The sequence below is a fragment of the Primulina eburnea genome, chromosome 15 (genome assembly GCF_022965805.1).
Source record: "Primulina eburnea isolate SZY01 chromosome 15, ASM2296580v1, whole genome shotgun sequence".
In the NCBI taxonomy this organism is placed as follows: domain Eukaryota; kingdom Viridiplantae; phylum Streptophyta; class Magnoliopsida; order Lamiales; family Gesneriaceae; genus Primulina; species Primulina eburnea.
In genome coordinates, this window is record NC_133115.1 from 3,278,666 (window position 1) to 3,338,376 (window position 59,711).

At 34.5% G+C, this 59,711-nt stretch overlaps 5 protein-coding genes across 7 annotated transcripts; 4 read left to right on the plus strand and 1 right to left on the minus strand.

The window, feature by feature from the left end:
* The first annotated feature begins 440 nt into the window (after nucleotides 1-440).
* LOC140813796 (protein DETOXIFICATION 46, chloroplastic) lies at nucleotides 441-7,484 on the plus strand. Its single transcript, XM_073172534.1, has 14 exons — nucleotides 441-964; nucleotides 1,261-1,355; nucleotides 1,518-1,626; nucleotides 1,716-1,771; nucleotides 4,307-4,362; nucleotides 4,956-5,094; nucleotides 5,225-5,362; nucleotides 5,443-5,511; nucleotides 5,601-5,711; nucleotides 5,989-6,117; nucleotides 6,358-6,435; nucleotides 6,711-6,782; nucleotides 6,900-6,962; nucleotides 7,050-7,484. The coding sequence occupies exons 1-14, from the start codon at nucleotides 547-549 to the stop codon at nucleotides 7,149-7,151; spliced, it is 1,635 nt and encodes a 544-aa protein (XP_073028635.1). The 5' UTR covers nucleotides 441-546; the 3' UTR covers nucleotides 7,152-7,484.
* An 11,597-nt stretch (nucleotides 7,485-19,081) lies between these two features.
* On the plus strand, nucleotides 19,082-28,935 carry LOC140813489 (kinesin-like protein KIN-7D, mitochondrial). The gene is made up of 25 exons (XM_073171973.1): nucleotides 19,082-19,788; nucleotides 19,931-20,028; nucleotides 20,358-20,447; nucleotides 20,712-20,764; nucleotides 21,257-21,322; nucleotides 21,458-21,511; nucleotides 21,688-21,747; nucleotides 22,064-22,142; nucleotides 22,364-22,431; nucleotides 22,549-22,605; nucleotides 22,691-22,795; nucleotides 23,053-23,157; nucleotides 23,433-23,540; nucleotides 23,628-23,759; nucleotides 23,904-24,086; nucleotides 24,436-24,663; nucleotides 24,974-25,114; nucleotides 25,276-25,395; nucleotides 25,490-25,540; nucleotides 25,699-25,746; nucleotides 25,862-26,008; nucleotides 27,096-27,836; nucleotides 28,193-28,322; nucleotides 28,431-28,531; nucleotides 28,738-28,935. The coding sequence occupies exons 1-24, from the start codon at nucleotides 19,451-19,453 to the stop codon at nucleotides 28,511-28,513; spliced, it is 3,285 nt and encodes a 1,094-aa protein (XP_073028074.1). The 5' UTR covers nucleotides 19,082-19,450; the 3' UTR covers nucleotides 28,514-28,531; nucleotides 28,738-28,935.
* Nucleotides 28,936-32,687: 3,752 nt separating this feature from the next.
* LOC140814164 (protein IQ-DOMAIN 2-like) lies at nucleotides 32,688-36,156 on the plus strand. Of its 2 annotated transcripts, none has more exons than XM_073173048.1 (6): nucleotides 32,688-32,955; nucleotides 33,264-33,363; nucleotides 33,453-33,749; nucleotides 34,230-34,451; nucleotides 34,989-35,108; nucleotides 35,247-36,156. In XM_073173048.1, the coding sequence occupies exons 2-6, from the start codon at nucleotides 33,289-33,291 to the stop codon at nucleotides 35,949-35,951; spliced, it is 1,419 nt and encodes a 472-aa protein (XP_073029149.1). In that variant the 5' UTR covers nucleotides 32,688-32,955; nucleotides 33,264-33,288; the 3' UTR covers nucleotides 35,952-36,156. The 2 variants fall into 2 exon arrangements, with proteins under 2 accessions (XP_073029149.1, XP_073029148.1); XM_073173047.1 differs by having other exon boundaries at nucleotides 33,259-33,363; nucleotides 35,247-36,155.
* Nucleotides 36,157-37,277: 1,121 nt separating this feature from the next.
* LOC140814251 (mitochondrial import inner membrane translocase subunit TIM14-3-like) lies at nucleotides 37,278-39,302 on the plus strand. Of its 2 annotated transcripts, none has more exons than XM_073173169.1 (3): nucleotides 37,278-37,496; nucleotides 38,422-38,600; nucleotides 38,901-39,302. In XM_073173169.1, exons 1-3 carry the CDS (start codon nucleotides 37,494-37,496, stop codon nucleotides 39,055-39,057), a joined length of 339 nt encoding a protein of 112 aa, XP_073029270.1. In that variant the 5' UTR covers nucleotides 37,278-37,493; the 3' UTR covers nucleotides 39,058-39,302. The 2 variants fall into 2 exon arrangements, with proteins under 2 accessions (XP_073029270.1, XP_073029269.1); XM_073173168.1 differs by having other exon boundaries at nucleotides 37,340-37,496; nucleotides 38,419-38,600.
* A 60-nt stretch (nucleotides 39,303-39,362) lies between these two features.
* LOC140814250 (B-box zinc finger protein 21-like) lies at nucleotides 39,363-42,278 on the minus strand. Its single transcript, XM_073173167.1, has 3 exons — nucleotides 41,271-42,278; nucleotides 40,232-40,621; nucleotides 39,363-39,603 (listed from the first exon to the last, which is right to left on the minus strand). Exons 1-3 carry the CDS (start codon nucleotides 41,454-41,456, stop codon nucleotides 39,454-39,456), a joined length of 726 nt encoding a protein of 241 aa, XP_073029268.1. The 5' UTR covers nucleotides 41,457-42,278; the 3' UTR covers nucleotides 39,363-39,453.
* Between the last annotated feature and the right edge of the window lie 17,433 nt (nucleotides 42,279-59,711).

Below are 59,711 nucleotides of genomic sequence, written 5' to 3' on the forward strand. Positions count from 1 at the left end.
TCTGTTCATAAGTTAAGATCGAAAAAGTAGACGTACTCCAACCGTATATTATCACTTGACTATTCAAAATATAAAAGCCGATCAATAAGACAGATTTGGATCCTAATGCTTTATGCGACATATTTTAAAAAATGCGTCGTTAGTTTAGCAACCAATGAAATCCTAATCGTCACAAATTTCGTATTAGTGATGGTTTAGAGACCTCTTTGATTGTTGCGAAAATGAGCATTTTTTTAATAATAAGATAGGCAAGCAAAAACTTGTGTGAGACAGTCTCAAATGTCGTATTTTGTAAGACAGATCTCTTATTTTGATCATCTATGAAAAATTATTAGTTTTTATGTGAAAAATATAACTTTTTATTATGAATATCGAAAATGCGTGAAATCGTTTCACAGTTACCTGCTCAATAAGATACCGTGATAATCCAAGAATTTATATATCACACAAGGACAATTTTTCGCCAACGTTTCCCGATTCTCCCACGCTGCAGATTCTTTATCGTCCATTTCCAACATCATTTGGCGCCACACTTTCTCTCTCTACATGAATATCGGAACCCTACCTCGCGAGTCTTGCCACCTATTATGCCGCCCGCCTGACAAAGTATGGAAACGAAACTTCGTTTTACAGAGGAGCAATCTCAAGATTTTGAATAAGAAACCAAACAGATTCGTGATCAGGAAGTGTTACTCATCAAATGAGGAGAGCATTGCTGAAGTTTCAGCTCGCAGAGAAGCAAAGGGAGAAAGGGCGGATATGAGGGGGAAAATGTTGGAACTGGACGAGATTTCCGAAAAGAAAATCGAAGGATTCTCAGAGAATGAGAGTATGTGGAATCAGTTGATGGAAATCGTCAGGTTCTCTGGACCGGCGGTTGGACTTTGGATTTGTGGCCCGTTGATGAGTTTGATCGATACTGCTGTTATTGGTCAAGGCAGCTCCATCGAACTTGCTGCTTTAGGTATGCAAATTTTGGCTTCCTTGTTTGTGTTAGTTACTCTTCTGATTCTGATGTTCATGTTTGCTAGCAGTTTCAAGTACTTTTTCTGATGAATTTGATATTCTGGAGCTCTCTAATAATTACATTAGTTTTGTTGTCAAAGGCTGTTTTAATCAAGGCAGGGAAAATCTCTCAGCCTTAAAAAGTGGCGGCTGATTAACATGCATTCAAATTTGGGGTGGATGATCTATCAGCATACATATTGGGCGGTTTTTATCTTCGATCAAAGTTTCATGGTTGGTTTCTTGTGTCTGCAGGACCGGGGACAGTGTTTTGTGATTATACTTGCTATGTCTTCATGTTCCTTTCGATTGCTACTTCCAATTTGGTGGCTACATCTCTCGCTAAACAGGTCTGTCGATTGAATGAGGCTACTTATCAAATATTTTAGATTTTATGTTGTTTGAATATAGTACACAATGCTTGAAATCAACTTTTTGTGTAATCTTCGCAAGTGAAGATTAAAAGTTTACTTAACGCATGGTATATGCTTGATTTCTGTTAAGTGGTGCAGGACAAACATGAGGTGCAGCATCAGATATCTAGCTTGCTTTTTATTGGATTGGCTAGTGGTTTCCTGATGCTTTTCTTTACAAGATGTTACGGTCAATTAGCGTTAACTGGTAAATGAAATTTGTTCCCTTGTGGCATTTTTCCTCCTTGTTTTACTGTGATTTTGCATTTCATTTGGCTGATGTACATAAATGTTCAGGGTTTGCTGGGGCAACTAATGCAGATATCATAAGCGCAGCAGATACTTACATTCAGGTATATTAATCTTGACCTTTTTGGTGATAAATAAGACAAAATATTTTGTTGATGCGCCTGAGTATCAAAAGAATTTTTAACGTGATGTTATTACATGTGTTTTGTATTTTTTTCTACTTTGAAGATTTGCTCCTTTTGGACTGAGACTCGGTACTAGTTTGTGTTATGTAGGATGAGGGCATGGGTTCATGTAGTGATGATGTCATGAGTGATGAGTTGTGATACTGATATTAGCCTCTAAAATATGAAAAAAGCCAAGTATTTCCCTTTTAATCAATTTCTAAGCATAAAAATGTAAGATTAATTTAATGTGTAGTTTCATTGTAGTTTTGGTGATGGAAGGGGTACCATGGAGAGCTACACTGTGAACAAATCAGGATGTAGAGTCCAGCACTGTCAAATTTCTTTGAGCTCTTTGTTTTACTCGTTAAAGTTCTTTTTTATGGTTACTTTAATTTCCAGTGTAGTTCAAGCAGCAGATTCTATTATAGAGTAATTCATAAATAAGTGTTCTGCAACCTTGGATATATGACCACAAAGTGATGACTTAACTGATTAATATCTATAAAATGTTTGGTGATGTTTTGGGAGTTATGGAGGAATGCTTTATTTGGCAAAGATTTGGGAATATAAGTTGTGTATGTAGGTGTTTTGAAGGAGACTATTACAAATGTCCCACATTGCATATTAAAATTAATAAAGAATAGCTTATAAACCTATGATACCACCCATTAGTCAAGTCTTTTGGGATGAAAGTTCTCGTGTTTGTAACATAATATCGGAGCTCTCATTGAGAGTTGGTGTGGCAGAAGAGGCGATCTAGAAAAGAGTTACCATCGGATTAGTGTCGATAATTGCAAAAAAATATATAATATAAATTGGATTAAGGTGCATGATGCATGCATTGAATATTTAAAGATGTGAAAGCCGTCTAGAGTAGGCTACCGCGGATGTCGGCTTCTCAATGAGTCGATAATGTTACAAACATAGCTGTCAATAGCCCCCGTAGCCCTCGCTATAGCGAATAGCGTGGCGAAGCGACACCACAACGCTACGGACCGCTACGCGCCATGGATTTTGCAATAGCGCTCGCTATCCTCGCTATTGGCGCTATAACGACAATCGCGATAGCTGAAATAGCGACGCTATTGCAAAGCGAAGCTACGTGCTTATTTTTTTGTCCTTTTTTTTTCTAATTTTGGCTTTTTTGGCATGTACTTACTTAGGTTTTTGCTGGAAATTATATTTTTCTGCATTTCTTGTTTTATTTTTATGTCTTCTATGATATTTCAATGAAAAACTTAAAATAATTACAGGTTTTAGTATTTTAGAACAAAAGTTGATGGAAAATTATGTTGGAAATTAAAATTTTTGAATTGATGTTACTATATGCTATATATTATAAATTTATATACTTGTGGCGCTTTACTTTCAAATAACCCTTTCAAATAACCCTCGCTACGCCATTCGCTATGCGCTATAACCACGGGCAACCTTTGCGCTATGGGGCGCTATGCGCGATTGACAACTATGGTTACAAATATACCACATCGAATAACTTTTACTATATATAATACAAGAGCATCCTATATTAAATATATGAACTCGTGGTGTAATTCTGGGTGTACTTAAAATACCCTTCGTCTTATCAAACTACCATGTTTTTACTATATTATAACAATAACCTTTTTCTTTATATTTTATTTTATCTCTTACCATTTCAATTTAAAAAATTTATAACTTTTATTTTAAAATTTAAAAAACTACTTCATTCATTATTTTTTACGGAACACTATCCGCTAGTTAAAAACTAATAAATAGTAGCTTGTAAACTCACGAGCTTGTACCACTCATTAGTCAAACTTTTTGGGATGGAACACCACACCTCTTGATTTTATAACCTAACATTGGTGATCTCATTGAGAGTCGTCATAGAGGAAAGAACGACCTAGAAAAGGGTTACCATCATATCAATTTTGACAAGTGCAAAAAAGACATTATAGATTTGAAAGGTGTGTGAAAGTCGTCTAGAGTAGGCCGTTGCGGATGACGGCATCTCAAGGGGTCGGCAATGTTACCTCACATCAATTATTAAAAAGTAATAAAGAGTAGCTTATAAACCCATGAGGTTGTACGACCCATTAGACAATCTTGTAGAGATGAAACACTCTTGGGTTTATACCTATAGAGACATTTTTTTTTGTAAAGGTCAAGTAGTGTCAAAATTTATATCATAGTGGTACCACGCCATAATATAATTATGTTTAGAATTTTGATAATTTTGTGCTTCACTGCTTTGGATTAAAACATAAGTTGATAATAATAGCACTTGATTTAAAAAGTAAGATCATGTTGGGAGATATGAAAAGGTGGGAAAAATATGTTTTGTGGATAGAGATTGAAAATGAATGATAATTTGTGTTTTTATTTTGGGAAGGTGAGTGAGGATGAAAACAAAACCAAACAAATGCATATAATTTTCTTTTTCTTTATTCATTTTCCCTTTTGTTGGTTTATAATCACTATATTTTCCAGATTCGGGGATTAGCATGGCCAGCAGTTCTTATAGGATGGGTTGCGCAAAGTGCAAGGTCCACTACTACCTCTTTATACATCTTTATTGCTGGATATGATATACATGTTCTTTACTCTATTTTTGTTCCTACTGGCCATCGTGGACTTTTTTGTGTCGGTATCTGGAGCTATTTAGGGCGCCTTTATTGTGTTCCTTTTTATTTGTAGAGGCAGTTATTATGTTGTCCCTTATTATTCATTGAATACTATCTTATTCTAAACTTTTCTTTTATAAATGGCTCACGATGTGAGCTCTTCTTGCACGTTTACCAATGCATTAAAATTATCTGCCGAATTCCCATAGCTGGTACTGGATTATCCTTTAATCATTCTCCTGGTGATTTTATGTTCTAACTATAATAATTTTCCTACGATGACTTTGTACTTGGTGAAATAAACATTAAATAGAGGATCAGGTGTTGAGAGCCTTCAATTTGAATAGAAGAGCTGTACTTCAGTTGATATTGAATTTCTGAATTGATTTTGTATCTTCTAATCTACTCACTTGTTCGGAAAAGCTGCGGTGGACAATCTATTTGATCAAACTTATTCCCTGATATTGGCCAGTTCCTTGAATATGCTTGCCTTGGTCTCACTTCTTGGTTCACAGTTTGGGAATGAAAGATTCATGGGGACCATTGAAGGCTTTGGCTGTTGCAACGGTTATAAATGGCGTAGGTGATATAGTTTTATGTAGATTCCTAGGATATGGTATCGCTGGAGCAGCATGGGCAACGATGGTGTCACAGGTTTGATGATCCAGCATTTGTTATCCTAAAAACTCGATGCAAAGGAAATAAAAACCATATAATTGATTTTCAATTTCATGTTGAATCACTTCTTTCTGTATATATTTCACACTTGTGGGTTGTGTTGTAGGTTGTCGCTGCTTATATGATGATCGAGGCTTTGAGCAAGAAAGGCTATAATGGATTTTCCATCTCTATTCCAAAACCTGACGAACTCCTTCAGATATTCATGCTTGCAGCACCAGTGTTTGTGACAATGACATCAAAGGTTTGTGGTGCCTTCGGTGATTCTGTGTTCAGCTTCATCTGCTCACTTATGATTTTTCTGTTTGTTTGACTTTATTTTAGGTGGCTTTTTACTCTCTACTTGTCTACTTTGCTACATCATTAGGTACACAAGCGGTTGCTGCTCATCAGGTTGGGCGTCATACTGTATTTTATAGTTCACCTCATAGTTGCAAATTTACAAAAACCAGCCGACACTAATCAACTTCCTATTTTTTTAGGTCATGATACAAGTGTACTGTATGTGCACTGTATGGGGTGAACCACTTTCTCAAACAGCCCAGTCTTTTATGCCCGAGCTTTTGTATGGAACCAGTAGAAGTTTAGCAAAGGTTTGTGGTTTCTGAAGCTATAGACTTATCCTCATCAGGTTATTCTGTCGATTATTTTGATTGCTACAATATTGAAGAGCATTCAGCAAGTTGCTAGTGACAGGTATAGAAGTTTTTATTTTCAGAAATCAGAATGGGTGCTGCACTTTGGCCTTTTTTTCCCACGGTTCAATCTATGTGAAATATTTGTAGTTAAATTCAAGCCATCTGCAATTTTTCTATTATTCTTGCTGTTCATCTTCTTACTTTACTTTCTAAAATTTTCCATGAAGAACAGGCTCGAACGTTACTGAAGTCACTGTTCATCATCGGCGTGGTAACTGGTGTGATATTGGGAATTATCGGGACATTAGTTCCCTGGCTATTCCCTAAAATTTTTTCCTCCGATCCTGCGGTCATACAGGAGGTCAGATATTCTTTATTTATTCATTTCGTTTTTTAATGGCGCTTGTTGCATAAAAAAACTAAATGTTGTTTCTGTTTGTTCTGCTTTATGGTTATAACTCCACTTTATTGTGCTTAAGTGGCAATGAATGATTTCAGTCAAATCAAGTTCCAGAATTGTTCTTAAGAAGCAATCACGCAGTCAATCTCCGTGAAAATGCTTTAGAAAATGTGACGTTTTGTCTTATCTTCTCTGGTGCAGATGCACAAGGTATTGATCCCTTACTTCATTGCTCTATGCATCACACCCAGTACTCATAGCCTTGAAGGTACATTGTTGGTAAGTTGACTCTATTTTAACTTCTCTGCCTAATAGTCTTTTTAGTTTTTATATATTTTATCATGTGTGTACTGTATCCCAATGCGTCTTGTTCACATAGGAAAACTTAAAATGTCTGGAGGCTTTTTTTGTTAACAAAAATCAGAGATAAGAAAGCTGCTTTATTTATTCTCTGAAGTTTTACGACAGAATAACTTAAAATGTGTTAGTTATATATATTCAGTAGTTTTAGCCTTCTGTTATTTATCACTATAAGATTTTTCTCAATTGCGTAGGCGGGGAGAGACTTGAAGTTCATCAGCATGTCTATGACTGGGATCTTTTGTTTAGGGACTCTTCTTCTTCTGGTATGTAGCAAGCTCTTCAGTGGCTTCTAGCAGTTCATACAAACTTTTCTTCTTCTGTTGCATTTGTAGATTAGTCTTTTGTACAGTTTACGGACATGGTTTATCTCATTTCATTAGATCGTACGCAATAGCGGCTACGGTTTAACGGGGTGTTGGTTCGCACTCGTGGCATTTCAATGGGTAAGTTTACATGTTACAACCTGATTACATTCCAATTGCTCAAAATATTTAAATCATATAATTGATATAATACCTGTTTCTGGGCAGTCTCGGTTTCTTATTGCCCTTCGAAGGCTCACCACACCAGAAGGTGTGCTTTATTCCGAGGATATGAGTCGATATCAACTTGGTGAGGTGAAAACTGCGTAAATTGGAAGTCAATAGCCCATTAGTTTGTAACTTTGTCAACTTGCACACTGGTACACAAATTCTCGTTGATAAATGGTAAACAAATCACGTTCCCATCAAAATTCAATCTCAGTTCTTGAAGCAGCCCGAAATTGCTGTAATTTAAATACTAGACTAAAAATATGAAGGTTGGTTGTAGTTCATAAATGGTTTTTACTTTCTTTGCTAGCTTTTTAGCTAGTTGCTTAGCGCGCAGGAATTCGATTCTCATATGTGTAAACAAAAATGGCGACTTGAGCCATGGCTCCTCCTGCCACTTTTAAGCAAAGATGTGTGATATTCTATAACATGAAATTTACTTCTTTGAACTATAGTAATCCGCAATTCCATCATAATTTTTGGTCAGTTCTCAATGTGTGTGAGTTCAACCTTGATAATTTCGTGCGTTTCCAGAGTAAATTGATCTGTTTGTCCTAGATTTCACTCCGGAATCGGAAACTGAAATTGAATGAGACCCTAAAAGTGGTTAATAAATACCGACGCTGGGATAAATACCCTCGTGGGTTCAATAGATATCGTTGAATCAAATATGCGAGGTTCATGTTTTAAGTCAATAATTTTTTTTGGTACAATGGTGAAAATTAAATATATTATCGTAGGGTAGGTTAAATATACTATCGTAATTTTTTTATACATACATTGGCTACTATAAATTACAACACATTAATTCCTCGGTTTAAAAAAAAATCATGTCATCAGGTCAAGAGGTTTTTGCCAAAATAAACTTACCAACATACCAATATCTAGGCTTAAGCAAAAACTTGTGTGAGACGGTTTCACGGATCGTATTTTGTGAGACATGTCTCTTATTTGAGTCATCCATGAAAAAATGTTATTTTTTATGCTAAGAGTGTCATTTTTTATTGCGAATATCGGTAGAGTTGACCCGTCTCACAGATAAAGATTCATGAGATCGTCTCACAATAGACATATGATATTGTATCGTGGTTAACATTGTTTGGTTTCAATTATGTAAAATCAACTCAAGTGCCGTCGCGAGTACTGAGTGGTCGTTATTTGATACAGGAGTGCATACTGCGTACAAAAATGTAGTTTAGAAATATTTGCTTTTTTCTATATTGGGCTTTTATAACTTATGGTCCAGACGATTTTCCACTGATTGGGCTCATCGAACAAGAATTTGGCAACAAACATTTTATCGAACCCCAAAATGAAGTGGACCAAACGAGGAGACACTGAACTTCAATTTTTAATAATAAGAAGTAATGGTGGAGCGGGTACGTCCGGTAGTTAACTCCTCGCTCGTTGCTCCAACTACTTATAACTGAGATCGTCAGTAAGGTCAAAGGCAACTACATCTGCATAAGAATGATCTCTTTCACAAAATGCACCTAAGATCAAATATTTCGAGCCGCTCCTCTACCGGGTAGATGAGATCCTACTTATGTGGACATTATTTTAACTTCATATCAACGGATAAGAATTCGCCACATATACAATTTCAAAAAAAAAGTGGGTCATATATATGCACGGACAAATCTTGGCATCCATCCATCCTATCATGGGGACAATGCTCACATAGGTAAGATGAAATAAACCCCTCTTACTGCTACATTCATGTCTTCGATTGACAGAGTAACATGCGTAAACAAAGATTTTACACATAAACTGGACAAAAAATCCGGAATTACCTAATTAAACTTTCTGCAAGTACCCTAATTTTTCAAAATCATTACAACGGAAGAAGACTAAAAAAATAAAACAAGAAAAACGGAAGTTGAGGGAGTTTAATAGGAGAAAATACTTCATTACAGTTTCCAAGAATAGTGGAGGAAGTTCACACTTTTTTATTATCATTTTGCCTGTTGAATATGTGACTTTCACTGTGATGTTTAGAGATATTAATTATGTACAATTATATTACCATATTAGATCAAAAAAGTTAGTTAGATGTCGTCTTATTTTGTATAAAATAGTACCAGATAAAAATTATTATTCATTTAAGAGGTTGTTCCTACTCTATCCCTTTATTTGACTTATGGAGAGTCGAGACCAGTTGGGTAAGATGGGAACGAAACCCCGACACATTGTTGGCACTTAATCGGAGCACAATTTATTACATTTTAAAGAGCTAAATTAATGTCTCTTTTCAAAAAAATGGCCATCATATTAAATACTCCTCGATGAACTTGGAAGACTTTTCATATTCGCATCCCTACGTCACAAGTGCAGTGTAAAAGAAGAAATTGATCAAATAACATCGGACAACTCTTTTTTTAAGAAAATGATCTCCATAAGTGTATTTGAAATATATTTGAGGAGCTCATTTTCTTGAAAAAAAAAAAATTTTAACCGAGGTTAACAAATAAAATACGTCGCTGTAAAAAGGAACTCCTCGGAAGCGCACGCTCGTTGAGGCAAAAGGGTAATAAATTCAGCCCCCAGCCTTACTATATTGACTCTGACCACTTCCCACTATTGATAAAATTGTTTGATTTTTTGCAATAATTTGTAGAAAAACTATGAACTGTTGTGAAAAAGTAAAAATTTATGGTAAAAAGTAAAAATCTCAAACTCTCAAAATTTACCAAACTACACACTTTATAATATTTTTCTCTCTACTCAATTGTGATTTTCTTCACAAATGAGAGATCTATTTATAGAGTTTCATTACACATAATCCAAAAATAAAATACATCATTACCTACATCATCACACACAAATTTCTAACTTTACAACTCTTATTTTCAACATTCAAATATTCAACTATTACTTTTTCAATATTCAAATATATTATTTCAACACTCCCCCTTGTGATGATGATCATGATATGATGATGTTTTCATTACGTGTTTTGTACTGCCTCGTTAAAAACCTTACTTAGAAAAACCCATTGGGATAAAAACCATAGTAAGGGAAAAATAGTGCAGTCACGTAAACTCCCCCTGATGTTGACATGAACAATTCTTCACAAATTTCGTAGATTGCGCATCCCAATATTATATATGTGCTTTCTGAATATTGACGTAGGAAGTGCCTTTGTGAAGAGATCTGATGAGTTTTAACTTGATTGAATGTGACGAACATCAATACATTTATTCTTCTCAAGCTCCTTGGTGAATGCGAAGAACTTAGGAGGAATATGTTTAGTTCTGTCGCTTTTTATGTATCCTTCTTTCATTTGAACAACACATGCAGCATTATCTTCATATAGTATCACAGGCTTCTCATCGAATGATAATCCACATAAAATTTGGATATGTTGGGTCATTGATTTTAACCACACACATTCACGACTTGCTTCATGTAGTGCAATAATCTCGGCATGATTTGATGAAGTTGTTACGAGCGTTTGTTTCTGTGAACGCCAAGATATTGCAGTGCCTCCACGAGTAAATACATATCCAGTTTGGGAACGTGCCTTGTGTGGATCAGATAAGTATCCAGCATCAGCATAACCAATTATACTTGGATTAGCATCTTTTGAATATAAAAGTCCCAAGTCTGTCGTTCCTCGTAAATAACGGAATATATGTTTAATTCCGTTCCAGTGTCTCTTTGTTGGATATGAGCTAAATCTTGCCAACAGATTCACGGCAAAAGATATATCAGGCCTTGTACAATTTGTAAGGTACATAAGGACACCGATGACACTTAGATATGGTACTTCTGGACCAAGAATATCTTCATCATCTTCACATGGACGGAATGGATCCTTTTCTATGCTTAATGATCTAACAACCATTGGAGTACTTAAAGGATTTGCTTTATCCATATTAAAACGTTTAAGGATCTTTTCTGTATAATTTGTCTGGTGAACAAACATTCCACATTCTTTTTGTTCAATTTGTAAACCCAGACAATACTTTGTTTTTCCAAGATCCTTCATTTTAAATTCTTCCTTCAAGTATAACACAACTTCTTGAATTTCCTTATTCGTTCCAATGATGTTTAAATCATCAACATGTACAGTAATAATTACGCATCCGGATGTTGTTTTCTTAATGAAAACATAAGGGCATATTGAATTATTTACATATCCCTTTTTCATCAAGTGATCACTTAGTCGATTATACCACATTCGACCTGATTGCTTTAACCCATATAATGATCTTTGTAATTTCACAGAATAACATTCCCTGGGTTTTGAACTTTGTGCTTCAGGCATCTTAAATCCTTCAGAGATTTTCATATATATATTACTATCAAGTGATCCATATAAGTAAGCTGTAACAACATCAATAAGACGCATTTCTAAATTTTCAGATACCGCCAAGCTAATCAAATACCGAAACGTAATTGCATCCATCACAGGAGAATACGTTTCTTCAAAATCAATTCCAGGCCTTTGAGAAAAACCTTGTGCAACAAGTCGAGCTTTATATCTTACTATTTCATTTTTCTCATTTCGCTTTCGAATAAAAACCCATTTGTATCCAACAGGTTTTACACCTTCAGGTGTAAGGACTATAGGTCCAAAAACATTACGTTTATTTAGCGAATCTAATTCAACCTGGATGGCATCTTTCCATTTTATCCAATCCTGCCGATTTTTACATTCATCAAAAGATTTTGGTTCATAATCTTCGTTATCATTTATGATGTCGATTGCCACATTATAAGAAAATATATCATCAATTTCATCTATATCTTTTCGGTTCCATATTTTTCCAGTATTAATGTAATTGATAGAGATTTCATGATTCTCGTCAGTTTGTGGTTCTGACAGAACATTTTCATCATCATGTGTTTCTTCAGACCATTCTCTATTTTGTGATCATCATATGTTTCTTCAGAAACATCATTCTTTATTTTGTGATCATCGTGTTTCTCTAAAAATTTTCTTTTTCGAGGATTTTTATCCTTGGAACCGACTGGCCTTCCACGCTTCAGGCGTTTAATGACATCATGAGTATCTCCCATTTGTTTCTTTGGAATTTCAATTCGAGCAGGGACATTTGCAGCATGTATATATGATTTAGTTACCCCTTTTGTGTCTGCAAATGCATCTGGTATTTGATTTGCTATTCTTTGCAAGTGTACTATTTGTTGTACATCTTTTTCACATTGTTTTGTTCTTGGATCCAGATGTAACAATGATGATACATACCATGTAATTTCTTTTTCGGTATGTTTCTGTTCTCCCCCTAATATTGGGAAGATTTCCTCATTAAAATGACAATCAGCAAAACGTGCTGTGAACACGTCGCCTGTCTGAAGTTCAAGATATCGAATGATTGATGGACTAACATAACCGATATAAATTCCAACCTTTCTTTGAGGTCCCATTTTCTTTCGTTGTGGTGGTGCAATAGGCACATACACCATACATCCAAAAATTCTCAGATGAGAAATGTCTGGTTCTTTACCAAATGCAAGCTGTAATGAGGAGTATTTATGATATGCACTTGGTCTGATGCGAATTAATGAAGCAGCATGTAAAATTGCATGTCCTCATATACAAATAGGGAGCTTTGTTTTCATAATCATTGGTCTAGCAATCATTTGCAGACGTTTAATCAATGATTCAGCCAATCCATTCTGTGTATGTACATGAGCAACAGGATGCTCAACAATGATTCCCATAGACATACAATAATCATTGAAAGTCTGGGAAGTAAATTCAACAGCATTATCAAGTCTAATTTTCTTGATTGCATAATCGGAAAACTGATTCCTCAATTTTATTATTTGAGCAAGTAATCTTGCAAATGCAACATTTCGAGTTGACAATAAACATACATGTGACCATCTGCTGGAGGCATCAATCAATACCATAAAGTATCTGAATGGTCCACATGGTGGATGGATTGGTCCACAAATATTACCCTGAATACGTTCAAGAAACATTGGTGATTCGGTTTGGATTTTGGCCCGTGATGGTCTTATAATAAGTTTTCCAAGAGAACATGCTTTACATTGAAACTTATTATTCTGAAAGATCTTCTGGTCTTTCAGTGGATGACCATGTGTATTTTCTATAATTCTTCGCATCATTGTTGAACCAGGATGTCCCAATCGATCATGCCAATTGGTTAATATCGAAGAATTATCAACTACCATGTTTGATTCAATGGGACTTATATGTGTATAATGCAATCCAGTAGGGAGCATTGGTAGTTTTTCAATCACATATTTCTTTCCTGATTTATATGTGATAAGGCACATATATTTCTCATTCCTTTCATTCATTGTTTGAGTATCATACCCATGAGAATATATATCATTAAGACTCAACAAATTTCTTTTCGATTGTGGTGAATATAAAGCATCATTGATCAAAAATTTTGTACCATTAGGTAACAAAAATTGTGCTTTACCACATCCTTTAATCAAGTCTACAGGACCTGATATTGTATTCACCGTTGTTTTTGTTGGTTTTAGTTCCAAGAAATATCTTTTATCTCGGAGGATAGTGTGCGTTGTACCACTATCGGGTATGCAAACTTCAGCTTTTCTCATAGCATTTTCCATATTTGAACTTCAAAAAAATATGCAATGAAATAAAATTACTGAAAATACATATGTAAATATAACACATATCATAATTGTACAATAAAACATTATTACATGAATACATGAAAAACAAATTATTGTACATTTATATTCTACCACTATATTGTTCATTTTCAGAAAAATCATTGAGAAAATCTGTAGCATCAAAATTGTTCATTTCTATCCCACCAACATGTTGATCATTTCCAGAGAAATCATTCATAAAATCACCAGCATCAAAATGAGTTGAATCACTCAAACGGTCACTGCGTTCAGTGAAGTTGGTCTCCTTTTCTTTCCCCTTTAATGATTCTTTATAAAGTTTACAAAGGTGCTCAGGGGCTCGACAAACTTTGGACCAATGTCCTGGAGTACCACATCTGTAACAAGAACTTTCATATCTTTTTGAGTGATTCTCATTAACATTTGTATTCTCATGATGCCTTTTCAGTGGATGGTTTGGGACGCTCTTTTGAGATGAGTTATAAAAATAACTATCTCTATTATTTTCAAAACCACGGCCGCGTCCACGACCACGACCAATTCCACGTCCACGTCCACGTCCACGACCTCGACCTCGACCAAAACCTTGTCTTTGAAATTGATTTTGGTTTCCAGGTTTAAATTCATTTTTACTTACAGCATTTACTTCGGGAAATGCTGTTGATCCAGTGGGTCGGGACTGATGATTTCTCATTAATAGCTCATTGTTCTTTTCCGCCACAAGAAGACAGGCGATGAGCTCAGAATATCTCGCAAATCCACGTACTCTATATTGTTGATGTAGAGTAATATTTGATGCATGAAATGTGGAAAATATTTTTTCAAGCATCTCAGATTCTGTGACCTCATGTCCACAAAATTTTAATTGCGAGATTATTCTATACATCGCCGAATTGTAATCACTGACTTTTTTAAAATCTTGGAATCTCAGTGTATTCCATTCATCCCGGGCGGTCGGAAGTATAACTTCCCTTATATGTTCAAATCTTTCTTTTAATCTCTTCCACAAAGCCATGTGATTTTTTTCAGTCAGATATTCACATTTCAATCCATTGTCGAGATGTCGACGCAAAAATATCATGGCTCTTGCCTTTTCTTGTGACGTGCATATGCCATTTTCTTTAATGGTCTCGCTTAGACCCAATGACTCAAGATGCATTTCTACATCTAGAGTCCATGGCATATAATTCTTTCCCGTGATGTCGAGCGCAATAAATTCGAGCTTTGTTAAATTTGACATGGTGGTACTAAAAAAAAATTACGATGCATTTTATTAGTTAATAAATATTGCAATACAAAGTAACGGATAAACAACAAGTACAAGTATTTGTAAAAATAAAGAAAACGCACGAGGAGGATATTCTCCGATAAATACAAGACTCGTGAGTATGATAACCAAAATAATTAAAAATATCCTTGAGAAAGTCATCTTCTTTTTTCTTCGAAAAATTTGATGATGAATAATTTTTAGAGAAGAAGAGAAAGTTTGAGTGATTGAATGTGTCTGTGAGATCATATTTATATGGCAAAAACTAGCCGTTTTTTACCATTTATGACCGTTGGTGTACAAAAAAATAAAGGTATGTATTTGTATAATTTTATGGTAATAATATGGTATATATAATATTAGATATGTTTAAATAATTATGTATATCATATCATACTATTATAATGAGTGTCATAATTTATTTTGTTTTAAAAAAAACTTATAGGCTTTTATACTTATCGTATCTCTTACCGGGAGTGTGGGATGTCGTCTTAACATCCTCCCAGGATTTATAACAAGTTTATGAAAAATTTATTTTTATTATTTCTCATAATAACATTATATTGTATATTAAATAAAATACACAACAAATAAATAACAGTAAAATAAATATAATTACTTTTGTTACCTTTTTCTTCTGTTTGGAGCTTGGAAAAGTATGTAGGACTTTTAGAGCTTCGTGCTGATAACGTGTTGTGAAAAAGTAAAAATTTATGGTAAAAAGTAAAAATCTCAAACTCTCAAAATTCACCAAACTACACACTTTATAATATTTTTCTCTCTACTCAATTGTGATTTTCTTCACAAATGAGAGATCTATTTACAGAGTTTCATTACACATAATCCAAAAATAAAATACATCATTACCTACATCATCACACACAAATTTCTAACTTTACAATTCTTATTTTCAACATTCAAATATTCAACTATTACTTTTTCAATATTCAAATATATTATTTCAACATGAACTTTATATTTTGTATTTCTATTGTTCATTAAAAAAAATAGCTGCGCGTTTTCTAAAACTCAGTAATATGAGTGTATTAATAAGAAAAAAGAAAAAAAAATACTAATGAATATAGAAATTGTACTGCATATTTGAGATAACCAAAACAAGAAAGAAACTCTATATATTTCGGAAGTGATCTTAGAAACTAGTCGCGTTCGCAATCCCAAGTTTTTCATATTATATGCAAACTTCCTATTTTATCTCTATTTAATTTATTGAAAAAATGTTTAAATGTTTTTCAAATACTTAGTTAATAAGGATATATTAATAAAATAAAAAAATGTAATTAAATGTAGAAATTGAATTATATATTTGAGATTTTAAAAAAAAAAAATCTATAATTGACAAGGAGAGAGTGTATATATGTGTAGATGGCGTGCGGATAGGACCATTCTATCATAAGCAAAAAACAAAAAAAAAGGTGACTTCATTAATTGGATCTATTCTTGCCTTCTACTCATCCACCAATTGGTTTTGGTGATAAATCATAAAAGTTAATTTTAATTTAGTTTTTTTTATAAATTTATATATGAGTATAAAATGGGGAGGATGGCTGATAAATTTTGAGGCAAAAAGAGGAGTTAATTAGATTGTAAAATAAAGATATCTATGTGGATTGTGTTGTGTGTAAATATGACATTTAATTTTTTGTAAGAATCATAGTTGAGACTGAAAATTTATGCATTTTGGGTGTATTACCTCAAAAAAAAAAACATTTCTCTACTCCTTGGGTTGACATGTGTTTTTTATATGAAATATTGAAAATTCGGAACAAATATATAATATTTCAGAACGAAATGTTTAAATCCGACACTAATATATGATTTTTAATACCAAACATGTATAACAAAATTTGGTATTAATTACGCGTCTTTTTTGGATGAAAATTTGGTATAAAATCTTGAATAAATATATGATATTTCAGAATGAAATATTTTAGATTTGACACGAATATATGATTTTTGAGTACCAAAACATGTATAACAAATTTTGATATTAATGACGCATCTCTTCGGATGAAAATTTTATATAAAACCTTGAAAATCAGATTTTTATAAATGATATTTGAGTACTAAATGTTTCAGACATGTCACTAATATGCGATTTCTGATTCACCAAACATGTGTAAAAAAATTTAAGTATAAACTCTTATAGATCATGTACTAATATATGATATTTGAGCATACAAATAAGTGTAGTAATTATTGATATTAATATAATTGTTCTAGTTTTAAACTCAAGGTTTTATATTTTGTATAATCTAAAACAAATTGTTCTGCAATATCATATATATGTTTCATATTTTAAATTTTTTGTGCCAAATTTCATCACAAAATATAATTATGATCCCGAGGAATGAAAACACATTTTTTTTTTGTGTGAATCAGAGACTACAAAGAAAGTTTCGGTTTGACAGGTATCTTGATCGTATTTGCGATAAATTTAAAAATATACAAATTTTCAAATTAAAATGTATAAGTCTGTATTTTTATTTAATTAAAAAATACCCTTATTTTATTCATTATCAAAATTATAGATAAAAAACTATGTAAGTGTAAATCATTAGTACACAAAACTATCTAAAATTTACCCAAATTTAAACAATCATGTCATTTCTCATCCCAAAACTTAGTACAAGATATCACAAATTTTTATTAAAAAATTCATAGTTTATACCCTTAATATAATCTCCAATTTTTTTAAAAAATACACTATAAAAATTCAATACAATGTGATCCATAATAAACACTTCTAGCTTTCTATGCTAAAAACATGTTAGGGGCTTAGGTTTGGGCTCCTCCGAGGAAACATAGCCTCCCAAAATGCCAATTATTAGCTCATAATTACTTCTCACCTTTTTTACAACCTTTATCGTGCTTGCCTTTTTAGATGTGATCGAATTCAATTTTAGTATTATTTGTACCTAACAGATGTATTATTGAGAACAATTAATTTAATAGGATACATTATTTTATGAAATTAACTTTTATCACGGGTGTTACTATTCGATTTAAAACTTGTCTACTCAAACTCGATCGAGTAATAATTTCAAGTTCGAGTTTGACTCGTGTATATATCAGACTACTCGAATTAGCACGTTTTAAAAAAAAATTGAAGGCTTAAATTTTTAGGTATGTATCATAACTTTTGTTTTTTTAGATGTGGTTACTGGAGTAGAAATAATTAAAATTTGAACTCAGTTCGAGTAAAGACATGAGTTACTCGAACTCGATCAAATCCACGCTGTGTTGCTCCCTTATGCTTGTGTTTTACGATGAGTGATCGTGTCCAATATGAAATAGTACAATATTTTTTTGAGTGATGCTTATATTAAAGTCATTATTATATTTATTTATTTTTTGAGTTTGAAAGATTTTTGTTTCAATTGGATTTAGAGATTTCAAAGTTGGAATATCGCTACCAAATGAATCATAAACCATCAAACTTATATATTAAAGTTTTGGCAAAAACTTGTCTGAGACAGTATAACATGTCGTATTTGTGAGACTGATATCTTATTTGGGTTACCCATGAAAAAGTATTACTTTTTATTGTGAATATGAGTGGGGTTGATCGGTCTCACATATTATGATCCGTGAGACGGTCTCACATGAGACCAGCTCTAAAGTTTTTAGACATGGCTAACACGTTACCCAAATCATTTCTAAGATTATGCCAATTTCATGCCTATACCAAGCAATCCAACAACTCACACTTTGACACTACAAAAACAATTTAAATTTCCTGGATCAAATCCAAAACCTAAACCAAACTAAACCACTAGTAAAAATATTAACACTTTCCCCAATTTATTTATTTTTTCCAAAGAAAAAGAACTTTGAGATTGCGCTTTTCAAATGCTTTTAGTTTAAAATTGTCTTATAAAGCTCGACATCACCGTGATCTCCTGACTTGAATCATATTATATTAATTTTATATAAAAATTTTGATACGTAGCCGATAAATTATATCCACTTTTGCGTCTATCAATAAGAGGATATTCATATATATATATATATATATATATATATATATATATATATATGGTGGTACGTCACTCTGGCAGAAGCAAAAATTCTCTGGCAAAGTAACTTAATTTAAAATAATTTTGCCAATTCAAAATCCCCCACTATTTTTAATAATTCGAAATGCATCTAAATTCAAAACCCATCGTTCTCACTTCTCACCGGTTTTCTCATCGCTTCTCTCCCCAGTTGCAACTCTTCACACAGACGCGCGCGCGCGTGCGTGCGTGCGTGTGTGTATACACACACAACAGAACACACGCACGCAACAGAATGTACACATATGTGGATGAATATGTGTGACTACGCGCTCTGACGCAGTGGAGATTCTTTCGTGCGGTGGATTATGCTGGAAGTGGATCAAAGATTTTGAAATGCGGGCAGTGTTCTTGACTGGCGCGTATGCGTTATGTGATTTTTGAAGGGTTCTGTATCAGGATGTGTGTATTGGAGTTGTAGATTGGGGAATTGGTTTTCGATTTTGATCCGTTCAAGAATGGCGGCGTCGACTTCTAGAGGGAGGAGCAGTTCGCCTTTCCATTATGGGAAACATTCGAGCCCCTACTCCTCTACATCTTCATCTTCGTCAATGTTGAATGGTCGTTTTATACCGAAATCGAGCTCCTCCTCCGCGACGTCGTTTTACGGTGGAGGAGGAGGTGGTGGATATGGATCCAGATCCACGACGCCTAGCCAAAACACTAGAGATTATTCTCAAAGTAGGACGCCGGTTAGCTATCCGTCGATGGAAGAGCAGATGATTGGGGAGCCACTGGAGAATGCTTCAAGATCGGGGGATAGCATTTTGGTGACGATAAGATTTCGGCCTATGAGGTGAATTTGAATTAAATGATAGATCTAACTTGAATTTAATTCTAGCATGTTCCATTGAATTTCAATAAATATGGAGAGCCTGCTTTCCTTTGTGGGAAATGAGATTGACTTGGATTTATCTGAATTTCTTTTTCCGTTGCAGTGAACGAGAACATCAGAGAGGTGAGGAGGTCGCTTGGTATGCAGATGGCGACAAAATCGTGAGGAATGAATATAATCCCATTACTGCATATGGATTTGGTAAACTTCTTTGCTATTATTCCTTTCGTTTTAAATTATTATGATAACGTTGTTCAGAATCTGATGTCTGATTATGGTTTCAAATTGCATTTGAATTTTTAGGAGCTGCAAAACCATTCATTACATAGCGTATCATCATAGGCATGCTCAAGTTGAAATGATGCTAAATCAATAGCCTTGAACAGTATTTCTTTTTGAAGGCTCGGCGCGTGTGATTTTGTCACTATTTGTTAACCCTAAATAGTAATTACCAGTTTCAGAATGGAATATTTGCTGTCCAACTAATGAGAAGATGAGCCCCTAAAGTTTTTCTATCATTCTTGTTACAGATAAAGTCTTCGGGCCTGATACAGCAACCCCAGATGTGTATGATATAGCTGCTCGACCTGTAGTTAAGGCTGCGATGGAGGGCGTGAATGGTACATTCAGCTTGATTTACTTTTGCAAATTGAAATTGCCTGATTAAAATTTGAACTATGAATTGTTAAGTTGACTAACAGGCTTGCGCTTGTCAATACTTTTTCTTTGATGACAACTCCATAACGGTGATTGATCAACGATAAGCTAGAGTTCACATTTATATTGTTAAATTATCTTCTTTATTGTACTCTTCTGTGTCAAATGATGTCTGCTTGCAGTAGCAAGTTCTGTTTCCATCTAATATTGGTTGAGTCAATATGCAGGAACTGTGTTTGCTTATGGTGTTACCAGTAGTGGAAAGACACATACTATGCATGTAAGTTGTAGCCTCCCATATAATGAGTTCTAAACTTTATATTCACCACTCATAATTTGAATGAAATATTTCCAAACTGTCACTTATTGTTCTGAACTTCTGGTGATCTGGTCACACTTATTTATCTGTATTTCAATGTGATACTATAGCGATTAGTTGTGTTGACCATTTGTCCACTCATTCATGTTCGACTTTTGAGATTTTACTGGATGTACAAATGGCGTGTGATATATTTAAAACTGCATTGAACCAGTCATTATAATGGATAGGCAGATGAGTGTAAAGGTCTTACCATCTAGAATAAGGAGCATGAGATATTCGATGAGTGACAAAACTTCATTGGTTATGATTACCGATTTATATATTTTAATCTGTCATCTTTTGTTTGCTTTTCTGGTCTCTTAATGAAATTTTACAATTTTCAACCTGTGAAAACAGAATGACTGAACGCATCCTATGTATTTCATTATTTTTTAAAAATATTATTGTCAGGGAGATCAAAATTCTCCTGGGATCATACCATTGGCTATAAAGGATGTATTCAGCATCATCCAAGATGTAAGTTTCCTTGCTACCATATTTAGACATTTTATTCTGTTAATTTCATTTGAGATACCACCGACATGTGCCCCTTCTTTTGATCAACAATGAAATTCCCTTATTAGTTGATGGCTGACATTGATTTTTCTTCAGACTCCAGGCCGTGAATTCTTACTCCGTGTGTCATATCTTGAAATCTACAATGAGGTTAGTGCGATGATTGTTACCATTGGTAAATGTAACACTAGAAGTCAAGTTTGTCATTCTCATCAATTTCAACATTGAGGAGTACAATCCAATAATCAGTTCTAAGTTAGGTTAATTACATTTTATATGGTTTCTTCATGTCCAACGATAAATTTCTCACATTTTTCCGGTGCTAGGTTATTAATGACTTGTTGGACCCAACCGGTCAGAATTTGCGTGTTAGAGAAGATTCACAGGTCCTTTTCACAGCTCTCGTCTCTCCTCTTCCGTTATGGTTATTTTGAGTGCTCTCTGCGTAACTTTCATAAATCCTTGATATGATGCCAATGATCTTTTGGAATTATTTGCCTTATGCATGAATTTCTTTCCTTATCTTTTTTTTGTTATGTCTGAATTTCTTGGTCTGCTCGAATTCATTTTTGGAAGCTTCGAGTACATGATGATTCTTTTAAAGTCACACTTATCTGATAGCTATATCCAATGGTCATTAATCTGCATTTTCTCAATTCTCAGTTTTGTTTGGACTTTTATCATAATGTTGTATTTGCTCAGGGAACTTACGTTGAGGGTATAAAAGAAGAAGTTGTTTTGTCCCCTGGACATGTTCTTTCATTCATTGCTGCAGGAGAAGGTGATTATTACAGTTTTTTTTTTTTTTTTTATCATTTCTTTTTCACGGACAGTCCATTAGAGTGTTTTCTCTAATGTCGTTTTAGGCTTAAATTAAAAGTAGGTTTTTCTTTTCATTGTTCTTATTTATTTTCTTTTTGCCTCTCTTTTACATCTTTAGAGCACATTCGGCTTGTTTGAATGGTTAATAAGTTATTCGACCTTTATTGGATGTAATTACAGAGCATCGACATGTTGGATCAAATAATTTTAATCTGTTCAGCAGCAGGAGTCATACAATTTTTACATTGGTAAGGGTGTTTATTTCTTTGAGATCAGTGGTTTAACTCAAATATCCCCATAACAGTAAGGGGACAATTTACATTCATGAATGACGTTCAATTTTCAATCACCTATCTTCCTTGCAGATGATTGAAAGTGGTGCACATGGAGATGAGTATGATGGTGTAATATTCTCTCAGTTGGTATGTATATGTTCATTGTCTGGGATATTGCCCGGGAGGATTCTTAAATTTCTCATGTATAAGTAGTTTGTTCTATTTTGTTTAGAACCTAATCGATTTAGCCGGATCTGAAAGCTCAAAAACTGAAACAACCGGCTTACGTAGAAAGGAAGGATCATACATCAATAAAAGTCTTTTGACTCTTGGAACCGTGAGTATCTGAACTTGACCACAATCTCTTACCCCCCCCCCCCCCCCCCCCCCACACACCTATTTTGGTTGATTCAGTGCCACTTTTCTCTTTTCTATCACATCTACACTTGTTGATACACAACTGACTCAAACAAGCTATCTTTCATCAACCATGTGTTTCTGCATCAAAATTTTTGTCCTCTGAATTACGATATTTGCACATTTAAATTTCCCAATCTCAAGCTCTGATGTTTTGATGCCTTATCTGATGTGTAGGTAATTGGAAAACTTAGTGAAGGGAGGGCATCACACGTTCCTTATCGGGATTCAAAGCTTACAAGACTTCTACAATCTTCGCTAAGTGGTCATGGACATGTATCGGTGAGCATAGGAAACAATTGACTTTGTATTACTTCTTTCCCAAACCAGATTCTAATTTTGTTTGAATCGCGTGACATTTATTTAGTTCATGTTCTCATTACTTTTAAGCTATGTTTTTTTGACACTTTTCTTCTTACGCCTTATGGTTTCTTATGTACATGAGTTGTCTCAACCAATTGATTATTTTGAAATTTCTATAATGGGAATATGCTCGTGGGAAACTTAGCTTAACTTATTTATTCGTTGAGATCTTAATTCTTATTTGTATTTTCCAGCTTATATGTACTATTACTCCGGCTTCAAGTAATTTGGAGGAAACCCACAACACATTAAAATTTGCCAGCAGGGCAAAACGTGTAGAAATATACGCCTCACGTAATAGGGTGCGTATATTACTTGTCTGCGTAGTAGTTGGTCCTATTTTAGACAAAAATAAAGTTCGGTAAAATCATATTTGTTTCTATGTTTAGATAATTGATGAAAAATCACTGATCAAGAAGTATCAACGAGAAATATCATGTCTCAAAGAAGAACTCGATCAACTCAAGAGGGGAGTGCTCGTTGGTGTCGACCATGAAGAAATTATTGTCTTAAGACAACAGGTATTACGACTCTTACCTTTTAAAATGGTAGGAAGTTGAATGGTTTAGGAGCAGCCTGCAAATTTAATGCCTTATTTTTAATATGCGTTTAGTGCGACCTTTTGGACAACTTGCATTATTACGCCATCTTTGTTTTCTTTATAGTTGGAAGCAGGGCAAGTCAAAATGCAATCGAGATTGGAGGAGGAAGAAGATGCCAAAGCTGCTTTAATGAGCAGAATTCAAAGGCTAACCAAATTAATACTTGTTTCCTCCAAAAATAGTATACCGGTATACTTGAATGACATGCCCTCACACCAGAGGAGTCATTCTGCTTCTGAAGATGACGTACGTTGCCTTCTCTGCTTTTCTCGTTTGAATTTTTCTAGGCATGTTTATCAGTTTATGTAATGTTATTGATTCGATTTTTCCATCAAACCACTGTCATATTGAAGCATTTATAAATAGTGGCCTGTTTGCCAGATTACCATGTTACAGTTTCAAATAATCTTCTTTGTGATTCTAATATAATCCTGAGTTAATAGTCTCTAGTTCATCCTTGACGTGTAGCAGTGAGTACTACTGACTTGAACCTGTCATTCAATGCATCCAAGTGCTTCACCTGCTTAACATAAAAGAAAACTATTTAGCTTCTGTTTCATGGTTCATACATCTTTTTCTGGTTGTTATCTAGCAGAAGTTGGATATTCTGCGTGATGGGTCTTTAACACTTGAAGGGCAGAGCCAGAATCGTGTATTATCACCTTCTGCTTTAACTATCACATCAGATGCTTATGATAATAAACACAGAAGATCATCCAGCAAGTGGAACGATGATATATCACAGGCTGGCAGCACCATAACTGAAACAACTCAGGCGGGTGAACTAATCAGTGGTTTTTCCTGTGCGACTAAACTGCCCATAGTATGTTCCGACTTTTTTCTTCTACATTAGGAAGTGTGCCTCGTGAAACTCGAGCTTAAATTTGTTTAAATATATATTTATGAGGTGTCGCTACGGGTAATTATGTTTCTTAATTTATAACATGCAATACTTGTTCGATAGCTGTTCTTTTGGTCGCACATTACTTTTTGACATTCTGGTTTTATATTTTACCATTAAATGATGATTGTCTCACATCTAAAGTTCATTGTTAGACTTTGCAGTTTATTAAGGAAATCTTGATAATCTGATACTTTCTCAGCAGCAGATGTTTTTGTCCTATTGTTTGTAGGATGGAGTGACAATGTCAGATCAGATGGACCTCATTGTTGAGCAAGTTAAGATGCTTGCTGGGGAAATTGCATTCAGCACCAGTTCCCTAAAGCGGCTGGTGGAACAGTCCATTAATGATCCTGAAAGTTCAAAAACTCAGGTATTCTCTCATTCTTTAAAATTATGATTAATATTGTTTCAGTAGATTCCACCTTCAATTTGGAGGTTTCACTGTTTTGATTCCCTGCGGGATTTTTTTATAATGATTGATAATGAGATGTGGAGCATACATAATTTTCACTTTCTTCTTCTAATGGACAGATTCAGAACTTGGAGTGTGAAATCCAAGAAAAGAGAAAGCAGATGAGGGTCTTGGAACAGCGTATAGTTGAGAGTGGTGAGGCTTCTGTTGCTAATGCATCGATGGTTGAAATGCAGCAGGTTATTATCCATTTTAAAAGAATCATACCATTTAACTCTCTGATTATATTTTTGGATATCATTGCGTATTTATTTGCTTGTTTTTCTTTAACAGACAGTCATGAAGTTGATGGCTCAGTGTAGTGAAAAGGGTTTTGAGCTAGAGGTTTGCATTATTTTTTTACTGTTTCATCATATTTTGTCTTTGCAATGTATTTTGTAGTCGCCTATCATCTGGCATTTGCTCTTACAGTTTCCTTTTATTACTGTAGAAGAGTAACGAATTATCTTAATTCTTAAGCTCTATTAATCTTGAAATGCCAGATTAAATCCGCAGACAACCGTGTGCTTCAAGAGCAGCTGCAGAACAAGGTCAAACATAAAAAAATTTGAACTATTTTTACTTAGTTGTGATTGATTCCGTGATGGTTATACCAGCACTTTTTTCTGTACCCTTCAATGAAGTTGGTTCTATTCTTACTACCAGTGTGCCGAAAATGAGGAACTGCTAGAGAAAATTAAAAACCTAGAGCAGCAACTAGCTTCTGTCTCAGTGGAAAAGATTCCACCCCCCTCTTATCCAGGTGTATCTGATGAATATGCTGAGGAATTGAGAATGGAAATTCATTCAAAGGTAAAATGCTCCTTGATTTTTTTTTTGTGTGTGTGTGCAATAATTGTGGTGTTCTATATCTTGGATGTCAGTAATGGCAAGCTTGATATCATGTGGGAAAGGCTTAAGTTATTATTGAAAATTTCCTGTTTGGCAAATGAGAGTGGTGTACTTTTGATCATGTGATGTGGGTTTTGCAGTTGCTTTTAAATTTTGTGATATAAACGTCTAGATCTATTATAAATAGTTTTCATTATAAATCTGCAACATTAATTGTTCCTTTTATGAGAACATTAGATGCTCAAGAATCTCTGAAAGAGTATTTGATACAAACTATCTTTTGAATTTATTAGCTCAAAAGCCACATATATGAACCCAAGTCGCTATTGGTTCACATTTCTCATTGCTATGGAAAATTAGTTCACGGTTGGTAAAATGTCCTACGAATGTGGTTATTAACCGAGTCAAATCTAGCCCCACAACCGACATGGTTATAACCAGCACTCGTTGCACCATAATGGCTTTGTAGCTCTATTTTAAGTATTTTGGACCTCCCTAGAATACTTTTGCAGCTCAATGCCAAATGTTTCCCAACGGTCAGCCTTCATACCAGGATACTGGTAGTTTGGCACTTAAATTGCTGCGCGACATAGCTATAGCAACCTGAATTGAGGTCTTTAACCCACTAGTTTCAATAGTTCAAACATTTGGTTGTGCATGCATTCCTTAACCAACGTTCATAAACTGGTCCTTCTTTCCATTTATTCCACGTTAGATGGGATATCATAATGTAGCTCTCATTTTTTTTCGGCTTGTTTGATTCTTCCTTTTCTTCTGGCTTTATAATTACACTCGCTTGTCGCTTTTGGAGTTTAAGATTGAATGTTTATTGATGTTTGAAGCATTACAGGCGAAGATTTCTCACACTTGGTTTTGATGATATAGTGTTGCTTTGTTCAACTGTTGATGTTTATGTGCTATCATCTTCTTCTGATATATGTCTTCGTTTTTTGTCAAAACATTGATTATTATTTATTTGTAATGAGCAACATTCTAGTGCTCCCTCTCGCTTTTGGAATTTGGATTCAAGTTTTTTTCTGCTGGACAGGAAGTTGAGAATCAGAAACTAAAGCTAGAACGTGTTCAGATTCTAGAGGAGCATAGTGGGTTACTTTCACAAAATCAGAAATTATCCGAGGAAGCTTCTTATGCTAAGGAACTAGCATCTGCGGCTGCGGTTGAGCTAAAGAATTTAGCTGGTGAGGTTACAAAGTTGTCATTACAAAATTCCAAATTAGAAAAAGAATTACAGGCCGCTAGGGACTTGAGCCCTAGAAGTTTCAACATTCATGCTGTTAATGGTGGGAACCGAAAGCACAATGACGTCCAAAGAACTGGTCGGAGAGGTCGATTTTCTAGTCGCTCAAATGATGTTCCTGGTATGGTTAATGACGATTTTAACTTGTGGAATCTTGATCTTGATGATCTGAAAATGGAGTTGCAAGCTAGGAAACAGCGGGAAGCCACTCTTGATGCTGCCTTGGGTGAGAAGGAAGTAAAGGAAGATGAATACCGGAGAATGATTGAAGAGGCAAAGAAGAGGGAGGTGGCTCTAGAAAATGATTTGGCAAACATGTGGGTGCTGGTTGCACAGCTAAAGAAAGAGGGGAGTATTACTCAAGTGTCAAAGATTAATGACACGCTGAATGGGGATATAAACCAAGTAAAAGATCTAGAAGTTGATGATGTTGACTGTGAGGATCGAGTTCTCAAGGAACGGCAAGCTCAAGATAATTTAACACCTGCTTCTGACTTTCCCAAAGAAGAACCTCTTGTTGTCCGGCTAAAAGTAACTCGCTCACTTTTTAAACTATTCATTTGACTTCTCCATTAACATCTTTGTTGTTGGTGTTGTGTTTTTACTACATTATGTTGTTGCCCGTTATCCTGAGGTTGCCTGAAACTAGCATTCGCTATTTTTAGCTATCTTCTTGATTTATTTTTGTCGGGTCATACTGGTAAATAATGAGCGACTTAAAAGCCGCCGATGGTGAAATTTTATCAGCTTGACTCAGTAAACGTTGACACTCTTAGTTATCAGTTAAAGAGAGGTTTGAAAAAAAGTCGAATAATTGATTTACTAACAAGCTATTCATTAGGCAAGAAAAACTACATGCTCTTATCCTTTTCCTCAAAACCCTTCAGGCTCGAATGCAGGAGATGAAGGACAAAGAACATAGGTACACTGGGAATGGAGATGCAAATTCTCATGTGTGTAAAGTCTGTTTTGAATCACCTACAGCTGCAATGCTTCTTCCATGTCGTCATTTTTGCTGTACGTTCCATACCTTATTGGATCCTAATGCGTTTCCTTTTTTATTTGATGTAATAAAATACTCTTCAATTCATTGTAACAGTACCGACTAAGTTTTATTTGTTGCAGTGTGTAAATCATGTTCTCTTGCATGTTCTGAATGTCCAATTTGCCGAACAAAGATCGCAGATAGGATTTTTGCTTTTACTTGACTCCCCTTCAAACTGAAGGTGAAGATATCTCCTAGCTGAATCCCATAGCTCCTGCTTCATTCTTCAAATTTTATCTCACACTAGACAATTGTAATCTCTTGTCGAAATTATTTTGATTGTTATTCAGTCCTGAAAATAGTTTGAAATTTTGGGTTTCAAAATATTTGGAGCTGTCTCAATTCATGTGATCTGAATATTTCTTGCATTTCTACCTGTTTATGCAGGGATTTGAGACCGTACCTCCGTCAATTACCTGCTCGTTATTTTCTTCAAATGGCAGGTGCCATTCTTTAATTAGTTAAAACTGTATGTATGTAAGTGTCATTTTTATCATTCCCATAGGGTGTTTGTGAAAGAGAACGTGTTCCCATTTACCTGCTATTTTCTTCCATTTTGTGATGTATCTATATAAATATGCTTAAAACAATTCATTGTTAAATCAAGTATGTCGATGCAATAATAACTACGGGGTGGTTGAATTTCTTCCCTATGTTGATTTGAAAATTAATGGTATAATCATTAGGAAAGATTGTTGAAAATAAATAATTGCAAATATTGGCAGAACTAATCAAAATAGCATGTATGTAATAACTGAAATGTTTTGTTACGATATAGGGATGATTCTATGAGAGTATGTGAAATGGTGTGAGATGTTCGTGTGACTTCATTGTATGTTGATGTCAACGACGACATGGTTATACGAGGGTGAAATAATGTTACAATCATGATTTTGAAATATTAATTTTTTATTTCATTAAATATATGAATATTTAGATATAAAATAAAATTGAATTTAACTTTTAAACTTAAAATTACATATAATTAAAATTTAAAACCTTACATGTAATTTTAAAAAATATAATTTAAAAAAATAAAACTGAATATAAAAAAAAACACATAATTAAGAGAAAATATGTAATTAGTTATTCATTTTTATGTAAACTCCAAGTATGTTCAATTAAATCTTTTTCGATGTAGATGAGACTATTAGCGAAGTAATTTTTATATAATCTCTCAGTCCCAACAAGTATTTATGTAAACTCCAGGTATGTTTGATTAAGTTTTTTTGAAGCATGTTATGAAAATTTCTGCTCAAAAAATGTATCATACACCATCCTCCTGCAAAATGTTTTCAAACATTCCAACAATATCATGCACATATTCTCATGTAGTCGTCAACAACACTGCCTGCTACATCAAGTGCAAGCAATTGAACCACAACCTTAACCTTATGAAACAATGACAACCTAAGCAGACTGATGCAAAAAAAAACAGTGTAATGCTCTAAAAATCTATAGTTTGGTTGCCGTCTTGTTGTAAATAAAAATCGATCAATCATGTGACCGGAAATTTTATCATCTAATGAGGTGATGAAGAAGAAGAAATATAAGATATTAGAAGCAAATTGTTGGTGAAATTTTGTTAATTGTTGGTGAAATTGAATTGTTTTTAGAATGAAAGTGGAAGTAAGTTGATGTTTTGAAACTATAATGAAGTGAATTTATATGAGATTGAAGAATATAGCCGTTTCTAGCCGTTGGAGATTTCTATGCAATTTTTTTTTTCATTTTTTCAATTTTTTATTATAAAAGGCTAAGATGATTTTATTTTAAAAATAATTATTATAATTTCAATAATTTAAAATGTTTGGATTAATTTGATCGTTGGATTAAATCAATTTTTTTTAAAAAAATAAAATGTTGTGAGTGAGCTTTTATAATAAATTAATAAATATGGGATTCATAAGTTAACTATAAGGATATGTTCGGTAATTTGATGGGATTAATTATCAACATAATTCAATTTTATCAAATATTTGGTTGAAAATTTATTTATCATTTTTATTTTATCTCATCTCAATCACATAATTAATTATTTATTTTGTATGAATCAAATCTTAATTCAAAGATAATCTTACATATATTTATTAATTAATAATAAAAAATAAAATTCATAATTTATCATATCATCTCAAATTTAATACATGAAATTAAATTATCTATTATTTATTTATCATTAATTATTCCATCTCTCGTTCAAACATTTTTTTTTAATCACATCCAATCCTATCCACCTTATTATATTTTCCTCTGTTCCTGGTCAGCCGGCAATGGATTTGACTTTGCCGTGACTCCCGTCAATCACTTGATCTCCTCGCACTGCGATTTATTTCATCATATCCATATGTTATTATCTCTATGATATGGTGGATGACCAAGATTTGCACATGCATATATAGGACCCACTTTTTTTTTGAAAATTGTATGTGTGACAAGATCTTACCCGTTGAAATGAAGTGAATATAGTGCCCACATAAATAGAATCTCATCTACCTCGCTCTACTAAGGATTGGTTGGACATGAATTTTAACAACTTATCATATTTTTGGATATTTACAACAAAAAATTATTATTTTAAACATAAAAATAATAATTTTTTTTTGTGTTGGACTCAAATAAAATATACATCTCACAAAATTGAACAACGATACAGTCTCACACGACTTTTTGTGCTGTCATATTTGTGCATGGGATGCGTCTCATTATCACATTTTCATATAAATTTTTGTGTAGTTATCATAATCATTGTACGCGGTTTTGCTTTAAAATTAAATTATACGTCAATAATTGAAGATTTTGTCCAAGCTGCAATTATGAGAGAGCTGCCAATGGTTTGAAAATGATGAATGGATGAAATTACATAAATGCCATCATTGGTGAATAGTTTTATCATACATTCAAATCTCATTTCTGTTTTAATTATTGTGGTTTTCCCATTATTTACGCCATGAAAATATGTACAACGGGAGAGCCTTCGGAATTTTGAATATTTGATAATGCCGCAATTATTTATTTCCTGTGTATAATTAGTAAATAGGTCGTGTGTGCAACAATTATCTGTACTATATATAAAGGTTGAACATACTAAATACAAAAATAGATACCAACTTTCTATTCCAACTTTGCTCTTATGTGATATAACTTTTGTTTTTTGCCTAAATTTCAACAAATCGTTATTATAAAAAAGATTATACACACATGTACGCGAGTGCAAGAGTAACTAGTTGTAAGAAAATTCGAAGGTGGAATTAAACCCAAAATATATCTCTTTATAACTTTTCCACTTAGGCTACGTTTGGTTGGAATGATAGGATAAACCAATGATTAGTATGTAAATGATAAAGAAAATGATTGTGGTAGGATTGTAATATATGGTGTAAAATAATATTATGTTTGGTAATAATTTTAAGTGTAGGATAAATTTGAATTTTTTGATGAAAAGACAAAATTGCCCTTCCCCTTCACGGCGGCGGCGACGACAACAGTGGCAGCGGCGGCGGAAATGGTCGGCCGGAAACGGCTGACGAGGCGGAGGCCGGAAACGGCCGGCCGGAGAAATCGGCCGGTGCCAGCACTCTGCCGGCGGTCGGCGGTCCGTCGCTCTACGCCGGCGCTCTGCCGGCGGTCGGCGGTCCGTCGGCCGGTGGCGGCGATCGGTGGCGAGAAGTAGTGGTGAGTTTGAATATAAGAGAAGGGTAAAATTAGAAAAATAGGAGGTATTAAGAGTTGGATAAATAATCCTAAGGGATGAGGAGGTATTATTTTAACCCAACTAATATAACCTAATCATTCATAGGAGGGATTGACCTGGTTAAATAATCATGTGTACCAAACAAGGGATAAGGTGGGTAAAAAAAAATAAACCCACCTTATCCCTCAAACCAAACACTACCTAAGTATTACTCAATTATCTCTGCCAAAAAAATAAAAGTTTAGAGTATTAATTGCTTTATCATTTTAGCCTATGTCTAACTAATATTAGTCTATGATTTAGTGATGGAGTGACATAAATTTCTTTTAATAATAGAAAGATATAGGTCGGTTTTTGGTAATACGGTAAAACAAAAATCTAATGATGGAATCCTAAACACAACATAAAAAGTTCAAGCTAAAACTATGTTAATTCAGTCATAGAATTTAATGAAACGAGAAAATATATATATATATATATATATATATATATATATATATAATATAATATTGGAAATAATTGCATGTGGAAATAATTTGGCATGCAACCGAAACATGGAATAAAATGGGAAAAAAAAATAAGGAAAAAGGAAATTAACTAGAAATAATAATGTTAGTATTAAAAGTAATAAAATTGGCTGTCCTGTATTATTGCGGAAACGTGGGCCCCACTAGATGTTCGTTCCTCTAACGAAACGTTCAGTTTACCGAGATCTGGTTCCAATCTTCAACACAATTACCAAAATTCGTATACTCAAATGGGTCGTTAGACAAAGAATGGAAGAGTCCAATTTCTTATCTTTTGTATTTTTCTTGATTTTTTTAAGTTCAGGTGTGAACTGAGACTTCGATAGACTGTATCTGTTGGGAGGGTGAAGCAATTGTATGAGATCTGAGCAGATACAGTTTCAGGTGACTTTCTGCTTTTATTTTCTTGAGATTTTAATAAAGCAAGGTTCTTGGTGTAAAATTTGCGAATCCCATGATTTTCCAAGAATTTTGAGCTTTTTTTTTCTCCTGGAAAATTCATCTGTCTGGCTTTGGGGCGTCGCATATTGAATGCTTGTTTGTTTTATAAAGAACTGTCATTTGTTTGTTTTTTTTTGGTTATTTGGATTGCTTATCAAGGTTTTTGTGCTCTTGCATGTATAATCTTGAGTCTTGACCCTTGGGAGAGATGAAATCTTGGTAATAAATTGTTTTTTTTGTTCACAGAAGAGACAGATTGAGGAATAATAAGTGAAGATGGGCAAGACAAAAGGTTGGTTTTTGTCGGTGAAAAAGGCCCTCAGCTCAGATAGTGAGGAGAAGAAAGCTAAGGTGCGCAAAGCAGATTGGATTCAATGTATTGTGATAAAGCTTTGATGATTGGTTGTTTTCATTACTTCTGTTCTGGTTTCTGTATTCAGAGTGCAAATAAGTCAAAACGAAAATGGTTCGGGAAAGAAAAGACATTGACATCTAGTTTTCCGATCCCCGAGACTGTTGAAGCATCTTATCCTCACCCTCTTCCACCATTGGAAGATGAGAAGCCAACAGAGGTAGAGAATGAGTTAAACAATGCTTATACTGTCTCGGTTGATACAGATGTTGAAGATGTAGCAGCTGAAGAGGTTGTCCAGCCCCAAACAGTGACACGGTTTGCAGGAAAATCCGAGGAGGAAGTGGCAGCTATCAAAGTCCAGACCGCATTCCGTGGTTATCTGGTATGGTAGTTTATGGGATATGGGATATTGACGTGATACGATTATTTTCTAGAGAATAGTTCAAAGTGAAGCTGATTTAGCCTTAAACATAAGGATCAAAAGTGGGTGGTGCCGGCAAGAAGGCTGAAAATGGTTCCATTTTTATATAGAACTTGAGATTAATTTATCCCAAACCTGAAATACGAGCATTTAATATTTTTGTAGTTATATATATGTATATATAACGAGCATTTAATATTTTTGTTAGTACATTTTAACGTGGCAAATTACTCAGCGATACTGACTTCATGCGTTCAAGCATTCGCATGAATCATTTCATCATAGTCGTAGACTGATTATTCTGATTGGCAGATTATATAATTGTGTAATCATCATTTATATTTCATTTCATTTTTTATTTTATCTTATCTTAAAGAATTGTTGTTCATCAGAGTGTAACAATGTTTGCTATGAAATTTTACTGGTCTTTTAATTTTTCAGGCGAGGAGGGCATTGAGAGCTCTAAGAGGTCTTGTAAGACTGAAATCACTTGTTGACGGACCGATTGTGAAACGCCAAACCGCAAACACTCTAAAATGCATGCAAAGTTTATCTCGTGTGCAATCTCAGATTCAAGCAAGGCGGCTCAGAATGTTAGATGAGAATCGAGCACTTCAGAGACAGCTCTTGCAGAAACGTGCTAAGGAACTGGATAGCTTGAGAGTTAGTTCTCTTACTAATGCCAGCATTTTCTTTATAAACAAGTCCGACACTGGTAATCTGAGGAAAAACTAAGTGTAGGAACTTGTACCTGCTACTGTAGCTTCTTTTTATGATTGGTATGATAGTTACAATCATGTGTTATTTCACATTTGCAAGTCGATGCAATTATAGGGAGGTGTCATTGGGAAGTACGATTGTCCTGCTGTCAAACGTGTCACAATGTTCAAAGCTTAGTATCGGAGTGGACTGCTGTATGCTGTAAAATACTTGAGGAGCACTATTATTAGTCAACAAACACTTCTAATGTTCTAAGCTTTCTGTTGTGGATTAATGTTTAGCAAGTTAGCTCGTTGGTTATGGTTTTAATTCTTCTTTCTTGGGTCATGTTCGTAAATTGTTGGTTGTTTTCATCTAAATATAGAATGCATAAGGTTATATATTAAAACAATGGGTCACTGCAAAATCCTGGACATTGAGTAGCTTTATTTATCCATTATTTGGTTATCAACAATTTTTAATTCGTGGCTTCATTTATAGATGGGAGAGGAATGGGATGACAGTTTACAATCTAAAGAGCAAATCGAGGCGAGCTTGCTTCAGAAGTACGGAGCAACAATGAGGCGAGAAAGAGCACTAGCTTATTCATACACTCATCAGGTAAAATTGAGTCGAGTCTTCATGGTATCCAGCGTATACAAGAAAGCACAGCAATGTACATAGAAACGGTTTGAAAATTTACCTTCTCTTGATGTTTAATTGATCATTTTCCATTATCTACATTTAAACTGAAAACAGCAAACTTGGAAGAAATCAGCGAGGTCTTCGAACTTACTTTTCATGGACCCAACTAATCCTCATTGGGGTTGGAGCTGGTTAGAACGATGGATGGCTGATCGGTCGTGGGAGACACGAAGCTCGATGGACAAAGATCTCAATACGGATAATATATCCATCAAAAGTGTTAACCTTGGAAGTGCTGCAGGAGGAGAAATTACGAAATCTTTTGCTCGTCATCAGCTAAATCCTGAAAATCCATCTTCGCCATCCAACAAAAAAACGCCTTCTAGCCGCCAGTCCCCTGCCACGCCCCCTTCCAAGACCATTAAGTCTTCAATATCTGCAAGAAAAGTGAAATCTGCAAGCCCAAAAGTGAGTGCAATAACTCAAGATGATGATTCAAAAAGTACTATAAGTGCACAATCTGAGGGAAACAGGAGGCATAGTATTGCTGGTTCAACTGTTAGGGACGACGAGAGCTTGGCGAGTTCCATGTCGGTTCCGAGTTTCATGGCATCCACTAAGTCGGCAAAAGCTAAGTCGAAGCTCCCAAGCCCATTAGGAATCAACAATGGCAACACACCTGAAAAGGGTTCAGCCGGAACCGCCATGAAACGGCTTTCTTATCCACCTTCGCCTGCCAGAACAGGGAGGCAGTCAGGGCCCTCGCAAATCGACACTAGCTCCATTAATGACAGTAATGTAGATGGAGCTATCAATTAATTCAACCACATCTTACGAGAATGCACCATTGAATAAAAGTAAGAGTAACCAGATCCATTTCACATGTGAAGTTCCATACAATTATTTATTTATTTCATTGCTTTGTGGGCTTGGTTTGGTGTTGATTTTATTCTTCAGTCTTGCTACACACATTTGTTACATATAAATTTTTTCGGCTTCCTTCTGTTACTGTTTTCATGATTGTTACACTGATAAACAATCCCAGAGGACACAAATTTATTGTTGCAAGTGCGGCGAAATAGTCGAAAATCGAACTAACAGAACCGGAATGTGTTTACATAGAAATCCTTGTACGAGCTAATTTTTCTTAAGTTCTTTATTTCATTTTTTTACAATTAACTACTTTGGTAAACAAAAATTTTGTTTTGATTCCATGGATGACTCTCATTTTCTCAAGGATTGATGACTTATGGAAGCTATCATATTTTAATAAGTTCAAAAGAATAAATGAAATTCAATTGACATGCTACCAAGTTTTCAGTGGGGGCGTAGTTATATATGAGTATGTCTCTTGTGAGACGGTCTGACAAATCTTTATCTGTGAGATTGGTCAACCTACGATATTCACAATAAAAAGTAATACTTTTAGCATAAAAAATAATAATGGCAACTTTTTACAAAATTTTGAATTTTTAATGATATATTAGATATTTTAAAATAAATAAAATAAAATAATAAAATGTTTTTTTATGGAATGATGAACATTTCTTTTTTATTGGAATGAATTTTAAGATACAGAGATCATAAATAATTTTGAGTTATTAAAATTTACAGATAATTAATGCGTTTAATTGTATATTCATACTCTAAACTAACAGTAGTAAATTATAAATAACACATCAAAACCAAAATCAATCTAACTCATTAAAATTGTTGTATTTTTCTTGTGAGACGGTCTCATTGATTTTTCGTGAGATGGTTCATCTCGATTCATTTTTAAAGTAAAAAGTAATGTAAATTGGATCAAATTGAAGATTTATCTCACAAAATTAATCAGTGAGACTGCCCCACGTAATATTTTACGTTAAAATCGATTCTTTCGGTTTATCAAATATCGGGTTAGACCTATGCAAACACAAATATCTATGTAGCAACTACTCTGTATTCCTTATTATTCATATTATCAAAATTATATTATTCTTAATTTATTCCTCGATAATTATCGTATTATACTTTATCTATTTCTATGTGTATAAATTAATAAGAGAATTTTTCGAAATTAAAGTTTTATATTAATAATTACAAAAACGTAAAGATTTTAAATAGTTTTGTAAAAATATTCTGAAATTTTTAAAAAATAATTTTTAAAAGATTTTCCAAACAGCCGGAGCCGTCGACCCCGCTTTGTATAATTAATTAATTAATGTTTCGATAATATTTCCAATCACAGAAGGATCGTTCCTCCTGAGTTCGAAACCCTAATTTTTGTTTAAATTGGGGCCACACGGCAGCGTATCTGAACTCCGGAAGAGGATATCACACAGCGTTGAACCTTTATTACTGAGTCGTCTTCAAGTAAAAATGGTGAGTTTGCCGTTGAAATTCTTTATTTCATCATAATTTACATCTAAAATTTGAGGAAAATCGATGTGATTGTGTCCATGCATGCCGCCGCCCATTTACTATTTTTTCGCTACTGAATCGATATATTTTTGTTTAAGGATTGTGAATGAAAGAACAGGATATTGAGAAGCATTCTGCGTTTTTCCGTTCTCCATTTCATGAATCAAGTGCTAGTTTTGTTTTATTTTTCTAATTGCGTACTTGATTTGTAGGTTTTTAGAAGTTACAAGTGGGTAAGTCTAAAAAAATCCGTGTGCAACCCATATTTGATGTAGAATCTTGGTTGGTTCTTGATTTGTATTTGAGTGATGCATGCAACATGCTCCTATTGATGTTTGTTTGTTTGTAAATAAGGCATGTAAAAATGAGTATATGCATTATGAATCGATGAGAATAAGTTATACAATTATACTTACCATTTTCTTTTGTCTGATACCATGGAATGAGGCTATTGATACAATGCTTGTGGGAGTAAATCTTTTAATCTCTAAGAAATCTGGATGATGAGTAACTGCCTATTTATGTTAGGATGAGAAAAGCCAGCCGTTAATAACGGAATTTTAATTTGGTTTCTCCAGTTTAAATATGCACGGTCTTTCCACATCTTTTACTTTCTTGAAATTTTAATTTCTTATTCAAATGAACTCCAGTTATCTTGTTTTCGCCTCACTCATTAGCATCAAAGTGGGCGAGTAATCCTCCATTAATTTGCTCATCATTCTTAGTCAGGATCACATCACTCTGCTTTACCTCCTGCATCATCAATGGCTTGACTTTATCACTTGTAAATACTAATAGATAGGTTATCTATAGCGATTACTTTTATTGGTGTTTGAAGTAATAATTACACACATTGTAAAAAATTGAAATCTGATATTCGCAGCAGACTTCACCCTTAATTGTAGGAATAGCCATCGCTGCTACTGCTTATGCTGGTAGATATGGAATTCAAGCCTGGCAAGCATTCAAGGCAAGGCCACCAACTGTTAGAATGCGAAAATTTTATGAAGGAGGTTTCCAATCAAAAATGACTAGGAGGGAAGCAGCTCTTATTTTAGGAGTTAGGTAATTCAAAACCTTCATTGATATTGCGACTTCAATTTCATAAGTATGTTAAGTTTGGCAATTAACTCTGACCCAATTAGATTTCTATTTTATATTCTTTTATGTTACTATATGCCTTATCTCAAGTTGGTTAATAATTGATGGGCTTTTTTTATTGTTGGTTTTAAAGCCTTTGATTCATCTTTGACCTTTTATTCGCACTGGGTTCAATGTAATATGAATATATCAACCACTGTCCAATATTAACACGATAATGTGTGATTTTTTTTCCATTTTTAACATCAGTTTAACTCTGTTCAGGGAAAGCACTCCAGCGGATAAGGTTAAGGAAGCGCACAGACGGGTGATGGTAGCAAACCATCCTGATGCAGGTGGGAGCCATTATCTTGCTTCTAAAGTTAACGAAGCTAAAGACGTTATTCTTGGAAAGAGCAGGAACAGCGATTCTGCTTTCTAAAATCGGCCAAGATTTTTGCCAATTATTTTGAGTTTTGAAAACGGGCATGAGCGACTAAAAAGCTAATCACCCCCTATCGATGATCCAATAACATCTTCTCCAGCATGTAGTGGTAATACTTTACTTTCAAGGAGCATAGTGTACTGGATTTGTGTTATCGAAAACATGTAAGAATCATATTGTTTTTTTAATTGGATTTCTTGAGGAGTAACTCCACATTAGTGTTAGAAGATGGTTTTTTACCACCCAAGTTGAGGCTCTCTATGAAGTATACAGGTAAGAACGTTCATTCACGGGTCGAAAAATGGGAGAAATTACGATTTAAATAGATTGCAATGAAAATTGTTCAGTTATTAGAGCAGTAGCCTACAATCGCCAAGCCAAACCTTCTTTTCATCATTTACTACTCCTACATTTCACCACTTTCTTTTTCTCAGTGACTTTGGCCAAACTTTGTTCTTGAGCTGGAGTATAATCTTGGGATGCAAAATGATCAAAATTTCCTTCAAATTCTTCGTTTGTAAAGAGGGACATCTGGTCATAAATCTGCAATTAGCTCCAAAATTAGTATACGAGCACTTTACTAGAAGAATTATATAGTATCATAAACTAGTGAAAATAAATTTGTTTCCTGCTAGTATCATAACTTATCGGACTTCAGTATCATTTATTAGCACTTCAACACATAATTTGTGCAATTGACACACTATATAATGTAAGTAGTTATAGGAAGTTGAGTCTTTTACATATCTAATCTTATTAGTTATTAAGATGTAGATACACAAATGCTACTCGCATATTCTTATTCCCTCTCGAGCATGAATTTTTTAGCAGCATTGAATCTGGAAATTTGAAATAATTTTTGCTTGAACGAGAGCTAGAATTCTAATGAGTTTTGTTTGGTATGAACTTAATTGTCAAGTTTTATAATGTAGAAGCTTGAGGTTTTAAGTTCTTTTTTAAATATTTTAATAAATGTGCGCGCGCGCACACAAATTTAGATTGAGTTTGAAATTTTTGAATATAAGTTAAATATTATTGTGGTTGATTTGAAAAGTTCATGTGCCATTTGAATTCCTTTGCTCCTTCAAGTAAAGATGATTTAGTCTCTTACTTAGTGAGGAACTGAGGATTGGTAAATATAAAAACAAAAACCGAGAAACATGCTACAAACCTTGCAGAAACCATAATGAGATGAAGGATCCATCAAATCTTCAACATGCCAACTGGGTAAAGTATCCATTAAATGATCTGTCATGCTTGCTGCTTTGCTAGAGTCATTGTCATCTCCCCAAGGATTTGATGATGATTCTGAGCAATCGGTCATCAGATTTTGCTGGAATTTAGTTTTACTTGTAATGGAATTCTTCATTTTTGTTTCTGATCCTGATTCACTGGATGAGGCTTGCACATTAAATGAAGCAGCAGCTGCAGAAAGCTTAACCCCGGTAAGTAGAAATCTACTGTGCTTCTTTGTGTGTTCATTGGCTCTGTGTATTGAACTATCACACTCTTTGCAAAGCAATGCTCTGTCTTCTTGACAGAAGAATAGTGCTCTCTTTTCCTGTGAAAACCAACCAAGAAAATATGGGAAGATATTAACTAGCTTGTTTATTTTTGTGATATTTACATTTTAGTCTCTAAAATTTGTCATTTAGGTTTATTTCGTCCATGTTAATGGTTTATAGATTTGGTTCTCAACTTATAAAAGAAACTAGATCTAGTTTTTTCATGGGTACTGTCTATTGTCATATGCTTCACATGTGCCACCTTATTTTCCCTGAAATTGAACCTTTGAGTTTTATTTTTGCTCTAATTTTACCCCAAAACCATAACTGGACTGCTGTTGCCCAAGAAAAGAGATATTCTCCCAAATTATTTCCAATTTCCAAAATTTGTTTGTTGAACCAATACAGACGTGATAGTAAGCAAATTCAGGAGGAATATATTTCTGATTTGGGAGAACATCCTCTCTTTCTCTGGCAAATGATTAGTGTGGGAATGATTCTCGATGAAAAATCATGCTATCAGATTAATTGTGTTTTCAAAAGTCAAGAGACTGAAACTATTATTTGCTAAGCATGCTAACCAAAACCAGTTAATGGTAAACAGTAGAGGCTAACCATGTAATTATCATTTATTTTCTCCTGTGTTGAAGCTTTTAGATGAAATGATGGACATTATTAAGTATGAAACATGTGCACGTTTGTTACCTGGCATATGTCACATAATGGCGAGTCTTGAAACTGAGAATGGAGAAGAGAGAACCGAGGGTGTTTTTCGGCTAGTTTGTTGGCTCTGTGGACTCGAATATCACAGTTTTGACACATGGCAGCCTCATCTGCAGGGCAAAAAGTAGAGGCTTCTTCTTTCCAGCAAACATCACATAGAATCTTCATTGTTTTCCACCGTCTGTTTTTTGGTTTGTGAAGAATATCTTGGGTACATTGTGGTGTATTGTAAAGAGATATAAAGAGATGGTTGGTCGAACTTTTATGGGGGCATATGGGTTGGAAAAGCACAGCTAAGAGATATTAACAACCACTGTTCATTGAATACAAGAAAGAAAGTTCTTGAAAAAGCTCATGCAAATTGGGTATATTTCCTACTTGGGTGGGTATAAGAGTGGACCTGTCCAGAAGATACAGTCAGCTTCTCTGTTAATAACTACGATTCCAACAAAATCTTGAGTGATACCATTTGTTATGAGAGCATATGGAGTTTGCCATTGAGTTCAATAAATAATTTTGATTTGGCGGACCATCCTAGGCGTTTTCCGTAGATATCAGGACCTTATTTTCGATCAAAACGTGAGATGGGTTTTTAGCCGTATCATCAACATTTATAGGGTTAAAGACGGGCAAATGAATCAGCATCGATAGCAAATTATATTCATCTTCGATCCTGTGATAGTTTTGGAGCAAGAAGATCAAGTAGGGTGATGTAGAATGTAGGGGGGGAGGCTACATATTTGATATTAATGACAAAAGCCTTTCATTCTTAATGTAGGTTTGTTTGGCAGTGGAATGGGATGGGAGGAGTATGGCTGTACAGGATTGGATTTGGATGCCCTTCTTTTTTGTTCATTTATTGCATTGGCTAACGTACATGCACCCTGTACATTGTATGTATGGGGCTCGCAAATAATTTACTTGGTCGTGCCGATGAAATTTAATTTGAGGTAGGCGATTCAATTAATTTATTTATAAGAACTTTAATTTAGAAAGCTATGCATGAAATCACTCTGTTATTAGTTCAGACTAGTAGTTAACCCGTGCGATGCACGGGATGATATTATTAGAAAGTAGTGAAAAATGAATAGATATTTAAAATTTTAAAAATAATACAATTATAAAAAATAAAAATAAAAACTATTATTTCACTAATGTTACAAATTTTCTTATATACAACGCATGTCGATTAATTTTTTTGGATAATAATCACTATCATATATCAAAATTTTAGATCGTGTTAGCCTAAGGCAATAACATGATGTTTATCATGTTTAGTGTATTGATGTCGGCCATCAACCACAATACATATTTAATTATTTACTTTTCGAGAGGTTATATATTATTATTTTTTAAAAAAGTAATAAGAAAATATTTTTAAATCACATTCAATAAAATTAATAAAAAATACTTTTTTAAAAATTCAGTAATTTCGTCTAAATCCACATTCACAAACAATTTTGTGACATGACACGTGTTTGACACATTTGAATGATAACAATAATTTTTTCATCAATATCTTTATCCAAATGTGTTGTGATTTAATTTACAAAATCTCTTCGTAATATACGCAACAACCTATTACTCCGAAAGAAAAATGAAACATTTTATCATAAGTAGATTATGTATAAATCAAAAAGGTTATTTTATTAACATTTACTATGTGTATTCCAAAATAATGTCAACAAATTTTAAAAGGTGTCTTCTAATAAGATGTTTGCTTTCTTTAGAATTGGTTTAATCATTTCCATTACGGGACATTATACTATCATGTATCCGTGAACTTTGTAATATAAAAGAAAAATTATCTCATCGGTAATAAATAATAATTAAAATTTTGTATAAATAGAATAATAATATTTTTTATTTCTTGATCATGAAAGATAGATTTCAAATTCAATGTCTCGTTGTTTTCATATGTAGATATTTCATAACAACGAACAAATCTAAATTTAAACGAACATTACATCTTGAAAGGATTCAACTCATATATGGTGCTGAAAAGAAGAGCCATTTCAGTCTTCAGAATTCAATTTTGGAATAGATAAATTTAATAAGATAAATTTTAATAAAATTGGTTTCTAATATAATATACAATATTGCATTATTTATAATTTAAAATTCAAATAAGACATCTCAAGGGATAAAAAAGTATACATTGGATGCTTTTGACAGAATTACAACATACATTAACTCTTTCAAATTATGGAAATCTCGAATTGCATGCATTGAGTGTCAAACATTTCTGATTATTGAGGGTAATATACATGTGTATTGAAAGTAATTTAATGTCCATTTGAAATTCTTTTGAATCTATTTCTTTTAATTTTCTTGTGCTATCTTATTTGAATTTTTAAGAAGACAAATCAAGATATACAATATACATATGATTTTGGAAGAAAACTACAATGCAATAATTCTTTAAAATTAAGGTAATTTCGAAATAATATGTATTTGAGATAAAAAATTTATGATCATTAAATAGTACATTAATGTCCATTGGAATATTTTGTTGTAATGATAATTTTTAACACTCAACCAATTTTATTTTTAGAAAATTTAAATAAACTAATTAAATATAGTATTTATTTTTTAGTAAGTATTTTGAGAAATAAATTACTTAAAATAGCAAAATTTATTTTTGGATGATTTACTTCATAAGTGATACTGAACATTGCAATAATTTTTATTTTAAATTTATTTATATAGTTTTACTTAAACTTATTGATATAATGAATGCAAATTTTTTTTAATATAGTTTACTTTTTCAATATAGTTTAGTTTTAATTTGAGTAAAAAAATAAAAAAATATTTAATACATAAATTACATTTGAATTAATATAAAAATTAATTAAATTCGAAATTGAATTAAATGAAATGCAGACAATAATTGAAGCGGTCATTTATTGCAGTGCACGTACTTCAATATTGATGATAAATCTTTCCTTTTTTAGAAATGATATTTTGGCGGGAAATTACTATTTTTGGCAAAAACTCTCCTTTTATATATATATATATAGATATGAGTTTTTTTTAAAAAAAATATATTATGGGAGAATCTTTGATTGAGTGATAATTTCAAAATTTATTGTATTTATGTTTTCTTTTTCTAAAAATATCTTCACCCCCTCCCCCAAAAAAAGACACTTATAGTTTCAATTTTTACACATTAACAAGCCCAATGGTCTAAAGAGCCCAAATCAAGCATGGTCTTGTTTTTAAATACTTATAAAATGAATTAGCAGTGATATAGAAATAGAATATGAAGTATCATTTGATGAGTTTTGTTCATAATGGGATATCATGTCAAACTAGTAGAAATTCGGCAATGTACTTCAGACATTATCCTATGTAGTATATATATAATTACCCGAGTAGATGCACAACGCATATTCAAGTTACTGAACAATTAACTACTTATTTAGAAGAGTTGAAGAAAACGATGGAGGAATATGTCTTGACGAAGGTGATGTCAACATGGTTCAATTGCGAAGTAAAAATGTATTTTTTACTTTGCTTAAAAACCGAAGTGGTAGGCAATAAGAAACCAAAGTGTTTGACCAGTCCAACAAGTCAAAACTGGTTCAAAATTGGATATATTTTAAAATAAAAATGTCTTTTACTTCATCGATTTTGTAAATTATCGAAGTGAAAGATTACATATTATTTCATATATAACATTAATCGACGAAGTAAATCCATCTTTTACCTCATCAGTTTCATGAATTATCGAAGCAAATGAATAAATATTACTTCACAAGTAATATAGATTGCCGAAGTAAAATATATTTTTTACTTCGTCCGTGATGTCAATTAATGATGCAATTTATATATATGACTTCATAGTTAAACTCAATTGTAGAAGTAGTGTAGTTGTATGACTTCGCAGTTTTGTTATTATGATGAAGTAAAATGTTGCATTCACTTCGGTTTTTTTTTTTTTTTTTGCCAAATAACAAAATAATTAATTTTATGTAACTTCAACAAAGTTTATTTGACGAATTATATTTATTTTATTATTTCATAATTTGTTTTAATATAGAAGTAGTAGATAATGACGCTCAAGTCAGAGACCGAGTATATAAAGAGATAGCATTGTTGAAAAATACAAGATCTGATTTGTGGCTAAATGCCATGGATAGAAGGAAGACCTTTACTTTTTCGACAAATTTTCACAAGTCTAAAGAAGAATTTCATTTGTGTTCTCACCGTAATTGCAATTGCAACATTACATACCTTGAGATACACCAAATAGATGTCAGAACAACATTATTAAATGGTGAATTAGAAGAATATACATACACGAAACAACCCGGATGTTATATTGTTTGAGGTTAAGAAAATTATGCATACTGAATATTTAAGTCACTATATGAGCTTAAGCAAGGACCTATCGATGACATGCAAAATTTAACAAAATAATGTTGTCAAATATTTTAAAATTAACGAGTATGACAGATGTGTTTCTATTAAGGCGCATGAGACTCTTACATAATAGCATGTTTCATATGTTGATGACATGTTTATTATAGGGAGTAACCAAAACATGATCAAGTTAACAAAGAAATATTTACAAATACATGGGCATAACTGATGTTATATTAGGAATTAAAATATCTAGGACTTCAGAAGCAATAGTCCTTTCAATCTCATTATGTTGAGATAATTTTGAAGAAATTTAATGCTTATGACTCTTCTCTGGTAAAAGAAGCATATGGACTTGAGCATCCATTTGGAAGCTTTATTCATCTATTTATTTATAAGTCTTATGTACATCATTAATTTACTCGACTGACATCGTCTATGTGATAAATAAGTTGAGTCACAATTGAAGTGAAGTTCATTGAAGTTTGATTTATTTATTTTAAAAAATGCCTTTTGTTTTATAAATAAAATTAACAATACTATTACCATGTTTTTATTTTATTTTTTCTTTATATAAATGTAATAACTATTTTTTTAAAAAAATTTAATCTTCGCCCATCCTATAAATTGTATATTATTAATCATATCAACACAAAATAATAAATTATAAAGCTCAATATAATATTAAAAAAGCAATTATCAAGCAAAAATTTAGGCATTAACCGTCACAAGTATTGCTTTTTCTATAAACACAGCTCAATTTGTATTTTATTTCAGTACATTTTTACATACAAAAAAAATAATTTAAAATTTGTAAACTTGAATTGATGGTGTAAATGAATCGAATGGAATCGAATATTAGGGAAATTAATGCTCAAATTCGACTCGAATTAAGTATATTCGAGAGCTCGAGCTTATTTTTAAATTTTTTTTTTTTTGCTTTAGTTCGACTTCGAGATCTTCGAATCAAATCGCGAGTTATTCGAACTATTGTTCAGTTGTTCCGATAGTAAAGTTCGATAATGAAGGTTCAAAAGCTCGAAACGTCCTAAAGATCGAAATATATATATATATATATATATATATATATATATATATATATATATATATATATATATTGTTGTGAAAAAGTAAAAATTTATGGTAAAAAGTAAAAATCTCAAACTCTCAAAATTTACCAAACTACACACTTTATAATATTTTCCTCTCTACTCAATTGTGATTTTCTTCACAAATGAGAGATCTATTTATAGGAAATCTTTACACATAATCCAAAAATAAAATACATCATTACCTACATCATCACACACTAATTTTCAATATTCAACACCTATTTTTCAACATTCAACATTCACATTTTCAACACAAATATTTTTCACATTTTAAATAATATTTCAACACTCCCCCTTGTGATGATGATCATGATACGATGATGTCTTCATTACGTGTTTTGTACTGCCTCGTTAAAAACCTTACTTGGAAAAACCCATTGGGATAAAAACCATAGTAAGGGAAAAAGAGTGCAGTCACGTAAACTCCCCCTGATGTTGACATGAACAATTCTTCACAAATTTCGTAGATTGCGCATCCCAATATTATATATGTGCTTTCTGAATATTGACTTAGGAAGTGCCTTTGTGAAGAGATCTGATGAGTTTTCACTTGATTGAATGTGACGAACATCAATACATTTATTCTTCTCAAGCTCCTTGGTGAATGCGAAGAACTTAGGAGGAATATGTTTAGTTCTGTCGCTTTTTATGTATCCTTCTTTCATTTGAGCAACACATGCAGCATTATCTTCATATAGTATCACAGGTTTCTCATCGAATGATAATCCGCATGAGATTTGGATATGTTGGGTCATTGATTTTAACCACAGACATTCACGACTTGCTTCATGTAGTGCAATAATCTCAGCATGATTTGATGAAGTAGTTACGAGCGTTTGTTTCTGTGAACGCCAAGAAATTGCAGTGCCTCCACGAGTAAATACATATCCAGTTTGGGAACGTGCCTTGTGTGGATCAGATAAGTATCCAGCATCAGCATAACCAATCATACTTGAATTAGCATCTTTTGAATACAAAAGTCCCAAGTCTGTCGTTCCTCGTAGATAACGGAATATATGTTTAATTCCGTTCCAGTGTCTCTTTGTTGGATATGTGCTAAATCTTGCCAACAGATTTACGGCAAAAGATATATCAGGCCTTGTACAATTTGTAAGGTACATAAGGGCACCGATGGCACTTAGATATGGTACTTCTGGACCAAGAATATCTTCATCATCTTCACATGGACGGAATGGATCCTTTTCTATGTTTAATGATCTAACAACCATTGGAGTACTTAAAGGATTTGCTTTATCCATATTAAAACGTTTAAGGATCTTTTCTGTATAATTTGTCTGGTGAACAAACATTCCACATTCTTTTTGTTCAATTTGTAAACCCAGACAATACTTGGTTTTTCCAAGATCCTTCATTTCAAATTCTTCCTTCAAGTATGACACAACTTCTTGAATTTCCTTATTCGTTCCAATGATGTTTAAATCATCAACATATACAGCAATAATTACGCATCCGGATGTTGTTTTCTTAATGAAAACATAAGGGCATATTGAATTATTTACATATCCCTTTTTCATCAAGTGATCACTTAGTCGATTATACCACATTCGACCTGATTGCTTTAACCCATATAATGATCTTTGTAATTTCACAGAATAACATTCACTGGGTTTTGAACTTTGTGCTTCAGGCATCTTAAATCCTTCAGGGATTTTCATATATATATTACTATCAAGTGATCCATATAAGTAAGCTGTAACAACATCCATAAGACGCATTTCTAAATTTTCAGATACCGCCAAGCTAATCAAATACCGAAACGTAATTGCATCCATCACGGGAGAATACGTTTCTTCATAATCAATTCCAGGCCTTTGAGAAAAACCTTGTGCAACAAGTCGAGCTTTATATCTTACTATTTCATTTTTCTCATTTCGCTTTCGAATAAAAACCCATTTGTATCCAACAGGTTTTACACCTTCAGGTGTAAGGACTATAGGTCCAAAAACATTACGTTTATTTAGCGAATCCAATTCAACCTGGATAACATCTTTCCATTTTACCCAATCCTGTCGATTTTTACATTCACCAAAAGATTTTGGTTCATGATCTTCATTATCATTTATGATGTCGATTGCCACATTATAAGAAAATATGTCATCAATTTCTTCTATATCTTTTCGGTTCCATATTTTTCCAGTATTAATGTAATTGATAGATATTTCACGATTCTCGTCAGTTTGTGGTTCTGACAGAACATTTTCATCATCATGTGTTTCTTCAGGAACATCATTATCTATTTTTTGATCATCATGTGTTTCTTCAGGAACATCATTCTCTATTTTGTGATCATCGTGTTTCTCTATGAATTTTCTTTTTCGAGGATTTTTATCCTTGGAACCGACTGGCCTTCCACGCTTCAGGCGTTTAATGACATCATGAGTATTTTCAATTTGTTTCTTTGGAATTTCAATTCGAGCAGGGGCATTTGCAGCATGTATATATGATTTAGTTACCCCTTTTGTGTCTGCAAATGCATCTGGTATTTGATTTGCTATTTTTGCAAGTGTACAATTTGTTGTACATCATTTTCACATTGTTTTGTTCTTGGATCCATATGTAACAATGATGATACATACCACGTAATTTCCTTTTCGGTATGTTTCTGTTCTCCCCCTAACATTGGGAAGATTTCCTCATTAAAATGACAATCAGCAAAACGTGTTGTGAACACGTCGCCTGTCTGAGGTTCAAGATATCGAATGATTGATGGACTATCATAACCGATATAAATTCCAACCTTTCTCTGAGGTCCCATTTTCTTTCGTTGTGGTGGTGCAATAGGCACATACACCATACATCCAAAAATTCTCAGATGAGAAATGTCTGGTTCTTTACCAAATGCAAGCTGCAATGGGGAGTATTTATGATATGCACTTGGTCTGATACGAATTAATGCAGCAGCATGTAAAATTGCATGTCCCCATATAGAAATAGGGAGCTTTGTTTTCATAATCATTGGTCTAGCAATCATTTGCAGACGTTTAATCAATGATTCAGCCAATCCATTCTGTGTATGTACATGAGCAACAGGATGCTCAACAATGATTCCCATAGACATACAATAATCATTGAAAGTCTGGGAAGTAAATTCACCAGCATTATCAAGTCTAATTTTCTTGATTGTATAATCGGGAAATTGATTCCTCAATTTTATTATTTGAGCAAGTAATCTTGCAAATGCAACATTTCGAGTTGACAATAAACATACATGTGACCATCTGCTGGAGGCATCAATCAATACCATAAAGTATCTGAATGGTCCACATGGTGGATGGATTGGTCCACAAATATCACCCTGAATACGTTCAAGAAACATTGGTGATTCAGTTTGGATTTTGGTTGGTGATGGTCTTATAATAAGTTTTCCGAGAGAACATGCTTTACATTGAAACTTATTATTCTGAAAGATCTTCTGGTCTTTCAATGGATGACCATGTGTATTTTCTATAATTCTTCGCATCATTGTTGAACCAGGATGTCCTAATCGATCATGCCAATTGATCAGTATTGAAGAATTATCAACTACCATGTTTGATTCAATTGGACTTATATATGTATAATGCAATCCAGTAGGTAGCATTGGTAGTTTTTCAACTACATATTTCTTTCCTGATTTATATGTGGTAAGACACATATATTTCTCATTCCCTTCATTCATTGTTTGAGTATCATACCCATGGGAATATATATCATTAAAACTCAACAAATTTCTTTTCGATTGGGGTGAATATAAAGCATCATTGATCAAAAATTTTGTACCATTAGGTAACAAAAATTGTGCTTTACCACATCCTTTAATCAAGTCTACAGGACCTGATATTGTGTTCACCGTTGTTTTTGTTGGTTTTAGTTCCAAGAAATATCTTTTATCTCGGAGGATAGTGTGCGTTGTACCACTATCGGGTATGCAAACTTCAGCTTTGCTCATAGCATTTTCCATATTTGAACTTCAAAAAAATATGCAATGAAATAAAATTACTGACAATACATATATAAATATAACACATATCATAATTGTACAATAAAACATTATTATATGAATACATGAAAAACAAATTATTGTACATTTATATTCTACCACTATATTGTTCATTTTCAGAAAAATCATTGAGAAAATCTGCAGCATCAAAATTGTTCATTTCTATCCCACCAACATGTTGATCATTTCCAGAGAAATCATTCATAAAATCACCAGCATCAAGATGAGTTGAATCACTCAAACGGTCACTGCGTTCAGTGAAGTTGGTCTCCTTTTCTTTCCCCTTTAATGATTCTTTATAAAGTTTACAAAGGTGCTCAGGGGCTCGACAAACTTTGGACCAATGTCCTGGAGTACCACATCTGTAACAAGAACTTTCATATCTTTTTGAGTGATTCTCATTAACACTTGTATTCTCATGATGTCTTTTCTGTGGATGGTTTGGGACGCTCTTTTGAGATGAGTTATAACTATCTCTATTATTTTCAAAACCACGGCCGCGTCCACGACCACGACTATTTCCACGTCCCCGACCACGTCCACGACCACGACCTCGATTTCGTCCTCGACCAAAATCTTGTCTATAACTTTGATTTTGGTTGCCAGATTTAAATTCATTTTTGCTTACGACATTTGCTTCAGGAAATGCCGTTGAACCAGTAGGTCGTGCCTAATGATTTCTCATTAATAGCTCGTTATTCTTTTCCGCCACAAGGAGACAGGCGATAAGTTCAGAATATCTCAAAAATCCACGCACTATATTGTTGTTGTAGAGTTATATTCGATGCGTGAAAAGTGGAAAATGTTTTCTCAAGCTTTTCCAATTCTGTAATCTCGTGCCCACAAAATTTCAACTGCGAGATTATTCTATACATCGCCGAGTTGTAATCGCTGACTTTTTTAAAGTCTTGGAATCTTAACGTATTCCATTCATCCCTAGCGATCGGAAGTATAACTTCCCTTATATGTTCGAATCTTTCTTTTAATCCCTTCCATAAAGCCATGGGATCTTTTTCAGTCATATATTCACATTTTAATCCATCGTCGAGATGTCGACGCAAAAATATCATGGCTCTTGCCTTTTCTTGTGATGTGCATATGCCATTTTCTTTTATGGTCTCATTTAGACCTAATGACTCAAGATGCATTTCTACATCGAGAGTCCATGGCATATAATTTTTCCCAGTAATGTCAAGAGCGATGAATTCGAGCTTTGTCAAGTTTGCCATGGTGGTACTAAAAATCACGATGCATTTTATTAGTTAATGAATATTGCAATACAAAGTAATGGATAAACAACAAGTACAAGTATTCGTAAAAATAAAGAAAACACACGAGGAGGATATTCTCCGATAAATACAAGACTCGTGAGTATGATAACTAAAATAATTAAAAATAACTTTGCGAAAGCCATCTTCTTTTTTCTCCGAAAATTTGATGAAGAATAATTTTTAGAGAAGAAGAGAAAGTTGGGGTGATTGAATGAGTTTGAGAGATCATATTTATAGGGCAAAAACTAGCCGTTTTGTTACCGTTTATGACCGTTGGTGAATAAAAGAATAAATGTATGTATTTGTATAATTTTATGGTAATAATATGGTATATATAATATTAGACATGTTTAAATAATTATATATATCATATCATAATATTATAACGACTGTCATAATTTATTTTGTTTAAAAACCTTATAGGCTTTTATACTTGTCGTATCCCTTGCCGGGAGTGTGGGATGTCGTCTTAACATCCTCCCAGGATTTATAACAAGTTTATGAAAAATTTATTTTTATTATTTCTAATAATAACATTATATTGTATATTAAATAAATACACAATAAACAAATAACAGTAAAATAAACATAATTACTTTTGTTACCTTTTTCTTCTGTTTGGAGCTTGGAAAAATATGTAGGACTTTTAGAGCTTCGTGCTGATAACGTGTTGTGAAAAAGTAAAAATCTCAAACTCTCAAAATTTACCAAACTACACACTTTATAATATTTTTCTCTCTACTCAATTGTGATTTTCTTCACAAATGAGAGATCTATTTATAGGAAATCTTTACACATAATCCAAAAATAAAATACATCATTACCTACATCATCACACACTAATTTTCAATATTCAACACCTATTTTTCAACATTCAACATTCACATTTTCAAGACAAATATTTTTCACATTTTAAATAATATTTCAATATATATATATATATATATATATATATATATATATATATATATAATTATATTATATTGATAAATATTGAGTTCGATAAATTCGAATATAAATCAAATATTTATTGAGTTGCCTCAATAAATATGTGAACCATCTCGATTCGATTATATCCCAATATCGTTGCACTTGATAGTTAAAGAATCTCTTTAAAACATACACGAGGTCCATGTAAAGGTTAGTTCACAACACTAACGGCTGATGTTGTTATTTTGAGATATTTATAGCTCCACTATTTCAACTTTGACAAAAACTCGTGTGAGACGGTCTCACGGGTCGTATTTATGAGACGGACCTCTTATTTGGGTTATCCATGAAAAAATATTATTTTTTATGCTAAGAGTATTATTTTTTATTGTGAATATGGGTAGGATTGACCCGTCTCACATATCAGGATCCGTGAGACGGTCTCACATGAGACTCGCTCTTCAACTTTTAATTTGTACGTAAAACAAATCTATCAAATTTCGCCAATAACCGTTCACTTTTCCAAACTTATAATTAACAAGATGAAATTAAATAGTTCTCCCCGTAAGTTTGTATCAATTTCGAAGATCAGTGTAAGCTATCGTAAGAGTATTATCACACAAACGACTGATCTAATGATTAATATTTTATAATATTAAAACTATCAACCTAGATATTATTCATATTATTAAGATAGACAAAAGTGTTTGTGAGACGTGTTGTGCCCAAGCTTGCTGAAAGCTGACCCAAAATCTAGACGTAAATCGAGGATCCTCTGTAACTAACGATACTCACGGGCACACATGAAACGTACAATTCTCCTGAATGTACAAAACCGTGCATCCGATCGAAAGTGCATCTCGTGATAACGGAAGAAAGAAAATGGGCAGACTTGAGTAAGTCGATCCACTACCACCACAGATAGCATCTCTATTCCCCACAAAGGACATAGGAAGGTGCTCAACGACAAAGTCCATCGGATATGCTCCACTTCCACTACGGAATAGGAAGATTCTGTTTGCCTAACAAAACCTCCGGGTGTAGATATCAGCTTCACCTGCTGACAGGGACTAGGCACTGGAGACATACTGATAAACATTACGTTCATACCTTCCACCAAAATCGAGTAGTCCTCAAATCTTAACAATCTGTGCTCCCTGGAGGAACACTCAACTTGCTACGATGAGCCTGGGGACAAATCGCCCCCTCAAAAGTGTCATCTTCCGGTACAAACAACACGACCAGATTAAGCACAACAAAAGACCCTCGGACTGATATGATAGTGGAAATCCAGAAGTAGAAGATTCTCTCATCAGCAAACCGAGCAAATTTCTGAACTTAGGACTCAGACATCTGAGCATCTCTAATCCGAAGAAGAATACAAAAACTGGCTCGGCGACAAACTAGTAGCGTATACGGATACTCTCGGGTCCCTTACGATGCCTTACAATTGAATCCCATCGAACAGAAATCCTGAAATAATCCAGATACAGCACAAGTCATGAAGAGCAGATTCAATCTCACTTGCGACTAAGAGCATGGCCCGTGAGGATTCGCAGTCCTGGAGATACTGATCTCACAATCGTGAAGCCTTGAGTAGATCATCCAACGACGCTGACGCATGTTCAACTCAGCCTGATGTGAACAGATACTTCAAACTCTGATGATCAGTGAAGATCTCAAATCGCTCACCATACAGATAAATGGCGCCAGATTTCAAGCAAAAAAACGATCGGGCTGCTAATTCCAGATCATGAACAGGATAGTTTCCTCATTGAGGGCTTCAACGCCGCGACGCATAAGCAATCACAGGCGCAAGTTCTGCATCAGAACACACCATAGTCCCTGCAAAAGAGGCATCGGTTGTAAACACTGAAACCACCAGATCCAGACGGTAAAGCCAAACAGGCGCAGATGTCAAGAAGTCATGCGAATTTCCCAAGAAACTCTCATTCGCACTCTGATGTCCAGTCAAATGAACACATCTTTCCGTAGTGAGCTGAGTGATGGCTTAGCCAATCTGCGAGAAGTTGACAATGATGGAAACGGCGGATAAGACCCAGCCAATCCAGGAAAATGCGGATCTCGGCTCTGTCGATCGGACGTCCGACCAGGTCAATACCGCTTCCACCTGCCCTCGGGTCAACTGAAATCCCTCGCTAGGAAGAAATGACATGACCAAGGAATTACAACCCGTGTCAATCCAAACTCACATTACTTAGCGTCGCCATAAAAGCTGATTCTCGCGAAGTGTCTGTTAAAAATAATCCTCAATGTTGTGCGTGTTTGTTCTTGCTTATCATGCGAATAGATTAAAGATATATCTATGAACACAACACACAAACTATCCAAGAAAATCACGAAAGACCGATTCATCAGAGTCCATAAAAACGGCTGGGTGCTTCGTCAACTCCAAAAAGGATTAACAGAAACGCAATAAATGGCCCTAGGGTCCTGAATGCAGTCTTCGATATATCTCCTGATGAACTCGAAGCTGATTGATAACAGACCTTAAATCTAATCTTGGAATACACAGAGGTACCTTGACAGTTGATCAAATAAATCATCAATCGTGGCAACGGATACTTTTCCTTTATAGTCGACACGATTAACGTGCCGATAATTATGCAGAGCCGCATTAGACCATCCGTCTTTTGACACAAAGAACTGGTGCTCCCCACGGGGGGACACCACTGGGTCGAATAACCCCTTGTCAGAAAGATCCGCAACTGCTGTTTCAATTCTTGCATCTACGTGGGCTAAAACGATAAGGAGCTCTAGAGGGATTGGTGCCGTTGCATGGCACTAAATCAATGCCGAAAATCCACTTCCCAGACGGGAGAAAAACCAGGAATCTCCTCGGGAAAAAAACAATCGAAAATCGAAACCACGGAAAAGATGTCACTGATACCGACAACTATCTGCGGGACGAATCAATAGCTAGAAGGTTAGCCTTCCCCGCCCGACCTAAAGCACGACAGGCTTTCAGAGCCAGAAAACCACAGGCATCGGGGGTCGCGCCCTCTCTCCATAGAAAAACCAACTGTCGCCACTCAAATGGACGAAAACTGCCACAAACTTTGATAAACAGTTCCACAGTAGCTCTAACACAGTCAGCACATCTATTCCAAGAATGCAATTCAAAATCCTACATCGCCAAGAATCATCAAATAGCAGTTTAAAACATTACCCTCAAACTCTAGAGGACAACCCCAAAACTAGTCGTTTAGCTAGCACCGATGGACCCATCGGCGTGGAAACAGATCACCACAACGTCGCCAAAGAGTGAAGGGTAATGCATGACGCTAGCAATCTCGACGAATGAATGATGTGATGCACCAGTCATCAATGAAACGTAAGCAGTAATCCACATAGAAAAAACACCACCCCGTGCGATAAACTCTCTCGTTCTCCTCAGCCGCCTGATCCTGAGTTAAGAGCAAGACTGCCTGAGTACGCGGTGGGGAGGGAAATTTGAACGTCTGGTAGACTGTCCCTGCGTGGCCTCGATGAACGGTAGCCTGAGAACCAATCCTATCCTCCCGCCCTCTGTGGACAACTCTCTTCTTCATGTGGCCCACTCACCGCACTTGTAACAAACACCCCCAACCTTGCGACAACGCTCCGTCGGATGATCCTTCCCGCAGGACTGACCGGCCCCTCTTCTTCCCAAAATGTGAAACTCCTCCAGATCCAGGAAGAGAAGAAGTAGATCCAGCTCTTAAAATGCTTGGGCGCGGGGACCAAGAATAGTGGACGAGAGACTGCATGCTCGACCTCTCCACAACTGCCCTCAGCCTGGCGGACAACGATTTACAAGGCCTCATACGATGGCGGGATCACGCGCAAACCCCGATCATAATCTCCTGATTGAGGCCCTGAGAAAATGGTTTACCTTGGCACTAGCATTGTCACTGCTACGATGCGGGAAATACGGAAGCAACCTCAAAGAACTTACTGCTGATACTCATCAACAGACACACGTTCAATCCCCTGCTTCAGATTGATCAACTCACTCGCCTTGGTCTGCAGAAGAGCTGGCCGGAAAGTAAAGGCCAACATGAAGACGCGTCTCGGAAATCGGCCGCAAAGAACTCGACCCTTGTCGCCGGAACTATCGGGTTGCAGAGGTAGACCCTCGCACCAGCTTGCGCGCACCACCCTCCAGCAAGAATCAGTGAAGGGGTATCAATCTGCAGCTCCGCCGAGCCTGAAAAGTCTTGAAGCACTCTCCATCTCTCAAGCCAGTTCTCCGCAACATACGAGTTCTCACCGCACCGAAAAGGTTCGGCCCCATCTGCAGAAGAACGCAGCATTACTAAAACTCCGGAGAGGCTCATCACTAGACGGGTTGACGACGTTCTCGATGCTCTCGACGACGCTCCCGATCGTCGCGTCTCCCCAGCGTCCAATGCTGCCATGATCTACTAGCATCGTCGTCAAAACCAGACATTCTAGCTACAAAAAGTTACCAGAGATTAAACCCAAAAGAAACAATTCTAAATCCCAAATTAATGCATGCTCTGATACCATAAATGTAGTGACCCTTCCAGAATCACTTACTAATCAAACTTAAGCATGCAAATTAACATTTAAAAACGAATCAGGTAACAGCGGAAAACAAATAATACAACCCAATCGAATCTGTAAGTACAAAATACTTAAACAACCAGATCGAACTAAATACCAAAAACAAATACCAACAACTACAAGGTCAACCTCTGCCAGCTCCCTGTCCACTCCCTCCTGGACCGCCCAACCTGAGACTGCCCATCGAATAGGGTGTCCAAACAGAGATAACCGAGGACGTGAGCATAAAACGCTCGCACCGAAAGCATGAGTATACAAGACTATGACATGCATGTAATGCAAAAGTTACTGGATACCAGGATCTGGGTATATCGAATATACTGCTCAGAAAATGACGTCAAGGTATGTAGCACTCTGCGCCGTCGCACCAGGAGTGGCTCCCATACCAAAATAAACCTGTGGATATTACCGGTGACCTGACCACCGTCGGCCAACGGGGTCCAACATCCACAACAAATGAGGGCTGAGCACCCTCTCAACAGGCGATCTCAAAGATAATCAGGCTCAAATGATTATGCAACTGCGCATAATAAACCATGCATCATATGACAGATATAATCACATATAAACATGCAACACATAGTAAAGCATACTATCCTGCTATCTCGGATAGTACTTTCTTACCTCAAACCATTAGATCGTAGCAATCAGCCCTGAATCAAGCCTACAATCCAAGTGATACCATATCACTAAACCACATCTAAAAGCCTTACAGACTAATAGTACTCCCAATCTCAAAAGGGAACCCAGAACTATACCTGCGTCGTAGTCAGCCCACTGATGCCGCTAGCCCCCAACTAGAGCACAACTCCGCCTACAAAAACAGAGTAGCTCCCCGCTAGTGCACGAACCTCGGGAAAAGACTAGAAACCCATCAGAACGACTAAAACGCTCTGGAACTCTCGGAATTGGCGAGTAAAAGTGAAGCCTCGCGCTCTATTTATAGACAACGATCGGACGATCCGATCCATTTCGGACGCTCCGATCCGGTACACTTCGGACGATCCGATCCACTTCGGACGATCCGAACATTGCATGTCTTCCACGTGTCCAGCCACCTGTCTGTGACGATCCGAACCCTGATCGGACGATCCGAACTCTGACATGACATGACTCGTCTGACTCCGAACAGAACGGTCCATCCGAACCAATCTTCGGACGATCCGAACCGGTTCGGTCCTTCCGATCCCACCGAAATCAATTAATCCAATAATTAACTCAAATTAGGCATCGGGATACAACTGGCCTTCCTTGTTGATGTAACAAAGGTTCAGTACCAAAAAATGGTGGTAACCAGCCTCCTGAAGTTCTCCTACTGGAACTTGGTTGTTGTTCCAGTTTCTGAATCTTGTTTGAATATCCTTTATAATCCCAGAATTTCTTCTTGGGTTTCAAGGATTTTCTCAACTCGTTGCGTACAAAATAAAAGCATATTGCCATAATTTTGGACTGTCTTTTGAATTCTCTAGGATCTAAAGAGAGCTTAAAGGAGTCTGGAACTATCTCCAGAAACTTATTATTTGAATCATAAGTTTACCTGAGATTTTACCCGAGGGTGCAGTAGCTTCCCTTTCTGTTTCTGATATCTAACAATAGTTAGATGACCTTGTTTATATCCAAAATATTGGAATATTCTTGTAAATTATTCTCCTTGAACCGAGGTTCGGATTCATAATTTTTTCAAAAATTCTCCTTCTCATAATTAGTTACTAGTAATAATAAAATTGTGTTTGAAATAAATCAACCTTTAGCTCTGATACCATTTCGGCGGGCAGCTGGGGATTAATTAAAATCAATTAAACTTTAAAGGGGAGGAAAGGGTATTTGGTATATATTTAAAATTCTTCTCTTTCCAGGTACTAGAACCAAAGTCTTTAAAAGGTACTGATACACAATTACCCCATCAATAAACGCAATTTGTTATTTCATTCTCTCATACCCGAAATTAGCTTAACGATGATTATTAAAATCGCGTTTCTAATTGTTCATATCTTAAGTAAGTATTTTGAGAGACGGTCTCATGAATCTTTATTTGTGAGACGGGTTAACCATACCGATATTCACAATAAAAAATAGTACTTTTTAGCATAAAAAATAATATTTTTCTTGGATGACCCAAATAAGAAATCTGTCTCACAAATACGATCTGTGACAC

Excerpts from the sequence above, each read along its gene's own strand:
- LOC140813489 (XM_073171973.1), top strand. The coding sequence starts at position 19,451 with ATGGCGGCGTCGACTTCTAGAGGGAGGAGCAGTTCGCCTTTCCATTAT. Across the intron at positions 24,087-24,435 it reads ATTCTGCTTCTGAAGATGAC|AAGTTGGATATTCTGCGTGA; the intron begins GTACGTTGCCTT and ends GTTATCTAGCAG. Across the intron at positions 27,837-28,192 it reads CTCTTGTTGTCCGGCTAAAA|GCTCGAATGCAGGAGATGAA; the intron begins GTAACTCGCTCA and ends AAAACCCTTCAG.
- LOC140814251 (XM_073173168.1), top strand. Across the intron at positions 38,601-38,900 it reads GCTCTTATTTTAGGAGTTAG|GGAAAGCACTCCAGCGGATA; the intron begins GTAATTCAAAAC and ends AACTCTGTTCAG.
- LOC140814164 (XM_073173048.1), top strand. The coding sequence starts at position 33,289 with ATGGGCAAGACAAAAGGTTGGTTTTTGTCGGTGAAAAAGGCCCTCAGC. Across the intron at positions 33,750-34,229 it reads CCGCATTCCGTGGTTATCTG|GCGAGGAGGGCATTGAGAGC; the intron begins GTATGGTAGTTT and ends TTAATTTTTCAG. Across the intron at positions 35,109-35,246 it reads CTTATTCATACACTCATCAG|CAAACTTGGAAGAAATCAGC; the intron begins GTAAAATTGAGT and ends AACTGAAAACAG.
- LOC140814250 (XM_073173167.1), bottom strand. The coding sequence starts at position 41,456 with ATGAAGATTCTATGTGATGTTTGCTGGAAAGAAGAAGCCTCTACTTTT. Across the intron at positions 40,622-41,270 it reads CATTATGTGACATATGCCAG|GAAAAGAGAGCACTATTCTT; the intron begins GTAACAAACGTG and ends TGGTTTTCACAG. Across the intron at positions 39,604-40,231 it reads CTCATTATGGTTTCTGCAAG|ATTTATGACCAGATGTCCCT; the intron begins GTTTGTAGCATG and ends AGCTAATTGCAG.
- LOC140813796 (XM_073172534.1), top strand. The coding sequence starts at position 547 with ATGAATATCGGAACCCTACCTCGCGAGTCTTGCCACCTATTATGCCGC. Across the intron at positions 1,772-4,306 it reads CAGCAGATACTTACATTCAG|ATTCGGGGATTAGCATGGCC; the intron begins GTATATTAATCT and ends TATATTTTCCAG. Across the intron at positions 6,118-6,357 it reads ATCCTGCGGTCATACAGGAG|ATGCACAAGGTATTGATCCC; the intron begins GTCAGATATTCT and ends TCTCTGGTGCAG.